Consider the following 70,359-nt stretch of genomic DNA (forward strand, 5'->3'; position numbering starts at 1 on the left):
GGGGGAAATTTGGGTGAAATTTGGGTGAAAAATGAGGGAAAAATGGGGAAATTGAGGCAAGAAATGGGGCTGGGGGCTTCAGACACGGGCGAGATTTGGGGTCCCCAAAATTTGGGGAGGGGTCTGTGGAAATTGGGGGTTCCAAAATGGGGGGTGGGAGAAAATTGGGGGAAATTTGGGCGAATTTGGGTGAAAAATGAGGAAAAATGGGAAAATAAGGGGGGGAGGAAATGGGGCTGGGGGATTGGGGGAGGGGAGGGGGTTGGGGTCTCCCAATTTGGGGAGGGGTCTGTGGAAATCAGGGGGGTTAAAATGGGGTGTGGGCGAAAATTGGGTGAAAATTTGGTGAAAATTGGGCGGAATTTGGGTGAAAAATGAGGAAAAAATGGGAAAATAAGGGGGGAAAATGGGGCTGGGGGCTTCAGGGAGGGGAGGGGTTTGGGGTCCCCCCAATTTGGGGAGGGGTCTCAGGGAAATTTAGGGGTTCCAAAATGGGGAGTGGGCGAAATTTGGTGTGAAAATTGGGGGAAATTTGGGTGAAAAATGAGGAAAAATGGGAAAATAAGGGGGGAAATAAGGGGGAAAATGGGGCTGGGGGCTTGAGGGAGGAGGGGATTTGGGGGTCCCCCCAATTTGGGGAGGGGTCTCACAGAAATTTGGGGGTTCCAAAATGGGGGGTGGAGAAAATTGGGGGAAATTTGGGCGAAATTTGGGTGAAAAATGAGGAAAAATGGGAAATAAAGGGGGAAAAATAAGGGGAAATTTTGGGTTTTTTGAAGGGGATTTTGGGGGAATTTTGAGGGATTTTGGGGGAATTTTGGGGGATTTTTAGGGAGATTCTAGGGGGATTTTTTAGGGGATTTTTGGGGGATTTTAGGGGGATTTTAGGGGATTTTGGGGGGATTTTTTGGGGATTTTGGGGGAATTTTTGGGGGGATTTTAGGGGAATTTTGGGAATTTGGGGGATTTTTTGGGGGATTTTTAGGGGAATTTTAGGGCGATTTTGTGAGGGATTTGGGGGTGATTTTGAGGGGAATTTGGGTTTTTTAGGGCGATTTTGGGGGATTTCGGGGTTTTTTAGGGGGATTTTGGGGGGAATTTTTAGGGTGATTTTGGGCACAATTTGGGGGGGATTTTTGGGGGGGTTTTTTTTGAGGGGATTTTTAGGGGGAATTTTGGGGTTTTTTAGTGGGATTTTGGGGGGGATTTTGGGGGAATTTTGATGAGGTTTGGGGAGAATTTTGGGGGGAATTTAGGGAGATTTAGGGGGATTTTTAGGGATTTTGGGGGATTTTTGGGGGGGATTTTGGGGGGATTTGGGGTTTTTTTAGGGGAATTTTGGATGGATTTTAGAAGAATTTTAGGTTTTTTGGGGGGGAATTTTTTGGGGTTTTTTAGGGATTTTGAGGGGATTTTAGGCGAATTTTGAGGGGAATTTGGGCGGATTTTTGGGGGATTTTTAGGGGGAAATTTTGAGGGTCTTTTTAGGGGATTTTGGGGTTTTTAGGGGATTTGGGGGAATTTTGAGAGCATTTTTAGGGCGATTTTGGGGGGATTTTTGTGGGTTTTTTTTAGGGGGATTGTGGGGGAATTTTGGGGGGGTTGTTGGTAAATTTTGTGGGGATTTTTAGGGGGATTTTGGGCAGATTTTTGAGGGATTTTAAGGGAGATTTTGGGGGGAATTTTGGCAGAATTTTATGGGAATTTTTGGTGCCATTTTAGGGGAATTCTGGAAATTTTGGGGGGATTTTTAGGGGATTTTGGGGGAATTTTGAGGCGATTTTGGGGGATCTTAGGGGAATTTTGGCAGAATTTTATGAGAATTTTTGGGTGGAATTTTGGGGGAATTTTGGGGGGATTTTTGGGGATTTTTTGGGGATTTTGGGGAGATTTTGGGGGATTTTTAGGGGACTTTTGGGACTGGGGAATTTTGAGCCGATTTTGGCAGATTTTTTTGGGGGATTTAGGTGGACTCTTAGGGGAATTTGGGCAGAATTTTGGTGGCATTGAGGGGAATTTTGGTGGAATTTTCGCTGGAATTTTTGAGGAATTTTATGGGAATTTTTGGCTGAATTTCATGGGAATTTTTGGTGGAATTTTGAGGGAATTTTGGGGGGATTTTTAGCGGGGAATTTAGGAGAATTTTGGGGGAATTTTGAGGCGATTTTGGGGGGATTTTTTGGGGGATTTTTAGGGGATTTTGGGGGAATTTTGAGGTGATTTTAGGGGAATTTTTTTGGGAGATTTTGGGGAAATTTTGAGGCGATTTTGAAGAAATTTTGGGGGATTTTTAGGGGAATTTTTGGGGGATTTTCGGAGGATTTTTAGGGGGATTTTGGGGGAATTTTGAGGCGATTTTAGGGGGATTTTTAGAGGGATTTTGGGGTGATTTTTAGGGGGATTTTGAGGGATTTTGAGGCGATTTTAGGGGGATTTTTAGGGGGATTTTTGGGGTTTTTTTAGGGGAATTTGGGGGGGATTTTTAGGGGAGAATTTTTGGAATCTTAGGGGAATTTTGGCGGAATTTTATGGGAATTTTAGGGCAATTTTTGGTGGATTTTTGGGGGAATTTTGAATGATTTTGGGAGAATTTTGGGACGATATTGGGGGAATTTTGAGGCGATTTTGGGAGGGATTTTTAGGGGATTTTGGGAGGATTTTTAGGGGATTTTGGGGGAATTTTAGCAGAATTTTTGTCTGAATTTTATGGGAATTTTTGGTGCCATTTTAGGGCAATTTTGGGGGGATTTCTGTCATATTTTACTCACCAAAAATCCAATTTTTTTCCCCCCAGACCCATCAGTGCTGGGCCCCCCCATGCCGGGCTCCATTGGCCACGCCCTGGCCGAGCTCGGGGGGTCCTGGGGGGGCTCTGGGGGTCCCCAATGCCCTGGGGGGATTTGGAGGCGATTTTGGGGAATTTTAGGGGAATTTTGAGGGAATTTTGAGGTGATTTTGAAGGAATTTTGGGGGAATTTAGGGGGATTTTGGGGGAATTTTGGGGGGATTTTGAGGCAATTTTAGGGGGGATTTTTAGCGGGATTTGGGGGGAATTTTGAGACAATTTGGGGGGATTTTGAGGCGATTTTAGGGAAATTTTGAGGCGATTTTGAAGAAATTTTGGGGGATTTTTAGGGGAATTTTGAGACGATTTTAGGGGAATTTTTGGGGGGATTTTCGGAGGATTTTTTAGGGGGATTTTGGGGAAATTTTGAGCCGATTTTAGGGGGATTTTTAGGATATTTTGGGGGAATTTTGAGGCAATTTAGGGTGGATTTAGGGGATTTTTTGGGGTCTTTTAGGGGGATTTTGGAGGGATTTTCAGGGGATTTTAGGGAGATTTTTTGGGGATTTTGGGAGAATTTCGAGGGAATTTTAGGGGGGATTTTTAGGGGGATTTTTGGGGGAATTTTGAGGCGATTTTAGGGGAATTTTTGGGGGATTTTGGGAGGATTTTTAGGGGATTTTTGGTGGAATTTTAAGGGAATTTTTGGCTGAATTTTAGCGGAATTTTGGGGGAATTTTGAGGCGATTTTGGGGGATTTTTTGAGGACAATTTTTAGACTCTTAGGGAAATTTTGGCAGAATTTTAGGGCAATTTTTGGTGGAATTTTAGGGGAATTTGGGCTGAAATTTGGTGGAATTTTAGGGCAATTTTGGGGGAATTTAGGGCATTTTTTACTCACCAAAACTCTGATTTTTCCCCAGACCCATCGGTGGTGGGCCCCCCCATGCCGGGCTCCATTGGCCACGCCCTGGCCGAGCTCGGGGGTCTCCTCTTCATCTCCGGGGGCTTCAACGGCGCCGCCCTGGGGGGGCTCTGGGTGCTGCGGGTGCCCCCCGAGCCCTGCGGGGCCCTGCCCGACCCCCAGCGCTGCAGCAACGGCTCCGGGGCCGCCTGTGCCTGGTGTGGGGGGCAATGCAGGGGGGCCAGGGAGGCAGAGAGGTGAGGAATTGGGGGAAAAATGGGTGAAAAATGGGGATTTGGGAGAAAATGGGGGAAAAAATGGGGATTTGGGGAAAAATCCCGGTGAAATCTGGTGAAAATTGGGGATTTTGGGGGGATTTTGGGGGGATTTTGGGGAGGTTTAAAGGGGGCGCACTGCGCCTGGTGTGGGGGGCAATGCAGGGGGGCCAGGGAGGCAGAGAGGTGAGGAATGGGGGGAAAAAACGGGTGAAAAATGGGGATTTGGGGAAAAATCCGGTGAAAATCGGTGAAAATCCGGTGAAAATTGGGGATTTTGAGGGGGTTTAAAGGGGGCGCCTGTGCCTGCTGTGGGGGGGCAGTGCCGGGGGGCCAGGGAGGCAGAGAGGTGAGGAATGGGGGGAAAATGGGGTGAAAAATGGGGATTTGGGGAAAAATCCGGTGAAAATCCGGTGAAAATTGGGGATTTGGGGGGGATTTTGGGAGTGTTTAAAGGGGGCGCTGCCGGGGGGCCATGGAGGCAGAGAGGTAGGAATGGGGGGAAAAATGGGGATTTGGGGAAAAAATCCCATTAAAAATGGGGATTTGGGGAAAAAATCCCATTAAAAATGGGGATTTGGGGAAAAAAAAACGGGGATTTGGGGAAAAAATGGGGTAAAATGGGGATTTGGGGAAAAAATCTGGTTAAAAATGGGGATTTGGGGAAAAAAATCCGGTGAAAATCCGGTGAAAATCCGGTGAAAATTGGGCATTTTGGGAAAATATCCTGTTAAAAATGGGGATTTTGTGAAAAAACGGGGATTTTGGGTAAAAAAATCCGGTGAAAATGGGGATTTTGGGGAAAAAATGGGGATTTGGGTGAAAAAAATGGGGATTTGGGAAAAAATGGTGATGAAAAATGGGAATTTTGGTGTAAAAATGGGATTTGGGGAAAAAATCCGCTGAAAATTCGGGATTTGGGGTAAAAATGGGGGATTTTGGGGAAAAAATCTGGTGAAAATCGGGGGATTTTGGGAAAAAATGGGAATTTTGGGAAAAATCGGTGAAAATCCGGTGAAAATCGGGGATTTTGGGGGGGTTTAAAGGGGGGCGTTGCCGGGGGGCCATGAAGGCCATGAGGTGAGGATTGGGGTGAAAAACGGGGATTTGGGGAAAAAATAGGGATTTGGGGAAAAAATGGGGATTTTGGGGGAAAAATCCGGTGAAAATTGGGTGAAAATTGGGGATTTTGGGGGGATTTTGGGGGTGTTCAAAGGGAGGCGCCTGCGCCTGGTGTGGGGGGCAGTGCAGGGGGGCCAGGGAGGCAGAGAGGTGAGGAATGGGTGAGAAAAATGGGTGAAAAATGGGGATTTGGGGAAAAAATCCGGTTAAAAATGGGGATTTGGGGAGAAAATCCGGTGAAAATCGGGTGAAAATTGGGGATTTTGGGGGGGGTTTAAAGGGGGGCACTGCCGGGGGGCCAGGGAGGGAGAGAGGTGAGGAATGGGGGGAAAAATGGGTGAAAAATGGGGATTTGGGGAAAAAAATGGGGAAAAACGTGGATTTGGGGAAAAAAATCGGGGATTTTGGGAAAAAATCCGGTGAAAATTGGGGATTTTGGGGGGATTTTGGGGGGATTTTGGGGGGGTTTAAAGGGGGCGCCTGTGCCTGGTGTGGGGGGCACTGCCGGTGGGGCCAGGGAGGCAGAGAGGTGAGGATTGGGGGCAAAACGGGGATTTGGGGAAAAAATGGGGTGAAAAATGGGGATTTTGGGGGAAAAATCCGGTGAAAATTGGGATTTTGGGGATTTTGGGGGGGTTTAAAGGGAGGCGCCTGTGCCTGGTGTGGGGCGCTGCCGGGGGGCCAGGGAGGCAGAGAGGTGAGGAATGGGGGGAAAAACAGGGTGGAAAAATGGGGATTTGGGGAAAAAACGGTGTGAAAAATAGGGATTTTGGGGAAAAATGGGGTTAAAAATGGGGATTTTGGTGAAAAAAACGGGTGAAAAATGGGGATTTGGGGAGAAAATCCCATGAAAATCCAGTGAAAATTGGGGATTTTGGGAGAAAATCCCGTGAAAATCCAGTGAAAATCGGGGATTTGGGGAAAAAAATGGGAATTTTTGGGGAAAAGATGGGGATTTTGGGAAAACATTGGGTGAAAATTGGGGATTTTGGGGGTGTTTAAAGGGGGGCAGTGCCGGGGGGCCATGGAGGCCGAGAGGTGAGGATTGGGGAGAAAAATGGTGGATTTGGGGAAAAAATGGGGATTTGGGGAGGAAAAATTGGGGATTTTGGGTGAAAAAATCCGGAGAAAATCGGGGATTTTGGAAAAAAATGGGTTGAAAATTGGGAATTTTGGGAAAAAATCTGCTGAAAATGGGGACATTGAGAAATAATGGGGATTATGGAAAATATGGGGTGAAAAATGGGGATTTTGGGAAAAAATGGGATTTTGGGGGGTTTAAATGGGGTTTAAAGGGGATTTAAAGTGGATTTGGGAGATTTAAAGGGGATTTGGGGGCTTTAAAGGGGATTTAATGGGATTTGTGGGATTTGAAGGTGATTTAAAGGGGATTTGGGGGATTTAAAGGTGGATTTAAGGAGGATTTGGGTGATTTAAAGTGGATTTAAAGGGGATTTGGTAGATTTAAAGGGTATTAAGTGGATTTGGTGACTTTAAAGGGGATTTAAGGTGGATTTGGGAGATTTAAAGTGGATTTAATTGGGTATTTGGTGATTTAAAGTGGATTTGGGGGATTTAAAGGGGATTTAAAGGAAATTTGGGGGATTTAAAGTGGATTTAAAGGGGATTTAAAGGGGATTTGGTGGCTTTAAAGGGATTTAAAGGGGATTTGGTGGCTTTAAAGGGGATTTTGGGGTCTTTAAAGGGATTTAAATGGTGATTTGGGGTCTTTAAAGGGGATTTAAAGTGGATTTGGGGTGATTGGGAGTGATTTGGGGGCGATTTCAGGTGAGAAATTGGGATTTTGGGGGTGAATTGGGGAGAAATTTGAGGGTCCCGGGGGGCGTTTAAAGAGAATTTTGGGGAGGTTTTGACAGAATTTGGGGCAGATTTTTATTTGCGGTGGGGTGGGGGTTTTTTTTTGGGGCGCTAATGAGATGCAAATGAGATGCAAATGAGATGCAAATGCGCCTCCAGGCTGGGGTGCTCCCCCATCCCCTCCCCTCTTGCGCCCCCTCCCCCACGGGACCCCCTCGAGTGCCGGCGCCTCCGGAGCTGCAGCGAATGCCTGGCCCAGCACCCGCTGGGGGACCCGGTGAGACCCCAAAAACGGCCCAAAAACGGCTCAAAAATAGCCCAAAAACAGCCCAAAAACAGCCCAAAAAACAGCCCAAAAATAGCCCAATAACAGCCCAAAAACAGCCCAAAACCAGCCCCAAAATAGCCCAAAAACAGCCCCAAAACCAGCCCAAAAACAGCCCCAAAATAGCACAAAAATAGCTCAAAAATAGCCAAAAAATCCCACCTAAAATAGCCCCCAAAAACACCCCAAAACCAGCCCCAAAATAGCCCAAAACCAGCCCCAAAATACCCCCAAAACAGACCCAAAATAGCCCCAAAATGTCCAAAAAAACCCCCCAAAACCAGCCCCAAAATTACCCCAAAAACCAGCCCCAAAATAGCCCAAAACCAGCCCAAAACCAGCTCAAAAATAGCCAAAAAATCCCACCTAAAATAGCCCAAAAACAGCCCCCAAAACAGCCCAAAATAGCCCAAAACCAGCCCAAAAACAGCCCCAAAATAGCCCAAAAACACCCCCAAAACAGCCCCAAGATACCCCAAAAAACAGCCCCAAAATACCCCAAAAATAGGCCAAAAATAGCTCAAAAAATAGCCAAAAAATCCCACCTAAAATAGCCCCAAAAACACCGCAAAACCAGCCCCAAAATGGCCCTGAAATATCAAAAAATCCCACCTAAAATAGCCCCAAAATAGCCCCAAAAACAGCCCAAAACCAGCCCCAAAACAGCCCCAAAAAGACCCCAAAAATAGCCCCAAAACCAGCCCCAAAACAGCCCAAAACCAGCCCCAAAATAGCCCCAAAATGTCCAAAAAAACCCCCAAAACCAGCCCAAAAATAGCCCAAAAATAGCTCAAAAATAGCCCCAAAACCAGCCCAAAACCAGCCCCAGTATGTCCAAAACCCAGCCCCAAAACCAGCCCCAAATTAGCCCAAAAATGTCCAAAAAAACCCCCCAAAAACAGCCCAAAACCAGCCCCAAAATAGCACAAAAACAGCCCAAAAAACCCCCCATAACAAGCCCAAAACCAGCCCCAAAATAGCTCAAAACCAGCCCTAAAATAGCCCAAAAATAGCCCAAAACCAGCCCCAAAATAGCCCAAAACCAGCCCCAAAATAGCCCAAAAACAGCCCAAAAAACAGCTCAAAAACAGCCCAAAACCAGCCCCAAAATAGCCCAAAACCAGCCCCAAAATAGCCCAAAACCAGCCCCAAAATAGCCCCAAAACAGACCCAAAATAGCCCTGAAATATCCAAAAAATCCAACCTAAAATAGCCCAAAACCAGCCCAAAAATAGCCCCGAAATATCAAAAAAATCCCACCTAAAACAGCCCCAAACCAGCCCAAAACCAGCCCCAAAATAGCCCAAAAATAGCACAAAACCGCCCCAAAACCAGCCCCAAAATAGCCCAAAAATAGCCCCAGAAACCCCCCAAAAACAGCCCCAAAATGGCCCTGAAATGTCAAAAAAATCCCACCTAAAATAGCCCCAAAATAGCCCAAAACCAGCCCCAAAACAGCCCAAAACCAGCCCATAAATGGCCCTGAAATATTCAAAAAATTCCACCTAAAATAGCCCCAAAATACCCCAAAACCAGCCCAAAAATATCCAAAAAATCCCACCTAAAATAGCCCAAAAAATATCAAAAAAACCACAACTAAAATAGGCCCAAAATACCCCAAAACCAGACCAAAAATAGCCCAAAAATATCCAAAAAATCCCACCTAAAATAACCCCAAAAATAGCCCCAAAATAGCCTAAAACCAACCCAAAAATAGCCCCAAAATATCCAAAAAATCCCGCCTAAAATAGCCCAAAAATACCCCAAAATTATCCCCAAAATATCCCAAAATCAGCCCCAAAACCACCCCAACACTGGCCCAAAATTATCCCCCAAAATAACCCCAACAAATACCCAATAAACACCCCCAAAATCCCCATTTTTGTTCCAAAATCCCCATTTTCCCACCAAAAATGCCCATTTTTCCACGGAAAATCCAATTTTTTCACCCAAAAACCCCCTAAAATCTGATTTATTTCCCATTCTTCTCCCAGTTTTTCCCAAAAAGCCCATTTTTCACCCAAAATCCCTTTAATCCCAATTTTAGAAACCCAAGAGCCTGTGAGACCCCAAAACCTCCACAGAAAATCCCCATTTCTCCACAGAAAATCGCCACTTTCTCCACAGAAAATCACCGTTTTTTTCACCAAAAATCCCCGGGTTTTTTACCCAAAATCCCCATTTTTCCACCCAAAACTCCCTTTACCCTCAATCTCAGAAACCCAAGAGCCTGTGAGACCCCAAAACCTCCACAGAAAATCCCCTTTTTTCCACAGAAAATCCCACAGAAAATCCCCCATTTTTCCACCGAATTTCGCCGTTTTTCCACCGAATTTCACCCCGTTTTTTCACCGAATTTCGCCGGGTTTTTTTCCCAAAACCCCAATATTTTCACCCAAAACTCCCTTTAACCTCAATCATAGAAATCCAAGACCCTGTGAGACCCCAAAACCTCCACAGAAAATCCCCATTTTTCCACAGATAATCCCCATTTCTCCACACAAAATCGCCACTTTCTCCACAGAAAATCGCCGGGTTTTCACCAAATTTCACCGCGGTTTTTTTTTCCCAAAACTCCAATATTTTCACTCAAAATTCCTGATAACCTCAATCTTAGTAACCCAAGAGCCTGTGAGACCCCAAAACCTCCACAGAAAATCCCCATTTCTCCACAGAAAATCCCTCAGAAAATCCCCATATCTCCACAGAAAATCCCACAGAAAATCCCCATTTTTCACCGATTTTCGCCGTTTTTTCACCAAATTTCACCGTTTTTCCCCCCAAACCTCGTTCCGCAGGGTCCCCCTCGGTGCAAGTGGTGCACGAACTGCCCGGAGGGGGCGTGCATCGCGGCGGGCTCCAGCTGCCGCCGGGAGAACGAGCCCGGGACCCCAAAACCTCCCCAAAATCCCCATTTTTCCACCCAAAATCCCCATTTTTCCACCCAAAACTCCCTTTACCCTCAATCTCAGATACCCAAGAGCCTGTGAGACCCCAAAACCTCCACAGAAAATCCCCATTTCTCCACAGAAAATCCCCATTTTTCCACAGAAAATCCCCATTTCTCCACAGAAAATCCTCACTTTCTCCACAGAAAATCACCGTTTTTTCACCCAAAATCCCCATTTTTCCACCCAAAACCCCAATATTTTCACTCAAAACTCCCTTTAACCACAATCTTAGAAACCCAAGACCCTTTGAGATCCCAAAACCTCCACAGAAAATCCCCCATTTTTCCACACATAATCCCCATTTCTCCACAGAAAATCGCCACTTTCTCCACAGAAAATCGCCGGGTTTTCACCAAATTTCACCGGTTTTTTACCCAAAATCCCAATATTTTCACCCAAAACTCCCTTTAACCACAATCTTAGAAACCCAAGACCCTTTGAGATCCCAAAACCTCCACAGAAATCCCACAGAAATCCCCATTTCTCCACAGAAAATCCCACAGAAAATCCCCATTTCTCCACAGAAAATCGCCATTTTTTCACCGATTTTCGCCGTTTTTTCACCGAATTTCACCGTTTTTTTCCCCCAAACCTCGTTCCGCAGGGTCCCCCTCGGTGCAAGTGGTGCACGAACTGCCCGGAGGGGGCGTGCATCGCGGCGGGCTCCAGCTGCCGCCGGGAGAACGAGCCCGGGACCCCAAAACCGCCCCTGACACCCCTAAACCTCCCCAAAATCCCCATTTTTCCACTCAAAATCCCCATTTTTCCACCCAAAACTCCCTTTACCCTCAATCTCAGAAACCCAAGAGCCTGTGAGACCCCAAAACCTCCACAGAAAATCCCCATTTCTCCACAGAAAATCCCTCAGAAAATCCCCATTTCTCCACAGAAAATCCCGCAGAAAATCCCCATTTTTTCACCGATTTTCGCCGTTTTTTCACCGAATTTCACCGTTTTTTCCCCCAAACCTCGTTCCGCAGGGTCCCCCTCGGTGCAAGTGGTGCACGAACTGCCCGGAGGGGGCGTGCATCGCGGCGGGCTCCAGCTGCCGCCGGGAGAACGAGCCCGGAGACCCCCAAAACCTCCCCAAAATCCCCATTTTTCCACCCAAAATCCCCCACTTTTTCCACAGAAAATCCCTGTTTTTTCCACCCAAAATCCCTGGTTTTTTCACCCAAAACTCCCTTTAATCCCAATTTTAGAAACCCAAGACCCTGTGACACCTTTCTGAGACCCCTAAAACCTCCTCCAAAATCGCCGTTTATTCCACAAAAAATCCCCGGGTTTTTTTTCCCAAAACCCCAATATTTTCACCCAAAACTCCCCTTAGTCCCAACTTTAGGAACCCAAGACCCTGTGAGACCCCAAAACCTCCACTGAAAATCCCCATTTCTCCACAGAAAATCCCACAGAAAATCCCCATTTCTCCACAGAAAATCGCCATTTTCCCACCGATTTTCGCCATTTTTTCACCGAATTTCGCCGTTTTTTCACCGATTTTCGCCGTTTTTTTTTCCCGAACTCCTTCCGCAGGGTCCCCCTCGGTGCAAGTGGTGCACGAACTGCCCGGAGGGGGCGTGCATCGCGGCGGGCTCCAGCTGCCGCCGGTGAGAACGAGCCCGGAGACCCCCAAAACCTCCCCAAAATCCCCATTTTTCCACTCAAAATCCCCATTTTTCCACCCAAAACTCCCTTTACCCTCAATCTCAGAAACCCAAGAGCCTGTGAGACCCCAAAACCTCCACAGAAAATCCCCATTTCTCCACAGAAAATCCCACAGAAAATCACCATTTTTCCACCGAATTTCGCCGTTTTTCCACCGAATTTCACCCCGTTTTTTCACCGAATTTCGCCGGGTTTTTTTTCCCAAAACCCCAATATTTTCACCCAAAACTCCCTTTAACCTCCATCTGAGGAACCCAAGACCCTGTGAGACCACAAAACCTCCACAGAAAATCCCCATTTCTCCACAGATAATCCCCACTTCTCCACAGAAAATCGCCACTTTCTCCACAGAAAATCGCCGGTTTTTCACCAAATTTCACCGGGTTTTTTTTCCCAAAACTCCAATATTTTCACTCAAAATTCCTGATAACCTCAATCTTAGTAACCCAAGACCCTTTGAGACCCCAAAACCTCCACAGAAAATCCCCATTTCTCCACAGAAAATCCCACAGAAAATCGCCAATTTTCCACCGAATTTCGCCGTTTTTTCACCAAATTTCACCCGGTTTTTTACCCAAAATCCCACTTTTTTCACCCAAAACTCCCTTTACCCTCAATCTCAGAAACCCAAGAGCCTGTGAGACCCCAAAACCTCCACAGAAAATCTCCATTTCTCCACAGAAAATCCCACAGAAAATCCCCATTTCTCCACAGAAAATCCCACAGAAAATCGCCATTTGTTCACCGATTTTCGCCGTTTTTTCACCGAATTTCGCCGTTTTTTCACCCAAAACTTCCCGAACTCCTTCCGCAGGGTCCCCCTCGGTGCAAGTGGTGCACGAACTGCCCGGAGGGGGCGTGCATCGCGGCGGGCTCCAGCTGCCGCCGGGAGAACGAGCCCGGGACCCCAAAACCGCCCTGACACCCCTAAACCTCCCCAAAATCCCCATTTTTCCACCCAAAATCCCCATTTTTCCACCCAAAACTCCCTTTACCCTCCATCTCAGAAACCCAAGACCCTGTGAGACCCCAAAACCTCCACAGAAAATCCCCATTTCTCCACAGAAAATCCCACAGAAAATCCCCATTTCTCCACAGAAAATCCCACAGAAAATCCCCATTTTTTCACCGATTTTCGCCGTTTTTTTCACCAAATTTCACCGTTTTTTCCCCCAAACCTCGTTCCGCAGGGTCCCCCTCGGTGCAAGTGGTGCACGAACTGCCCGGAGGGGGCGTGCATCGCGGCGGGCTCCAGCTGCCGCCGGGAGAACGAGCCCGGAGACCCCCAAAACCTCCCCAAAATCCCCATTTTTCCACCCAAAATCCCCATTTTCCACCCAAAATCCCCACTTTTTCCACAGAAAATCCCTGTTTTTCCACCCAAAATCCCCATTTTTCCACCCAAAACTCCCTTTAATCCCAATCTTAGAAACCCAAAACGCTGTGAGACCTCCTGAGACCCCTAAAACCTCCTCCAAAATCGCCGTTTATTCCACAAAAAATCCCCGGGTTTTTTTTCCCAAAACCCCAATATTTTCACCCAAAACTCCCCTTAGTCCCAACTTTAGGAACCCAAGACCCTGTGAGACCTCAAAACCTCCACAGAAAATCCCCATTTCTCCACAGAAAATCCCACAGAAAATCCCCCATTTCTCCACAGAAAATCGCCATTTCCCACCGATTTTCGCCATTTTTCACCGAATTTCGCCATTTTTTCACCGATTTTCGCCGTTTTTTCACCGAATTTCGCCGTTTTTTCCCCCAAACCTCGTTCCGCAGGGTCCCCCTCGGTGCAAGTGGTGCACGAACTGCCCGGAGGGGGCGTGCATCGCGGCGGGCTCCAGCTGCCGCCGGGAGAACGATTGCCGCATCAACCAGCGCGAGGTGCGCGCGGGCCCAGAACTGCAGCGAGGCCGCGTGCGGGGCCCCCGACTGCCCGCGCTGCGCACGCGCCGGGCGCTGCATGTGGACGCGGCAGTTCAAGAGGACGGGTGAGGGAAATTGCTGGAAAAATCGGGATTTTGGGCAATTTTTGGGCGGGATTTTGGGCAATTTTGGGCGGGATTTTGGGTGTTTTTGTGGGGGGGATTTTTTGGGAATTTTTGGGATTTTTTACGGGGTTTTTTGAGGATTTTTTGCGGATTTTTTTGAGGATTTTTTTTAGGATTTTTTTCAGATTTTTATTTAAATTTTGTGGATTTTTGGAGGGGATTTTTTGGGATCTTTTGAGATTTTTCTTTTAAATTTTGCGGAATTTTTTGCCGATTTTTGGGGGGATTTTTTGGGGCGTTTGTTGGGATTTTTTTGCGGAATTTTATGTGGATTTTTTACAGGATTTTGGGGGGATTTTTTGGGATACTTTGCAGATTTTTTGGGATACTTTGCAGATTTTTGGGGGATTTTTCACGATTTTTTGGGGGATTTTTTTACGGGTTTTTTTGGGGAATATTTGGGGGATTTTCCACACTGCATGTGGACGCGGCAGTTCAAGAGGACGGGTGAGGGAAATTGCTGGAAAAATCGCGATTTTGGGAGATTTTGGGTGGATTTTATGGGGGGAATTTTATGGGGATTTTTAGGGGATTTTTTTACGGGTTTTTTGGGGGGTTTTTGTGGATTTTTTTTTTTTAATTTTTCTTAAAATATTGAGCATTTTTTGTAGGATTTTCGGGGATTTTTAGGGGATTTGGGGGGGGGATTTCTTGCATATTTTTGGGGGATTTTTTGGGGATGTTTTGGAGTTTTTTGGGGGGATTTTCTGTGATTTTTTGGAGGGTTTTTTTTGTAGCATTTTGCGGATCTTTGGGATTTTTGCAGATTTTTTGGGGTTTTTTTTGGGGGGGATTTTTTGGGGATTTTCCGTGCTGCATGTGGACGCGGCAGTTCAAGAGGACGGGTGAGGGAAATTGCTGGAAAAATCGGGATTTTGGGCAATTTTGGGCGGGATTTTGGGTGGTTTTGTGGGGGGATTTTATGGGAATTTTTGGGATTTTTTTACGGGGTTTTTTGAGGATTTTTGCGGATTTTTTTGAGGTTTTTTTGAGGATTTTTTTCAGATTTTTATTTAAATTTTGTGGATTTTTGGAGGGGATTTTTTGGGATCTTTTGAGATTTTTCTTTTAAATTTTGCGGAATTTTTTGCAGATTTTTGGGGGGATTTTTTGGGGCGTTTGTTGGGATTTTTTTGGGGGGGAATTTTATGTGGATTTTTTACAGAATTTTTGGGGGATTTTTTGGGATACTTTGCCGATTTTTTGGGGGATTTTTTGGGGGATTTTTTACGGGTTTTTTTTGGGGAATATTTGGGGGGATTTTCTGCACTGCATGTGGACGCGGCAGTTCAAGAGGACGGGTGAGGGAAATTGCTGGAAAAACCGGGATTTTCGGAGATTTTGGGTGGGGTTTGGGGTTTTTTTTTTGGGTGGGTTTTATGGGGGGATTTAATGGGATTTTTTGAGGATTTTTTGAGATTTTTTACGTGTTTATTTGGGGATTTTTTGTGAGATTTTTTTGAGATTTTTATTTAAATTTTGCGGCTTTTGGGGGGGGAATTTATTGGGATTTTTAGGGGGATTTTTTGGGGGTTTTTTAGGGATTTGTTGGGATTTTTTTTTTTTTGTAGATTTTTTGCGGATTTTTGGGGTTTTTTTTGGGATTTTTTGGGGATATTTTGGGGAATTTTTGAGATTTTTTTCTGGATTTTGGGGGGATTTTTTGGGGATGATTTTATGGGGATTTTTGGGATTTTTCACGATTTTTTTTGTAAATTTTGAGCATATTTTCGGGATTTTTAGTGGTTTTTTGAACATTTTTCGGGGGTTTTTTGGGGATTTTTGGGGTTTTTGGGTCTTTTGGGGGATTTTGTGAGGATTTTTCTTGAGATTTTTTTTGAGACTTTTGTAGGATTTTGAGCATTTTTTGTAGGATTTTTTGGGGGATTTTTTGGGGGGATTTTTTTGGGATATTTTGGGGATTTTTTTGGAATTTTATAGGGGATTTTTTAGGGGGATTTTTGGGGGGATTTTATAGGATTTTTTGGGGATTTTGGGTGGGTTTTTTTTTTTTGGGGGGGGGGGATTTTGGGGGGGGGATTTTTTTATTTTTCAGGGATTTTTTTTTTAGATTTTGGGGGATTTTTCGCAAATTTTCTTGGATTTTTGGGGGGATTTTTCGCAATTTTTCTTGGATTTTTGGGGGATTTTTTGGGGTTTTTTAGGAGATTTTGGTGCGATTTTATGTGATTTTTTGGGGGATTTTTTGGGAATTTCTTCCTCACTCCCTACAGGCGAGACGCGGCGCATCCTGAGCGTGCAGCCCAGCTACGACTGGACGTGTTTCAGCCACTCCCTGCTCAACGTGTCCCCCATGCCCGTGGAGTCGGCGCCGCCGCTGCCGTGCCCCAGCCCGTGCCACGCCCAGCGCTCGTGCCCCGCCTGCCTCAGCTCGCCCGGCGCCGACGGGGGGTGGCAGCACTGCCTGTGGAGCCTGGCCCTCGGCGAGGTCGGTACACGCGTTCTCTTTCCCGCGTTTTTTCCGGTTTAATTTCCAGTTTTTTCTGGTTTTATTTTGATTTTTTTTCTTATTTTGTTTCGGGTTTTGTCGGGGGTTTTTTTCCTGATTTTTTTTCTGATTTTATTTCGATTTTTTTCTCATATTTTTTCGATTTTATTTCGATTTTTTTCCGATTTTATTTCGATTTTTTCTCATTTTTTTCCAAATTTATTTCGATTTTTTTCTAATTTTTTTCTGATTTTTTCTGATTTTATTTTGATATTTTTTCGATTTTTTCCAACTTTTTTCCGATTTTATTTCGATTTTTTTTCTGATTTTTTTCTGATTTTTTCTGATTTTATTTCGATTTTTTTCTGATTTTATTTCGATTTTTCCATTATTTTATTTCGATGTTATTTCAATTTTTTTCAGATTTTTTCGCTTTTTTTACTGATTTTATTTCGATTTTTCTTCGCTTTTTTTCTGATTTTTTTTCTGATTTCTTTCTGTTTTTTATTCTCTTTTTTTGATTTTTTTCTGATTTTATTTTGATTTTTCCTGATTTTTTGAGGATTATTTGAGATTTTTTAGGGATTTTGGGGGGAATTTTTAAGGGATCTTTTTGATGATTATTTGAGGGCTTTTTAGGCATTTTTTGCAGATTATTTGAAGGTGTTTTAGGGATTTTTAGGGATTTTTTTGAAGATTATTTGAGGCTTTTTTTGGGGGGATTTTTTGAGGACATTTTGGGTGAATTCCAGGCTATTCCAGCCCATTCCTAACCCCTCCCGTTTTAACCCTTTCCTCCCCAGTGCCTCAGCCCCACCTTCGCCCCTTTGCGCTGCCTGGCCGGAAGTTGCGGCCGCCTCCTCCGGGGGGGTTCGGGAGCTTCTGGAACCTTCGGGGGGCTCCCCCCACCTTCCCTGAGTGGGGGAGGGGTCCCCCCCGGCGGTGGGGGAGGGGTCGCCGAGCGCTGCCCTCCCCCGGAATGCGCGGGAGCCTCGCAGTGCTCGGAGTGCCTGAGGCGGCCCCGCTGCGGATGGTGCGCCCGGGCGGGGCACAACGGAGGCGGCCGCTGCCTCGAGGAGGGCTCAGCGGGCCCCGGCACGGTAAGGAGGGAAAATTGGGGATTTGAGGAATTTTTGGGAATTTTTTGGGAATTTTTAGGGTCGGTTTTGAGGGGTTTGGGGGCGTTTAAAAGGGGTTTTAGGGGGCCTCAGGTCGGCCCGGTGGGGACAAAATGGCGGCGGCCGCTGCCCTTGAGGCGGGGCTCAGCGGGCCCCAGGTGGGCCTGGCGGGGGACAAAATGGCGGCCGCCGCTGCCTCGAGGCGGGAGCTCAGCGGGCCCCGGCACTGGGAGAATCGGGAAAATTGGGGATTTGAGGAATTTTTGGGAATTTTTTGGGATTTTTGGGGGTCGGTTTTGAGGGGTTTTGGGGCATTTAAAAGGGATTTCAGGAGGGTTTGGGGCGTTTAAAAGAGTTTTTTTGGGGGCCTCAGGTGGGCCCGGTGGGGACAAAATGGCGGCGGCCGCTGCCTCGAGGCGGGGCTCAGCGGGCCCCAGCACGGGGAGAATTGGGAAAATTGGGGATTTGAGGAATTTTTGGGAATTTTTTGAGCGGGATTTGGGACGATTAAAGGGAGTTTTGGGGGTTTTAAAAGGAATTTCGGGAGGGGTTTTGGGGGGCCTCAGGTGGGCCCGGCGGGGACAAAATGGCGGCGGCCGCTGCCTCGAGGCGGAAGCTCAGCGGGCCCCGGCAAATGAGAATTGGGAAAACTGTGGATTTGAGGATTTTTGGGAATTTTTCGGGATTTTTTAGGGTCGGTTTTGGGGGGTTTGGGGCGTTTAAAAGGGGTTTTAGGGGGCCTCAGGTGGGCCTGGCATGGGACAAAATGGCGGCCGCCGCTGCCTCGAGGAGGGAGCTCAGCGGGCCCCAGCAAATGAGAATTAAGAAAACTGGGGATTTGAGGAATTTTTGGGATTTTTTAGGGTCGGTTTTGGGGGGATTTGGGGCGATTGAAGGGAGTTTTTGGGGGGTTTAAAAGGGGATTCTGGGGGGCCTCAGGTGGGCCCGGCGGGGACAAAATGGCGGCTGCCGCTGCCTCGAGGCGGGAGCTCAGCGGGCCCCGGCACTGGGAGAATTGGGGAAATTAGGGATTTGAGGAATTTTTGGGAATTTTTTGGGATTTTAGGGTCGGTTTTGAGGGGTTTTGGGGTATTTAAAAGGGATTTCAGGAGGGTTTGGGGCGTATAAAAGAGTTTTTTGGGGGCCTCAGGTGGGCCCGGCGGGGACAAAATGGCGGCGGCCGCTGCCTCGAGGCGGGGCTCAGCGGGCCCCAGCACGGGGAGAATTGGGAAAATTGGGGATTTGAGGAATTTTTGGGAATTTTTTGGGAATTTTTGAGCGGGATTTGGGACGATTAAAGGGAGTTTTGGGGGTTTTAAAAGGAATTTCGGGAGGGTTTTGGGGGGCCTCAGGTGGGCCTGGCGGGGACAAAATGGCGGCCGCCACTGCCTCGAGGCAGGAGCTCAGCGGGCCCCGGCAAATGAGAATTGGGAAAACTGGGGATTTCAGGAATTTTTGGGGAATTTTTGAGGGGGATTTGGGACGATTGAAGGGAGTTTGGGGGGGGTTTTAAAAGGAATTTTGGGGGGCCTCAGGTGGGCCCGGCGGGGACAAAATGGCGGCGGCCCGCTGCCTCGAGGCGGGAACTCAACGGGCCCCAGCACGGGGAGAATTGGGAAAATTGGGGATTTGAGGAATTTTTGGGAGTTTTTTTGGGATTTTTTGGGGGGTTTGGGGCGACTGAAGGGAGTTTTTGGGGGATTTAAAAGGGGATTTTAGGGGGCCTCAGGTGGGCCTGGCAGGGACAAAATGGCGGCCGCCCTGCCTCGAGGCGGGGCACGGGGAGAATTGGGGAAATTTGGTGATTTCAAGAATTTTTGGGAATTTTTTGAGAATTTTTGAGGTGGATTTGGGACAATTAAAGGGAGTTTTGGGGGTTTTAACAGGGATGTTGGGAGGGAATTTTTGGGGAGTTTTTGAGGTGGTTTTGGGGGCGATTGAAGGGAGTGTTTGGGGGGTTTAAAAGGGATTTTAGGGGGCCTCAGGTGGGCCGGCAGGGACAAAATGGCGGCCGCCGCTGCCTCGAGGAGGGAGCTCAGCGGGGCCCAGCAAATGAGAATTGGGAAAACTGGGGATTTGAGGAATTTTTGGGATTTTTTAGGGTCGGGTTTTGGGGGGGATTTGGGGGCGATTGAAGGGAGTTTTTGGGGGTTTAAAAGGGATTTTAGGGGGCCTCAGGTGGGCCCGGCAGGGACAAAATGGCGGCCGCCGCTGCCTCGAGGCAGGGCTCAGCGGGCCCTGGCAAATGAGAATTGAGAAAATTTGGGATTTGAGGAATTTTTGCGAATTTTTTGGGAATTTTTGAGGGGGATTTGGGGCGATTAAGGGAGTTTTGGGGGGTTTTAAAAGGGATTTTAGGGGGCGTTTAGGTGGGCCCCGCGGGACAAAATGGCGGCCGCCCTGCCTCGAGGCGGGGCACGGGGAGAATTGGGGAAATTTGGGGATTTCAATAATTTTTGGGAATTTTTTGAGAATTTTTGAGGTGGATTTGGGACGATTAAAGGGAGTTTTGGGGGTTTTAACAGGGATGTCAGGAGGGAATTTTTGGGGAGTTTTTGAGGTGGTTTTGGGGCGATTGAAGGGAGTTTTTGGGGGGTTTAAAAGGGATTTTAGGGGGCGTTTAGGTGGGCCCGGCGGGGACAAATGGCGGCGGCCGCTGCCTCGAGGGGGGGGTGAAAACTGGAAAACTGGGGATTTGAGGAATTTTTGGGTATTTCTTGGGAATTTTTGAGGGGGGTTTTTGGGGGTATTTTGGGAATTCTGGGATAATTCCAGCCTCACTTCCAGGTTTACCTGTCCCCAGGTGTGACCCAGGCGTGCGGGGCCGGCGGAATTTGGGCTTTCCTGACCTGCCCCCCCGAGGACGAGTGCGAGAACGGGCACCACACCTGCGGCCCCAGCCAGTGTGCCAGGACCTACCTGAGGGCTTCACTTGCACCTGCAGGGCCGGCTACACCCTGGACAGGTGAGGGACACACCTGGGTGGCTGAGGGACACACCTGGATGGGGCAGGGGACACACCTGGACAGGTGAGGGACACACCTGGGTGGGGCAGGGGACACACCTGGATGGGGCAGGGACACACCTGGACAGGTGAGGGACACACCTGGATAAGGCAGGGACACACTGGATATGGCAGGGACACACCTGGATGGGGCAGGGACACACCTGGATAGGGCTGGGACACACCTGGACAGGCGAGGGACACACCTGGACAGGTGAGGGACACACCTGGGTAGGGCTGGGAACACCTGGGCAGGTGAGGGACACACTTGGATGGGACAGGGTCAGATCCCAGGTGTCTCCCAGGTGTGTCTCAGGTGTATCTCAGCTACCCCAGGTGTATCTTATCTACCCCCCGGTGTATCCCAGGTGTATCTCAGCTATCCCAGCTGTCCCCCAGGTGTATCCTAGGTGTCCCCCAGGTGTATCCCAGCTGTCTCAGGTGTATCTCAGGTGTATCCCAGGTGTCCCCCAGGTGTAACCCAGGTGTATCCCCCACAGCCGCACAGGTGAGTGCCTCCCCCATGTGCCCCAGGTGTATCCCAGGTGTATCCCAGGTGTCCCCCAGGGGTATCCCAGCTGTCTCAGGTGTATCCTCCTAACCTAGCTGTCCCCCAGGTGTATCCCAGGTGTATCCCAGGTGTAACCCAGGTGTATCTCAGCTACCCCAGGTGTATCCAGGTGTAACCTAGGTGTATCCCAGGTGTATCCCCCTAACCCAGGTGTCCCCAGGTGTTCCCCAGGTGTAACCCAGGTGTAACCCAGGTGTCTCAGGTGTATCTCAGGTGTATCCCCCTACCCCAGGTGTCCCCCAGGTGTAACCCAGGTGTGTCTCTCGCAGCCGCACAGGTGAGTGCCGCCCTGTGTGCCCCAGGTGTATCCCAGGTGTATCCCAGGTATCTCAGGTGTATCCCAGCTGTCTCAGGTGTATCTCAGGTGTATCCCAGATGTATCTCAGCTACCCAGGTGTAACCCAGGTGTGTCTCTCCCAGCCGCACAGGTGAGTGCCGCCCCGTGTGCCCCAGGTGTATCCCAGCTGTCTCAGGTGTATCCCAGGTGTGTCCCCCTAACCCAGGTGTCCCCCAGGTGTATCTCAGGTGTCCCCCAGGTGTATCCCAGCTGTCTCAGGTGTATCTCAGGTGTATCCCAGGTGTATCTCAGCTACCCCAGGTGTAACCCAGGTGTGTTTCTTGCAGCCGCACAGGTGAGTGCCGCCCCCATGTGCCCCAGGTGTATCCCAAGTGTATCCCAGGTGTCTCCCAGGTGTATCTCAGCTATCCCAGGTGTCCCCCAGGTGTCCCCCAGGTGTATCTCAGTTACCCCAGCTGTCCCCCAGGTGTATCCCAGGTGTATCTCAGCTACCCCAGGTGTAACCCAGGTGTGTTTTGCAGCCGCACAGGTGAGTGCCACCCCATGTGCCCCAGGTGTATCCCAGGTGTCCCCCAGGTGTATCCCAGCTGTCTCAGGTGTATCTCAGGTGTATCCCCAGGTGTGTCCCCCTAACTCAGGTGTCCCCCAGGTGTATCCTAGCTGTCTCAGGTGTATCTCAGGTGTATCTCAGCTACCCCAGGTGTCCCCCAGGTGTAACCCAGGTGTGTCTCTCGCAGCCGCACAGGTGAGTGCCGCCCCGTGTGCCGCCAGGGCTGCGCCAATGGCACCTGCCTGGAGCCCGACAGGTGCCGCTGCCACTTCGGCTTCGTGGGCGGGGACTGCGCCACGCCCTGCGCCTGCAACGGCCACAGCGACTGCGCCGGCCCCGCCCACCGGGACACCTGCCTCAGGTGCATGAACAACACCCAGGTGAGCTGGGGGGGGGGCTCAGGTGCATGAACAACACCCAGGTGAGCTGGGGGGGGCTCAGGTGAGGTTACCTGGGCTCCAGGTGGGCTCAGGTGGGCTCAGGGGAGGGCCTCAGGTGCATGAACAACACCCAGGTGAGCTGGGGGGGGGGGGCTCAGGTGCATGAACAATACCCAGGTGAGCTCAGGGGGGCTCAGGTGAGGTTACCTGGGCTCTAATTGGGGTTTCCTGGGCTCCAGGTGAGCTCAGGTGGGGTTACCTGGGCTCTAATTGGGGTTTCCTGGGCTCCAGGTGAGCTCAGGTGAGGTTACCTGGGCTCTAATTGGGGTTACCTGGTCTCCAGGTGGGCTCAGGTGGGGTTACCTGGGCTCTAATTGGGCTTATTTGGGCTCCACGTGGGCTCCGGTGGGGTTACCTGGGTTCCAGGTGAGCTCAGGTGGGGTTACCTGGCCTTCAGGTGGGGTTACCTGGGTTCCAGGTGAGCTCAGGTGGGCTCCAGGTGGGGTTCCCTGGGCACCTGGGGGAGTTCTCTGGGCCTCAGGTGTTCTCGGGGGGGATTACCTGGGCTCCAGGTGGGCGCAGGGGGGCTCGGGGGGGCCTCAGGTGCATGAACAACACCCAGGTGAGCTGGGGGAGGGGGCTCAGGTGGGGTTACCTGGGCTCCATCTGGGGTTACCTGCCTCACCTGTCCTCACGTGTGCCCACCTGCGCAGGGCCCGCAGTGCGAGCGGTGCCGGCCGCTGTTCGTGGGCTCGGCCCTCGGGGGCGGCTCCTGCCTCCCCTGTGACACACCTGTAACACACACCTGTTCTCACCTGTAACACATGTGACACACCTGTTCTCACCTGTTCTCACCTGTCTCTCACCTGCACAGGGCCTGCAGTGTGAGCGGTGCCGGCCGCTGTTCTGTAACTCACCTGTAACACACATGTAGCACCTATAACACACCTGTACCTCACCTGTAACACACATGTAGCAGCTATAACACACCTGTACCTCACCTGTGCTCACCTGTTCTCACCTGTCCCCACCTGTGCAGGGCCCGCAGTGCGAGCGGTGCCGGCCGCTGTTCGTGGGCTCAGTGCTGGGGAGGGGCTCCTGCCTCCCCTGTAACACACCTGTAACACACCTGTGACATACACCTGTAATGTGTATGCTCACCTGTGACACACCTGTGACACACCTGTTCTCACCTGTGCTCACCTGTGCAGGGCCCGCAGTGCGAGCGGTGCCGGCCGCTGTTTGTGGGCTCGGCCCTCGGGGGCAGCTCCTGCCTCCCCTGTAACACACCTGTAACACACACATGTAACACACACCTGTAACACACCTGTAACACATGTAACACACACCTGTAACACACATGTTTTCACCTGTAACACACCTGTAACTCACCTGTTCTCACCTGTGCTCACCTGCACAGGGCCCGCAGTGCGAGCGGTGCCGGCCGCTGTTCGTGGGCTCGGCCCTCGGGGGCGGCTCCTGCCTCCCCTGTAACACACCTGTAACACACCTGTAACACACCTATAACACACACCTGTATCACACCTGTAACACACACATGTGACACACCTGTGCTCACCTGTCCTTCACCTGTCTGTCACCTGTGCAGGGCCCGCAGTGCGAGCGGTGCCGGCCGCTGTTCGTGGGCTCGGCCCTCGGGGGCGGCTCCTGCCTCCCCTGTGACACACCTGTAACACACACATGTAACACACACCTGTAACACACACATGTGACACACCTGGAACACACCTGTGACACACCTGTAACTCACCTGTAACACACACCTGTAACACACACATGTAACACACCTGTAACACACACATGTAGCACACCTGTAACACACCTGTAACACACACCTGTAACACACACCTGTAACACACACATGTGATACACCTGTAACACACATGTAACACACACCTGTGACACACCTGTAACACACCTGTCTCCCACCTGCACAGGGCCCGCAGTGCGAGCGGTGCCGGCCGCTGTTCGTGGGCTCGGCCCTCGGGGGCGGCTCCTGCCTCCCCTGGAACACACCTGTAACACACCTGTAACACACACCTGTAACACACCTGTAACACACACATGTGACGCACACATGTAACACACACACGTAACACACATATAGCACCTGGAACACACCTGGAACACACCTGGAACACACCTGTGCTCACCTGGAACACACCTGTCCCTCACCTGTCTCTCACCTGTGCAGGGCCCGCAGTGCGAGCGGTGCCGGCCGCTGTTCGTGGGCTCCGCCCTGGCGGGGGGTTCCTGCCTCCCCTGTAACACACCTGTAACACACCTGGAACACACCTGGAACACATCTGGAACACACACCTGTGACACACCTGTAACACACCTGTGCTCACCTGTAACACACATGTAGCACATGTTCTCACCTGTATCTCACCTGTGCAGGGCCCGCAGTGCGAGCGGTGCCGGCCGCTGTTCGTGGGCTCGGCCCTGGCCGGCGGCTCCTGCCTCACCTGGAACACACCTGGAACACACCTGTAACTCACCTGTGCTCACCTGTAACACGCCTGTAACACACCTGTGCTCACCTGTTCTCACCTGTCCCCACCTGCACAGGGCCCGCAGTGCGAGCAGTGCCGGCCGCTGTTCTGTAACTCACCTGTAACACACATGTAGCACATGTTCTCACCTGTGTCTCACCTGTCTCTCACCCGCACAGGGCCCGCAGTGCGAGCGGTGCCGGCCGCTGTTCGTGGGCTCGGCCCTGGGGGGCGGCTCCTGCCTCCCCTGTAACACACCTGTAACACACACATGTAACACACCTGTGACACACACCTGTAACACACCTGTGACACACACCTGTAACACACACCTGTGGCACACCTGTCCCTCACCTGTCTCTCACCTGTGCAGGGCCCGCAGTGCGAGCGGTGCCGGCCGCTGTTCGTGGGCTCCGCCCTCGGGGGCGGCTCCTGCCTCCCCTGCCGCTCCTTCTGCCGGCACCGCGCCGACGTCTGCGTCAGCCGCGCCCAACTGGAGCAGCACCGCCGGGAGCCGGACAGGTACCCCCTGGAGCCACACCTGGTGAGAGCCTGGGGACACACCTGGGGGGGCAGCTGGGACAGATGGGAACACACCTGGGGACACACCTGGGCATGGGAACACACCTGGGGACAGATGGGGACACAGCTGGGGGCAGATGGGAGCACACCTGGGCATGGGAACACACCTGGGGACAGATGGGGACACACATGGGGACAGATGGGGACACACCTGGGCATGGGAACACACCTGGGGACAGATGGGAACACACTTGGGGACAGATGGGGACACACCTGGGCATGGGAACACACCTGGGGACAGATGGGAACACACTTGGGGACAGATGGGGAGACAGCTGGGCATGGGAACACACCTGGGGGCAGCTGGGGACACACCTGGGCATGGGAGCACACCTGGGCATGGCTGGGACACACCTGGGGACATAACCTGGGGGCAGCTGGGGACACACCTGGGGACAGATGGGAGCACACCTGGGGACAGATGGGAGCACACCTGGGCATGGGAACACACCTGGGGACAGATGGGAACACACCTGGGCATGGGAGCACACCTGGGGACACAGCTGGGCATGGGAACACACTTGGGACAGCTGGGGGCAGCTGGGCATGGCTGGGGGCACCTGGGCACACACCTGGGGACACCTGAGACACACCTGGGGGCACACCTGGGGACACCTGGAGAGGGACACACACACCTGGACACACACCTGGGTACAGCTGGGACGCACCTGGGGATACCTGGGACACACCTGGGCACACCTGGGGGCACCTGGGAGGGACAAACACACCTGGACACGCTAGGGCATGGTTGGGGATACCTGGGCGCACACCTGGGGGCACTTGGGTATGGCTGGGGGCACCTGGAGAGGGGCAGACACACCTGGGGGCACCTGGGACACACCTGGGGGGACCTGAGGGCACCTGGGCACACAACTGGGGACACCTGGGGACACACCTGGGCACACTTGGGAGGGAGAAAATGGGGTGAAAATCGATGGAAATTTGGGGTTTTGGAGGGGAATTGGGAATCTGGGCACACCTGGGATACACCGGGAGGGACCTGGGGGGACCTGGGCACACCTGAGGGCACCTGGGGGGACCTGAGGGCACCTGGGAGGGAGAAAATGGGGGGAAAATTGGGTGAAAATCGATGGAAATTGGGGGTTTGGAGGGGAAGTTGGGAATCTGGGGGGACCTGAGACGGACCTGGGGGGACCTGAGACAGACCTGGGACACACCTGGGCACACCTGAGGGGCACCTGGGCACACCTGGGGCACACCTGGGGATACCAGGGGGACTTGGGAGCACCTGGGACACACCTGGGGGCACCTGAGCACTCACCTGGGCACACCTGGGAGGGAGAAATTTGGTGAAAATCGATGGAAATTTGGGGTTTTGGTGGGGAAGTTGGGAATTTGGGCACACCTGGGCACACCTGGGCCACACCTGGGGATACCTGGGACATACCTGGACACACCTGGGCCACACCTGGACACACGTGTGCCCTCACCTGGCAGATCCACACGTGGGTGTCCGAGGGCCCCAGCGAGGCGCAGGCCGTGTGCGTGAACTGCCAGAACAACAGCGTGGGGGACAGGTGTGACACCTGCAGGACAGGGTACTTCATGCTGGATGGCACCTGCACCAGGTGAGGGACACACATGGGAGGGAAATTGGGGAAAATCAGAGAAAATTTGGGAAAAATCGGTGAAAATTTGAGGAAAATCAGTGAAAAATTGAGAATTTGGGGACACCTGGGGAGGGGACAGGTGTGACACCTGCAGGACAGGTGACTTCATGCTGGATGGCACCTGCACCAGGTGAGACACACACCTGGGAGGGGAAAAATTGGGAAAAATGAGGGAAAATTGGGGGAAAATCGGTGAAAAATTGAGGAAAATCGGTGAAAATTTGAGGAAAATCGGTGAAAATTGGGGGGAAATCGGAGAAAATTTGGGAATTTGGGGACATTTGGGGACACCTGGGGAGGGGACAGGTGTGACACCTGGGGCAGGTGTGGGGACATCTGGAACACACCTGGGAGGGGAAATTGGGGGAAAATTGGTGAAAATTTGAGGAAAATTGGTGAAAATTGGGGGGAAATTGGTGAAAATTTGAGAATTTGGGGACACCTGGGGACACCTGGGGAGGGGACAGATGTGACACCTGCAGGACAGGGTACTTCATGCTGGATGGCACCTGCACCAGGTGAGGGACACACCTGGGAGGGGAAATTGGGGAAAATCAGAGAAAATTTGGGAAAAATGGGTGAAAATTTGGGAAAAATCGGTGGAAATTTGAGGAAAATCGGTGGAAATTTGAGAGTTTGGGGACAGGTGTGACACCTGCAGGACAGGTGACTTCATGCTGGATGGCACCTGCACCAGGTGAGACACACACCTGGGAGGGAAATTGGGGAAAATTTGGGGAAAATTTGGGAAAAATTGGTGAAAATTGGGGGGAAATTGGTGAAAATTGAGAATTTGGGGACACCGGGGGACACCTGGGAAGGGGACAGGTATGGGGACACCTGGGAGGGGAAATTGGGGAAAAATCAGGGAAAATTTGGTGAAAATTGGGGAAAATTGGGGAAAATTTGGGGAAAATTGGGGAAAATTTGAGGAAAATTGGGGGGAAATTGAGAATTTGGGGACACCTGGGGAGGGGACAGGTGAGACACCTGGGACAGGTGTGGGGACATCTGGGACACAGGTGGGAAATGAAAATTGGTGAAAATTTGAGGAAAATCAGGGAAAATTTGAGGAAAATTGGTGAAAATTTGAGGAAAATGGGTGAAAATTGGGGGGAAATGGGTGAAAAATTGAGAATTTGGGGACACCTGGGGAGGAGACAGGTGTGACACCTGGGACAGGTGTGGGGACATCTGGGATACACCTGGGAGGAGAAATTGGGGGAAAATTGGTGAAAATTGGGGGGAAATTGGTGAAAATTGGGGGGAAATTGGTGAAAATTGGGGGGAAATTGGTGGAAATTTGAGAATTTGGGGACATGTGGGGACACCTGAGGAGGGGACAGGTGAGACACCTGCAGGACAGGTGTGGGAACACCTGGGAGGGGAAAATTTGGGGAGAATTGGTGAAAAATTGAGGAAAAACGGTGAAAATTTGGGGAAAATTGGTGAAAATTTGAGGAAAATTGGGGGGAAATTGAGAATTTGGGGACACCTGGGGAGGGGACAGGTGTGGGGACATCTGGGACACAGGTGGGAAATGAAAATTGGTGAAAATTTGAGGAAAATCAGGGAAAATTGGTGAAAAGCGGTGAAAAATTGAGAATTTGGGGACACCTGGGGAGACCTGGGAAGGGGACAGGTGTGGGGACACCTGGGATACCTTGGACACGTGTGGGGACACCTGGGAGGGGAAAATTGGGAAAAATTGGGGAAAAATCGGTGAAAATTTGAGGAAAATTGGTGAAAATTTGAGGAAAATCGGTGAAAATTTGGGGAAAATGGGTGAAAAATTGAGAATTTGGGGACACCTGGGGAGGGGACAGGTGTGACACCTGCAGGACAGGTGACTTCATGCTGGATGGCACCTGCACCAGGTGAGACACACACCTGGGGGGGAAATTGGGGAAAATCAGAGAAAATTTGGGAAAAATCGGTGAAAATTTGGGAAAAATAGGTGAAAAATTGAGGAAAATCGGTGAAAAATTGAGAATTTGGGGACACCTGGGAAGGGGACAGGTATGGGGACACCTGGGAGGGGAAATTGGGGAAAAATCAGGGAAAATTTGGGGAAAATTGGGGAAAATTTGGGGAAAATTGGTGAAAATTTGAGGAAAATTGGGGGGAAATTGAGAATTTGGGGACACCTGGGGAGGGGACAGGTGAGACACCTGGGACAGGTGTGGGGACATCTGGGACACAGGTGGGAAATGAAAATTGGTGAAAATTTGAGGAAAATCAGGGAAAATTGGGGGAAAATCGGTGAAAAATTGAGAATTTGGGGACACCTGGGGACACCTGAGGAGGGGACAGGTGTGACACCTGCAGGACAGGGTACTTCATGCTGGATGGCACCTGCACCAGGTGAGACACACACCTGGTGGGGAAATTGGGGAAAATTTGGGGAAAATCAGAGAAAATTTGGGAAAAATCGGTGAAAATTTGAGGAAAATCCGTGAAAATTGGGGGGAAATCGGAGAAAATTTGGGAATTTGGGGACATTTGGGGACACCTGGGGAGGGGACAGGTGAGACACCTGCAGGACAGGGTACTTCATGCTGGATGGCACCTGCACCAGGTGAGACACACACCTGGTGGGGAAATTGGGGAAAATCAGAGAAAATTTGGGAAAAATCGGTGAAAATTTGAGGAAAATCGGTGAAAAATTGAGAATTTGGGGACACCTGGGGAGACCTGGGGAGGGGACAGGTGTGGGGACACCTGGGACACACCTGGGAGGGAAATTGAGGAAAATTTGGGAAAAATCGGGGAAAATTTGAGGAAAATCTGTGGAAATTTGAGGAAAATCGGTGAAAATTGGGGGGAAATGGGTGAAAATTTGAGAATTTGGGGACACCTGGGGAGGGGACACGTGAGACACCTGCAGGACAGGGTACTTCATGCTGGATGGCACCTGCACCAGGTGAGACACACACCTGGGACACACCTGGGAAGGAAATTGGGGAAAATTTGGGAAAAATCGGTGAAAATTTGAGGAAAATCGGTGAAAATTTGAGGAAAATCGGTGAAAATTGGGGGGAAATGGGTGAAAAATTGAGACTTTGGGGACACCTGGGGAGGGGACAGGTGTGACACCTGCAGGACAGGTGACTTCATGCTAGATGGCACCTGCACCAGGTGAGGGACACACCTGGGGGGGAAATTGGGGAAAAATTGGGGAAAATTGGGGAAAAATCGGTGGAAATTTGAGGAAAATCGGTGAAAATTTGAGAATTTGGGGACACCTGGGGAGGGGACAGGTGTGACACCTGCAGGACACCTGGGATACCTGGGACAGGTGTGGGGACATCTGGGACACAGGTGGGAAATGAAAATTGGTGAAAATTTGAGGAAAATCAGGGAAAATTGGGGAAAATTTGAGGAAAAACGGTGAAAATTTGAGGAAAATGGGTGAAAAATTGACAATTTGGGGATACCTGGGGATGGGACAGGTGTGATACCTGGGAGGTTAAAATCAGTGAAAATTTGAGGAAAATTGGGGGAAAATTGGGGGAAAATGGGTGAAAAATTGAGAATTTGGGGACACCTGGGATGGGACAGATGAGACACCTGCAGGACACCTGGGACAGGTGTGGGAACACCTGGGAGGGGAAAATTTGGGGAAAATTGGTGAAAAATTGAGGAAAATCGGTGGAAATTTGGGGAAAATTGGTGAAAATTTGAGGAAAATTGGGGGGAAATTGAGAATTTGGGGACACCTGGGGAGGGGACAGGTGAGACACCTGCAGGACAGGGTACTTCATGCTGGATGGCACCTGCACCAGGTGAGACACACACCTGGGAGGGAAATTGGGGAAAAATCAGAGAAAATTTGGGAAAAATCGGTGAAAATTTGAGGAAAATTGGTGAAAATTGGGGGAAATTGGTGAAAAATTGAGAATTTGGGGACACCTGGGGAGGGGACAGGTGTGACACCTGCAGGACAGGTGACTTCATGCTGGATGGCACCTGCACCAGGTGAGACACACACCTGGGACACACCTGGGAAGGAAATTGGGGAAAATTTGGGAAAAATCGGTGAAAATTTAAGGAAAATCGGTGAAAATTTGAGGAAAATCGGTGGAAAATTGAGAATCTGGGGACACCTGGGGAGGGGACAGGTATGGGGACACCTGGGACAGGTATGGGGACACCTGGGAGGGGAAAATTTTGGGAAAATTGGTGAAAAATTGAGGAAAATCGGTGGAAATTTGAGGAAAATTGGGGGGAAATTGAGAATTTGGGGACACCTGGGGAGGAGACAGGTGTGACACCTGGGACAGGTGTGGGGACATCTGGGATACACCTGGGAGGAGAAATTGGGGGAAAATTGGTGAAAATTGGGGGGAAATTGGTGAAAATTGGGGGGAAATTGGTGGAAATTTGAGAATTTGGGGACATGTGGGGACACCTGAGGAGGGGACAGGTGAGACACCTGCAGGACAGGTGTGGGGACACCTGGGAGGGGAAAATTAGGGAAAATTTGGGGAAAATTGGGGAAAATTTGAGGAAAATTGGGGGGAAATTGAGAATTCGGGGACACCTGGGGAGGGGACAGGTGTGGGGACACCTGGGATACACCTGGGAGGGGAAATTGGGAGAAAAATTGGGGAAAAACAGGAGAAAATTTGGGAAAAATTTGGGAAAAAAATAGCAAAAAAATAGGGAAAATGGTAGAAAAATTCGGGAAAAATTGTAGAAAAATTTGGGGAAAATTGGGGAAATTTTGGGCAAAGTTTTTGAGGGGGTTTTGAGGTGTTTGAGGTGTGGGCAGGTGCCAGTGCAACGGGCACAGCAACACCTGCAACGAGCTAGAGGGGTCTGGAAAAATTGGGGAAAAACGGGAGAAAAATTGGGGAAAATTATGGGGAAAATGGGGGAAAAATGAGACAAAACTTGGGGGAAAAATGGGACAGAAATTGGGAAAAATTAGGGAAAATTATGGGGAAAACGAGAGAAAAAAATGGGAGAAAATTGGAAAAAAATTGGGAAAAAATTTGGGAAAAAAATTGGGAAAATATGGGAAAATTTAAGAAAAAATTGGGGGAAAACGGGTGAAAATTGGAAAAAAATTGGGAAAAAATGGGGAAAAAATTGGAGAAATTTTGGGAAATTAGGGGGAAAATGGGAGAAAAGTGGGAGAAAATTGGGGGGAAATTTGAGAAAAAATTGGAAAAAATTTGCGAAAATTGGGGAAAATGTGGGAAAAAAAAGGAAAAAATTGGGAAAATTTTGGGGAAAATTTTGCAAAAATTGGGGAAAATTTTGGAAAAAACTGGGGGGAAAATTCCGGGAAAATTCGGGGAAAAATGGGAAAAAATTGAGAAAAAATTCGGGAAAAAATGGGAAAAATTGGGAAAAATGGGGAAAATTTTGGGAAAAAAATGGGAAAAATTGTGAGAATTTTAGGCAAAGTTGTTGAGGTGTTTGAGGTGTGGGCAGGTGCCAGTGCAACGGCCACGCCGACACCTGCAACGAGCTGGACGGGTCTGGAAAAATTGGGGGAAATTGGGAAAAAAAATGGGAGAAAAATTGGAGAAAATTATGGGGAAAATGGGAGAAAAGTGGGGGGAAAATGGGAGAAAAATTGGAGAAAATTATGGGGAAAACAGGAGAAAAATGGGAGAAAAATCGGGAAAAAATTGGGAAAATATGGGAAAATTTAAGAAAAAATTGGGGGAAAATTGGGAAAAGTTTGGGAAAATTGGGGGGAAAATTGGGGAAAAATTGGGAAAAATTTGGGAAAATTGGTGAAAAAATGGGAAAAAATTTGAGAAAATTGGGGGGGAAATGCGAGAAAAATTGGGAAAAATGGGAAAAAATTGTAAAAATTGGGGAAAATTTGAGGGAAAAAATTGGGGAAAATGTGGGAAAAAATAGGGAAAAATTTGAAAAAATGTTGGGGAAAATGGAGAAAAATTGGGGAAAAATGAGAAAAAAATAGCAAAAAAGTAGGGAAAATGGTAGAAAAATTTGGAAAAAATTGGGAAAAATTGTAGAAAAATGGGGAAAATTTTGGGAAAAATTTTGGGGAAAATTGTGAGAATTTTAGGCAAAGTTGTTGAGGTGTTTGAGGTGTGGGCAGGTGCCAGTGCAACGGCCACGCCGACACCTGCAATGAGCTGGACAGGTCTGGAAAAATTGGGGAAAAATCGGGAAAAAATGGGAAAAATGGTAGAAAAATTAGAGAAAATTATGGGGTAAACGGGAGAAAAATGGGAAAAAAATTGGGGAGAAAAATTGGGAAAAATTAGGGAAAATTATGGGGGAAACAGGAGAAAAATGGGAGAAAATTGGGAAAATTGGGGGGGGGAAATTAAGAAGAAATTGTGAAAAAAATTGGGAAAAATGGGAAAATTAGAAAATTGTGAAAAAATTGGGGAATAAAAAGGAAAAAATTGGGGAAAATTTTATAAAGGAAAAATTTGCGAAAAATGGGGAAAATTTTAGGAAAGTTGGGGGGGAAATGGGAGAAAATTGGGGAAAAATTGGGAAAAAATGGGCAAAAAAATGGGGGGAAATTTAAGAAAAATTGAGAAAAAATTGAAAAAAAATAGCGAAAATTCAGGAAAAAATCGGAAAAAATTGGGAAAAAATTTAAAAAGGGAAAATCTGGGAAAATTTTGCAAAAATTGGGGAAAATTTGGGAAAAAATAGGGAGAAAATTCGGGGAAAATTCGGGGAAAAATGGGAAAAAAATAAAAAAATTCAGGAAAAATTGGGAAAAATTGGGGAAAATTTTGGGGGAAATTTTGGGGACAATTACGAGAATTTTGGGCAAAGTTGTTGAGGTGTTTGAGGTGTGGGCAGGTGCCAGTGCAACGGCCACGCCGACACCTGCAATGAACTGGACGGCACCGGGTGCCCCTGCCAGAACAACACCGAGAGCGGAGCCTGCCCCGAGCGCAGGGAGTGCTACAGACACCAGGTAACACAGCTGGGCACAGCTGGGGCACAGCTGGGGGCACCTGGGCACAGCTGGGCACAGCTGGGAGGGAGAAAATTGGGGAAAATTGGTGAAAATTTGGTGAAAATCGATGGAAATTTGGGGTTTTGGAGGGGAAATTGGGGCACACCTGGGCGCACCTGGGGGGACCTGGGCACACCTGGGGGTACCCAGGGAGATCCTGAGGACACCTGGGCACAGCTGGGGGGACCTGGGGGCACCTGAGCACTCACCTGGGCACAGCTGGGAGGGAGAAAATGGGGGGAAATTCAGAGAAAATTGGGTGAAAATCGATGGAAATTTGGGGTTTTGGAGGGGAATTAGGGTACACCTGGGCACGGCTGGGGGCACCTGGGGGCACCCAGGGAGATCCTGAGGACACCTGGGGGGACCTGGGGAGATCCTGAGGACACCTGGGCACAGCTGGGCACACCTGGGGGCACCTGGGCACAGCTGGGAGGGAGAAAATTGGGGGAAATTGGGTGAAAATTTGGGGAAAATCGATGGAAATTTGGGGTTTTGGAGGGGAAATTGGGAATTTGGGCACACCTGGGGGCACCTGGCAATACCTGGGCACACCTGGGGGCATCTGGCAATACCTGGGCACACCTGGGGGCACCTGGAGGCACCCAGGGAGATCCTGGGGGCACCTGGGCACACCTGGGAGGGAGAAAATTGGGGGGAAATTGGTGAAAATTGGGTGAAAATCGATGGAAATTTGGGGTTTTGGAGGGGAAGTTGGGCACCCCTGGGCACGGCTGGGGGCACCTGGGGGGACCTGGGGCTACCTGGGCACACCTGAGGGCACAGCTGGGGGCACCTGGGCACAGCTGGGAGGGAGAAAATGGGGGGAAATTGGGGAAAATTCGGTGAAAATTGGGTGAAAATTGATGGAAATTTGGGGTTTTGGAGGGGAAATTGGGCACCCCTGGGCACAGCTGGGGGCACCTGGGGGGACCTGGGCACAGCTGGGGGCATCTGGGCACGACTGGGAGGGAGAAAATTGGGGGGAAATTGGTGAAAATTTGGTGAAAATTGGGTGAAAATCGATGGAAATTTGGGGTTTTGGAGGGGAAATGGGGAATCTGGGCACAACTGGGGACACCTGGGGACACCTGAGCTCAACCATGGCACCGTCGCTGTCCCCACGGTGCTCCAAGGGCCAGAACCTTCTCCAGGGTGTTTTGGTGGGGACGTAGGGATGGAACCCACCAGGTTCCTCGAGGTTCTTCTGCCACCAGCATGGCCAGAGCTCCATCTCAGTGATCTTTATGACCCCCATGACCTCAACCACGACATTTTCCATGTCCCCACAGTGCTCCAAGGGCCAGAACCTTCTCCAGGGGGTTCTGGTGGGGACGTAGGGATGGAACCCACCAGGTTCCTCAGTGTTCTGCTGCCACCAGCATGGCCTGAGCTCCATCTCCGTGATCTTAATGACCCCCATGACCACGACATTTTCCATGTCCCCACAGTGCTCCCAATGCCAGAACCTTCTCTGTGATGTTCTGGTGGGGACGTAGGGATGGAACCCACCATGGTTCCTCAAGGTTTTGCTGCCACCGGGGTGCTCTAAACTCAATTTTGATGACCTCAGTGACCTCCACGACCCTGACCATGACATTTTCCATGTCCCCACGGTGCTCCAAGGGCCAGAACCTTCTCCAGGGTTTTGTGGTGGGGTCGTAGGGATGGAACCCACCAGGTTCCTCAAGGTTCTGCTGCCACCAGGGTGCTCTGATTTCTACCCCAATGACCTCCATGACCTCCATCACCTCAACCATGACATTTTCCATGTCCCCACAGTGCTCCAAGTGCCGCGACTCCTTCCAGGGCCACCCTGGTGGGGTCGTAGGGATGGAACCCACCATGGTTCCTCAAGGTTCTTCTGCCCCCAGGGTGCTTTAAAGTGAATTCCAACCATCTCCATGATCTCCATGACCTCAACCACGTCATTCTTGATATCCCCACAGTGCTCCCAATGCCAGAACCTTCTCCGGGGTTTTATGGTGGGGACATAGGGATGGAACCCACCAGGTTCCTCAAGGTTCTGCTGCCACCAGGGTGCTCTAAAGTGAACTTAAATCATCTCCATGATCTCCATCACCTCAACTACGTCATTCTTGATGTCCCCACAGTGCTCCAAGTACCAGAACCTTCTCCAGGGGGTTCTGGTAGGGACGTAGGGATGGAACCCACCATGGTTCCTCAAGGTTCTGCTGCCCCCAGGGTGCTTTGATCTCAATCCCAATGACCTCCACGACCCTGACCATGACATTTTCCATGTCCCCACAGTGCTCCCAATGCCAGAACCTTCTCTGTGATGTTTTGGTGGGGACGTAGGGATGGAACCCAGCAGGTTCCTCAAGGTTCTTCTGCCCCCAGGGTGCTTTAAAGTGAACTTCAATCATCCCCATGACCTCCATGACCCTGACCATGACATTTTGACATCTCCTGGGTGTCCTCAAATGCCAGACGCTTCTCCAGGGTGTTTTGGTGGGGACGTAGGGATGGAACCCACCAGGTTCCTCGAGGTTCTTCTGCTCCCAGGGTGCTTTAAAGTGAATTCCAACCATCTCCATGATCTCCATGACTTCATCCATGACATTCTTGATGTCCCCACAGTGCTCCCAATGCCAGAACCTTCTCCAGGGTTTTGTGGTGGGGACGTAGGGATGGAACCCACCAGGTTCCTCAAGGTTCTGCTGCCACCAGGGTGCTCTGATCTCAACCCCAATGACCTCCATGACCTCCACAGTCCTGACCATGACATTTTCCATGTCCCCACAGTGCTCCAAGGGCCAGAACCTTCTCCGGGGCTTTGTGGTGGGGACGTAGGGATGGAACCCACCAGGTTCCTTGAGGTTCTTCTGCCCCCAGGGTGCTCTGAAGTGAATTCCAACCATCTCCATGACCTCTGTGACCTCAACCACATCATTTTTGATGTCCCCACAGTGCTCCCAATGCCAGAACCTTCTCCGGGGCTTTGTGGTGGGGACGTAGGGATGGAACCCACCAGGTTCCTCAAGGTTCTGCTGCCACCAGGGTGCTTTAAACTCAATTTTGATGACCTCAGTGACCTCCATCACCTCAACCATGTCATTTCTGATGTCCCCACAGTGCTCCAAGTGCCGCGACTCCTTCCAGGGCCACCCTGGTGGGGACGTAGGGATGGAACCCACAAAGGTTCCTCGAGGTTCTGCTGCCACCAGCATGGCCTGAGCTCCATCTCCGTGATTTCCATGACCTCCACGACCCCGACCATGACATTTTCCATGTCCCCACAGTGCTCCAAGGGCCAGAAGCTTCTCCGGGGCTTTGTGGTGGGGACGTAGGGATGGAACCCACCATGGTTCCTCGAGGTTCTTCTGCCCCCAGGGTGCTTTAAAGTGAATTCCAACCATCTCCATGATCTCCATGACCTCAACCATGACACTTTCCATGTCCCCACAGTGCTCCAAGGGCCAGAACCTTCTACGGGGTTTTATGGGGGGGACGTAGGGATGGAGCCCACCATGGTTCCTCAAGGTTCTGCTGCCACCAGGGTGCTTTGATCTCAACCCCAATGACCTCCACGACCTCCACGACCCTGACCATGACATTTTCCATGTCCCCACAGTGCTCCCAATGCCAGAACCTTCTCTAAGATGTTCTGGTGGGGACGTAGGGATGGAACCCAGCAGGTTCCTCGAGGTTCTTCTGCCCCCAGGGTGCTCTAAAGTGAATTCCAACCATCTCCATGATCTCCATCACCTCAACCACGACATTTCTGATGTCCCCACAGTGCTCCAAGGGCCAGAACCTTCTCCAGGGTTTTGTGGTGGGGACGTAGGGATGGAACCCACAAAGGTTCCTCAAGGTTCTGCTGCCACCAGGGTGCTCTGATCTCAACCCCAATGACCTCCATGATCTCCACGACCCTGACCACGACATTTTCCATGTCCCCACAGTGCTCCAAGGGCCAGAACCTTCTACGGGGTTTTATGGTGGGGACGTAGGGATGGAGCCCACCATGGTTCCTCAAGGTTCTGCTGCCACCAGGGTGCTTTAAAGTGAATTCCACCCATTTCCATGACCTCCACGACCCTGACCATGACGTTTTCCATGTCCCCACAGTGCTCCAAGGGCCAGAACCTTCTCTGTGATGTTCTGGTGGGGACGTAGGGATGGAACCCACCATGGTTCCTCAGCGTTCTGCTGCCCCCAGGGTGCTCTAAAGTGAACTCCAGTCATCTCCACGACCTCAACCACGACATTTTCCATGTCCCCACAGTGCTCCAAGGGCCAGAACCTTCTCTGGGGCTTTGTGGTGGGGACGTAGGGATGGAACCCACCAGGTTCCTCAAGGTTCTGCTGCCACCGGGGTGCTCTAAAGTGAATTCCAACCATCTCCATGACCTCCATGATCTCAACCATGACATTTTGACATCTCCTGGGTGTCCTCAAATGCCAGAACCTTCTCCAGGGTTTTGTGGTGGGGACGTAGGGATGGAACCCACCAGGTTCCTCAAGGTTCTGCTGCCCCCAGGGTGCTTTAAACTCAATTTTGATGACCTCCATGATCTCCACAACCTCAACCACGACATTTCTGATGTCCCCACAGTGCTCCAAGTGCTGTGACTCCTTCCAGGGCCACCCTGGTGGGGACGTAGGGATGGAACCCACCAGGTTCCTCGAGGTTCTTCTGCCACCAGCATGGCCTGAGCTCCATCCCCGTGATCTTAATGACCCCCATGACCATGACCATGACATTTTCCATGTCCCCACTGTGCTCCAAGGGCCAGAACCTTCTCTGTGATGTTCTGGTGGGGACGTAGGGATGGAACCCACCAGGTTCCTCAAGGTTCTGCTGCCACCGGGGTGCTTTGATCTCAACCCCGATGACCTCAGTGACCCTGACAATGACATTTTGACATCTCCTGGGTGTCCTCAAATGCCAGACGCTTCTCCATGGTTTTGTGGTGGGGACGTAGGGATGGAACCCACCATGGTTCCTTGAGGTTCTGCTGCCCCCAGGGTGCTCTAAAGTGAATTCCAACCATTTCCATGACCTCTGTGACCTCAACCACATCATTTTTGATGTCCCCACAGTGCTCCCAATGCCAGAACCTTCTCCGGGGCTTTGTGGTGGGGACGTAGGGATGGAACCCACCAGGTTCCTCAAGGTTCTGCTGCCACCAGGGTGCTTTAAACTCAATTTTGACGACCTCCATGATCTCCACAACCTCAACCACGACACTTTTGATGTCCCCACAGTGCTCCAAGTGCCAGAACCTTCTCCAGGGGGTTCTGGTGGGGACGTAGGGATGGAACCCACCAGGTTCCTCGAGGTTCTGCTGCCCCCAGGGTGCTCTAAAGTGAATTTCAATCATCTCCACGACCTCAACCATGACATTTTGACATCTCCTGGGTGTCCTCAAATGCCAGAACCTTCTCTAAGATGTTCTGGTGGGGACGTAGGGATGGAACCCACCATGGTTCCTCAAGGTTCTGCTGCCACCAGGGTGCTCTAAAGTGAACTTAAATCATCTCCATGACCTCTGTGACCTCAACCACGTCATTTTTGATGTCCCCACAGTGCTCCCAATGCCAAAACCTTCTCTGTGATGTTCTGGTGGGGACGTAGGGATGGAACCCACCAGGTTCCTTGAGGTTCTGTTGCCACCAGGGTGCTCTAAAGTGAACTTAAACCATCTCCATGATCTCCACAACCTCAACCATGTCATTTCTGATGTCCCCACAGTGCTCCAAGTGCCGCGACTCCTTCCAGGGCCACCCGGTTGGTGGCCAGCAGTGCTACCGCCTGCTGTCGGTGGAGCAGGAGTACTGCCTGGACCCCGTGTCCCAGAGCCACTGCTTCCCACCGCCCCAGCGCCGCCCGCTGCCCCCCGGCCGCTCGGTGCCCTTCGCCGTCCAGCCCAAGTTCACCAACGTGGACATCCGCGTCACCCTGGACGTCACCTTCGGCGCCGTCGACCTCTACGTGGCCACCGCCTACGACACCTTCGCCGTGGACGTGGAGCCGGGCACGGGGCGCCACCGCGTGCGGGTGCAGGCGCCCGGGGGCGCCTCGGGGACCTTCGGGACTGGCGGTGGCACCTTGAGGTCTTCGGGAGGTGGTGGTGACGCCTTTGGGACCTTTGGTGGTGGTGGTGGTGGCACCTTGAGGTCCTCAGGAGGTGGTGGTGACGCCTTTGGGACCAGCGGTGGCACCTTTGGGACCTTCAGTGGTGGTGGTGGCACCTTGAGGTCTTCAGGAGGTGGTGGTGACGCCTTTGGGACCTTCGGTGGTGATCATCAAGGTGGTGGTGGTGGTGGCACCTTTGGGACCTTAGGAGGTGGGGGTGACACCTTGAGGTCTTCAGGAACTGGTGGTGACACCTTGAGGTCTTCGGGAGGTGGTGGTGACACCTTTGGGACCTTTGGTGGTGGTGGCACCTTTGGGACCTTTGGTGGTGGTCATCAAGGAGATGGTGGTGGTGGCACCTTGAGGTCTTCAGGAGGTGGTGGTGGCACCTCTGGGACCTCAGGAATTGGTGGCGACACCTTTGGAGGGGGCGGTGGCACCTTTGGGACCAGTGGTGGCACCTTCAGATCTTCAGGAACTGCTGGTGACACCTTTGGGACTGGTGGGATTGGTGGTGGCACCTTTGGGACCTTTGGTGGTCAAGGCGGGGGTGGTGGTGGCACCTTTGGGACCTCAGGAATTGGTGGTGGCACTTTTGGGACCTTTGGTGGCACTGGAACCAACGATGGTGGCACCTTTGGGACCTTTGGTGGCCCCTTTGGTGGCCCTGCTGATGGTGGGGCTGCTCCCACCGGTGACCCCGGAAGTTCTGGAGGTCCTGGAGCTGCTCCCGGTGGCCAAACTGGGCAAACTGGAGGCCCCAGAGGTGACTTTGGTGGCCAAACTGGTCACACTGGTCATGATGGTCAAGGTGATGACCCCAGAGCTTTTGGTGGTCCAGGAGCCAATCCCAGTGGCCAAAGTGGTCATGGTGGTCACTCCAATGACCCCAGAACCTTTGGTGGCCCTCAAAGCCACTTGGGTGGCCAAACTGGTCATGGTGGTCCTGATGGTCACGATGGTCAAGGTGATGACCCCAGAGCCCTTGGTAGCCCCCAAAGCCACCTTGGTGGTCACACTGGTCATGATGGTCAAGGTGATGACCCCAGAACCTTTGGTGGCCCCCAGACCCACCTGGGTGGCCAAACTGGTCATACTGGTTTTACTGGTCAAGGTGATGACCCCAGAGCCCTTGGTGGCCCCAGAGCTGAGTTCACTGGTCACACTGGTCAAGCTGATGACCCCAGAACCTTTGGTGGCCCCAGAGGTGACTTCAGTGGCCAAACTGGTCGCACTGGTCAAGGTGATGACCCCAGAACCTTTGGTGGCCAAACTGGTCATGGTGGTCACTCCGGTCACTCTGATGACCCCAGAACCTTTGGTAGCCCCCAGACCCACCTGGGTGGCCAGACTGGTCACTCCGGTCACTCGGATGACCCCAGAACCTTTGGTGGCCCCAGAGGTGACTTCACTGGTCACACTGGTCATGGTGGTCAAGCTGATGACCCCAGAGCTTTTGGTGGCCCCCAGACCCACCTGAGTGGCCAAACTGGTCACACTGGTCACGATGGTCAAGGTGATGACCCCAGAACCTTTGGTGGCCAAACTGGTCATACTGGTCACGATGGTCAAGGTGATGACCCCAGAACCTTTGGTGGCCAAACTGGTCATGGTGGTCATGGTGGTCACTCCAATGACCCCAGAACCTTTGGTAGCCCCCAGACCCACCTGGGTGGCCAAACTGGTCATGGTGGTCATGATGGTCAAGGTGATGACCCCAGAACCTTTGGTGGCCCCAGAGGTGATTTCGGTGACCAAACTGGTCACACTGGTCAAGCTGATGACCCCAGAACCTTTGGTAGCCCCCAGACCCACCTGGGTGGCCAAACTGGTCATACTGGTTTTACTGGTCAAGGTGATGACCCCAGAACCTTTGGTAGCCCTCAAAGCCACCTTGGTGGTCACACTGGTCATGGTGGTCACTCCAATGACCCCAGAACCTTTGGTGGCCCTCAAAGCCACTTGGGTGGCCAAACTGGTCATACTGGTCATGATGGTCAAGCTGATGACCCCAGTGCCTTTGGTGGCCCCAGAGGTGACTTCAGTGGTCACACTGGTCAAGGTGATGACCCCAGAACCTTTGGTGGCCCCCAGACCCACCTGAGTGGCCAAACTGGTCATACTGGTCACGATGGTCAAGGTGATGACCCCAGAACCTTTGGTGGCCAAACTGGTCACGCTGGTCACTCCGGTCACTTGGATGACCCCAGAACCTTTGGTAGCCCCAGAGGTGATTTCGGTGGCCAAACTGGTCACACTGGTCAAGCTGATGACCCCAGAGCCCTTGGTAGCCCCCAGACCCACCTGGGTGACCAAACTGGTCATACTGGTCATGATGGTCAAGGTGATGACCCCAGAGCCCTCGGTAGCCCCAGAGGTGATTTTGGTGGCCAAACTGGTCATGGTGGTCACTCAGATGACCCCAGAACCTTTGGTGGCCCCAGAGATGACTTCACTGGTCATGATGGTCACACTGGTCAAGCTGGTCACACTGGTCAAGGTGATGACCCCAGAACCTTTGGTGGCCAAACTGGTCACTCCGGTCACTCGGATGACCCCAGAAGTTTTGGTGGCCCCCAAAGCCACCTTGGAGGTCACACTGGTCATGGTGGTCACTCCGGTCACTCTGATGACCCCAGAGGCCTCGGTAGCCCCAGAGGTGATTTCGGTGGCCAAACTGGTCATGGTGGTCACTCCGGTCCCTCCGGTCACTCGGATGACCCCAGAGCCCTCGGTAGCCCCCAGACCCACCTGGGTGGCCAAACTGGTCAAGGTGGTCATGATGGTCATTCTGATGACCCCAGAGCTTTTGGTAGCCCCCAAACCCACATGGGTGGCCAGACTGGTCATACTGGTTTTACTGGTCACTCTGGTCACTCAGATGACCCCAGAGGCCTTGGTAGCCCCCAGCCCCCCCTGGTTGTCCCCACGCCCCACCCCAGACCCCCGGAGGGACCCTCCCCGAGCCCCGGCGCCCCCGCTCTCCTGGAGGAACGCGCCCAGGGCCTGGTGACCTACCTGACCATCGCCCAGCCCGTGCCCGCCCTGGTGGTGCGCGGCGTCCGCGACCGCCTGGTCCTCACCTACCCCCACCAGGGCCACCCCCTCAAGTCCACCAGGTTCTACCTGCTGGTGCTGGGCGGCCCGGAACCTTCTCAGGGCCTCCTCTTCTTCCGCCAGGACCAGGCGCACATCGACCTCTTTGTCTTCTTCTCGGTCTTCTTCTCGTGCTTCTTCCTCTTCCTGGCCGTCTGCGTGCTGCTCTGGAAGGCCAAGCAGGGCCTGGACGCGCGGCACGAGCGGCGCCGCCACCGGCAGGAGATGTCCAAGATGGCGGCCAGGCCCTTCGCCAGGGTCACCGTGTGCTTCCAGCCCTGCTGGGGCCACCACCAGAACCGGCCGGAGGAGGTGGGAGCCAGGAGCGCCGGGAACCAGGGCCAGGGAGGTGGACACCAGAGTTATGGAGGTGGACACCAGGGTTATGGAGGTGGACATCAAAATTATGGAGGACATCAAAGTTATGGAGGTGGACATCAAAGTTATGGAGGTTACCAAAGTTCTGGAGGTGGAAATCAAAATTTTGGAGGTGGAGATCAAAGTTATGGAGGACATCAAAGTTATGGAGGTGGACATCAAAGTTATGGAGGTGGACATCAAAGTTATGGAGGTGGACATCCGAATTTTGGAGGTTACCAAGGTTCTGGAGGTGGAAATCAAAGTTCTGGAGGTGGAGATCAAAGTTATGGGGGTGGACATCAGAGTTATGGAGGTTACCAAAGTTCTGGAGGTGGAAATCAAAATTATGGAGGTGGAGATCAAAGTTATGGAGGACATCAAAGTTATGGAGGTGGACATCAGAGTTATGGGGGTGGACATCAAAATTATGGAGGTGTAGATCAAAGTTCTGGAGGTGGACATCAAAATTTGGGTGCTTATCAAGGTTCTGGGGGTTACCAAGGTTCTGGAGGTGGAAATCAAAGTTCTGGAGGTGGACATCAAAGTTCTGGAGGTGGACATCAAAATTTTGGAGGTGGAGATCAAAGTTTTGAGGGTTATCAAAATTTGGGTGGTGGAAATCAAAGTTATGGAGGTGGACATCAAAATTTGGGTGGTCATCAAGGTTCTCGAGGTGGACATCAAAGTTCTGGAGGTGGAGATCAAAATTATGGAGGTGGACATCAAAGTTCTGGAGGTCATCAGAATTTTGGGGGTTACCAAGGTTCTGGAGGTGGAAATCAAAATTTTGGAGGTGGACATCAAAGTTATGGAAGTGGAGATCAAAATTTTGGGGGTTATCAAAATTTGGGTGGTGGAAATCAAAGTTCTGGAGGTGGAGATCAAAGTCTTGGAGGTGGAGATCAAAATTATGGAGGTTATCAAGGTTCTGGAGGTGGAAATCAAAATTCCGGGGGCGGAAATCAAAATTTTGGGGCTTATCAAAGTTTGGGAGGTGGAAATCAAAATTTGGGGGGTGGGAATCAAAATTTTGGGGGTGGAAATCAAAATTTTGGGGGTGGAAATCAAAATTTTGGGGGTTACCAAGGTTCTGGAGGTGGACATCAAAGTTCTGGGGTCGGGGAGAGGAATTTGGGGTCGGGCACCCAAAATTTGGGGTCGGGCACCCAAAATTCGAGGTTTGGCAGCCAAGATTTGGAGCTGGGCCCCCAAAATTCGCCCGTGGAGCCCCAAAATTGCCAAAATCTTCCCCCAAATGGTCAAGCCCAACCTCGGAACCCCCAAAATCCTCTCCGGGAGCCCCAAAATTCCAATTTGGAGCCCCAAAATCTTCGTTTCCGCCAAACTTCACCTCTGGACCCCAAAATTTCACCTTTGGACCCCCAAAATCCTCTCCGGGACCCCAAAATTTCACCTCTGGACCCCCAAAATTCTTGTTTTGGCCACCAAGCGTCAACTCTGGACCCCAAAATTTCCCCTTCCGACCCCAAAATTTCCCCTTTGGATCCCCAAAATCCTCTCCGGGACCCCAAAATTTCCTCTTTGGACCCCAAAATTTCCCCTTTGGACCCCAAAATTTCCCCTTCCGACCCCCAAAATCCCCTCGGGGCCCCCCAAAATCCCCACTTCAACCCCCAAACCTCCCCTTCGGACCCCCAAAATCCCCGCTCCTCCCACCAGAACCCCCCGAAAACTCTGCCGGGACCCCTCAAATCCGGGGCGGGGTTACCCAGGAGGGGGGCGGGGTTACCCAGGTGGGGGGCGGGGCCAGGCAGGGCGTGGCCGGGGGCGGGGCCGGTGACGTTGGAGCCGACCGAGGACGGCGTGGCCGCGGTGGCGACGCTGCTGCTGCAGCTGCCGGGGGGGCCCGGGGGTCCCCCCAGGGCCGCGCTGGGCTCGGCGCTCGTCACCCTCAGGATGGGCGAGGGTGGGGGCGGGGCCGCAGAGATGGGGGGCAGGGGGGGCGCGGGGGGAGGGGCGGCGGCCAGGAAAGGGGGGGGAGGGGCGGCCATGGAGCTCACCTCCATGGGCATCTGAAATTGGGGGAAAATCGGGCGAAAATTGGATTTTTTCTGTATTTTTTGCTATTTTATTTCGATTTTTTTCGCGATTTTTCTTGATTTTATTTTGATTTTTGGGGGGATTTTTAAGGCATTTTTTAGGGATTTTTTGGGATTTTTTTCACGATTTTTTGGGATATTTTTGGGGAATTTTTCTGTAACTTTTTGGGATTTTTTCGGGATTTTTGGGGATTTTTTTTTTGAATTTTTTCGGGATTTTTGGGGATTTTTTTTTTAATTTTTTCGGGATTTTTGGGGATTTTTTCTGTATTTTTAAGGGATTTTTTGGGATTTTTTTCACGATTTTTTGGGGATTTTTTTCTGTATTTTTGGGGGATTTTTTGGGATTTTTTGGGGTTTTTTTGGATTTTTTTCTGGCTTTTTGCGGATTTTTTTGGGGATTTTTTGGGATTTTTTGGGGGGTTTTTTGGATTTTTTTCTGGTTTTTTGCGGATTTTTTGGGGATTTTTTGGGATTTTTTGGGGGATTTTTTGGGAATTTTCGTGATTTTTTGGGAATTTTTCGGGATTTTTTCTTTATTTTTTGTGAATTTTTTCGGGTTTTTTTGGGGAATTTTTCTGGTTTTTTTGGGATTTTTTTGGGATTTTTTTCTGTATTTTTTCGGGATTTTTTTCATGATTTTTTGGGGGTTTTGGGGATTTTTTTGGGATTTTTTTCATGATTTTTCGGGGATTTTTTTTCCATATTTTTTCGAGAATTTTTCGGATTTTTTTTCCGTGATTTTTTTCCGTATTTTTGGTGATTTTTTTCGGGATTTTTGGGTGATTTTTTTAGGGAAATTTTCCAGGATTTTTCGGGGGTTGTTCCCGGGATTTTGGGGCGGTTCCGGGGGTCCCCCCAGGGCCGCGCTGGGCTCGGCGCTCGTCACCCTCAGGATGGGCGAGGCTGGGGGCGGGGGCGCAGAGATGGGGGGCAGGGGGGGCGCGGGGGGAGGGGCGGCGGCCAGGAAAGGGGGGGGAGGGGCGGCCATGGAGCTCACATCCATGGGCATCTGAAATTGAGGGGAAATCGGGGAAAAAATGGGGAAAAATTTGATTTTTTGGGGATTTTTTTGGGATTTTTCTTGATTTTATTCTGATTTTTTTTGTACATTTTTAGTGGTTTTTTGGAGATTTTTTTTTGTGATTTTTAGGGATTTTTTTCACGATTTTTTGGGATTTTTTTCGTGATTTTTTGGGATTTTTTCGGGATTTTTCGGGATTTTTTTTTCTGTATTTTTGGGGATTTTTTGGGAATTTTTCTGTAATTTTTTGGGATTTTTTTCACGATTTTTTGGGATATTTTTCTGTATTTTTGGGGGATTTTTTGGGATTTTATTGAAGTTTTTTGGGATTTTTTTCCGGTTTTTTGCGAATTTTTTCGGGATTTTTTGGGGATTTTTTTTCATGATTTTTCGGGGATTTTTTCCATATTTTTTCGAGAATTTTTCGGATTTTTTTTCCGTGATTTTTTCGGATTTTTCGGTGATTTTTTTCGAGATGTTTTGGTGATTTTTTTAGGGAAATTTTCCAGGATTTTTCGGGGGTTGTTCCCGGGATTTTGGGGCGGTTCCGGGGGTCCCCCCAGGGCCGCGCTGGGCTCGGCGCTCGTCACCCTCAGGATGGGCGAGGGTGGGGGCGGGGGCGCCGAGATGGGGGGCAGGGGGGGCGCGGGGGGAGGGGCGGCGGCCAGGAAAGGGGGGGGAGGGGCGGCCATGGAGCTCACATCCATGGGCATCTGAAATTGGGGAAAAATCGGGCGAAAATTGGATTTTTTGGGATTTTTTTTGCGATTTTTCTTGATTTTATTTTGATTTTTGGTGTATTTTTAAGTGGTTTTTTGGGGATTTTTTGGGATTTTTTCTGTATTTTTAGGGATTTTTTCGTGATTTTTTGGGATTTTTTTGGGGATTTTTCGGGATTTTTTTCTGTATTTTTGGGCATTTTTTGGGATTTTTTCTGTATTTTTTAGGGATTTTTTGGGGATTTTTTTCTGTATTTTTGGGGATTTTTTTCGTGATTTTGGGGGATTTTTTTCCGTATTTTTTAGAGATTTTGGGGATTTTTTTTCTGTATTTTTTTCGGGATTTTTCGGGATTTTTTTCTGTATTTTTGGGGGATTTTTTGGGATTTTTTTCACGATTTTTGGGGAATTTTTCGTGATTTTTTGGGATTTTTTTCACGATTTTTTGGGATTTTTTGGGGAATTTTTCGTGATTTTTTGGGGATTATTTGGGATTTTTTTCCGTATTTTTTGGGGATTTTTTTCGGGATTTTTTGGGATTTTTTTCGGGATTTTTTGGTGATTGTTTTAGGGAAATTTTCCAGGATTTTTCGGGGATTGTTCCCGGGATTTTGGGGCGGTTCCGGGGGTCCCCCCAGGGCCGCGCTGGGCTCGGCGCTCGTCACCCTCAGGATGGGCGAGGCTGGGGGCGGGGCCGCAGAGATGGGGGGCAGGGGGGGGCGCGGGGGGAGGGGCGGCGGCCAGGAAAGGGGGGGGAGGGGCGGCCATGGAGCTCACATCCATGGGCATCTGAAATCGGGGGAAAATCGGGCGAAAATTATATTTTTTCTGTATTTTTTGCGATTTTATTTCGATTTTTGGGCGATTTTTCTTGATTTTAATTTGATTTTTTGGGGGATTTTTTCAGGAAGTTTTGGGATTTTTTTCGTGATTTTTTGGGATTTTTTCTGTATTTTTTAGGGATTTTTTGAGATTTTTTTTCTGTATTTTTTGGGATTTTTTCCGGTTTTTTGGGGGATTTTGGGGGAATTTTTCTGTATTTTTTGGGGGATTTTTGGGGAATTTTTCTGTATTTTTTGTGAATTTTTTGGGGATTTTTTCACCATTTTTCGGGAATTTTTGGGGATTTTTTTTCTGTATTTTGGGGGATTTTTTCGGGATTTTAGGGCATTTTTTCACGATTTTTTCGGGATTTTTTCGGGATTTTTTTCACGATTTTTTCGGGATTTTTTCACGATTTTTTGGGGATTTTTTCGTGATTTTTTTGGGGAATTTTTCGGGATTTTTTTCTGTATTTTTCGGGATTTTTTGGGGGAATTTTCTGGGATTTTTTTCTGTATTTTTGTGGGATTTTTTTCGGGATTTTTTAGGGGATTTTTGGGGGGATTTTTTTCTCGATTTTTCGGTTTATTTTGGGATTTTTTTTTTGAAATTTTTCTCGATTTTTTTCGGGATTTTTTGGGGCTTTTTTTGGGGAATTCCTTCTTGATTTGTAGGGATTTTTTCGGGAATTATTTGGGAATTTTTTCAGGAATTTTTAGATAATTTTTTCTTGATTTTTGGGGATTTTTTCTGGGGATTTTTTGGGGATTTTTTCCAGATTTTTTTTCGGGACTTCTTAGGGATGTTTTGGGGATCTTTTTCGTGATTTTTTTGGATTTTATTTTTCCTGGATTTTATTTTGATTGTTTCTGGATTTTGTTTTAGGAAATTTTGGGGGAGTTTTTTTGTTCTGAATTTTATCAGAATTTTTTTTAACTTATTTATTGAATTTTTTAGGATATTTTGGGGGAATTTTGGGAGAAATTTGGGGAAATTTTGGCGCCAAACCCCACAGCAATGAATCAATTAATGAATGAATCAATTAATGAATGAATCAATTAATGAATGAATCAATTAATTAATCCCGGCTTTGTTAATTTGGGGGGGGGGGCCCGGGTCCTTTCCCCTCCCCCACCTTCAATAAACGCTGCTGCCCCTCCCCCACCCCCCTGCGCGTCTTTTTTGGGGTGAAAAATCCCGAATTTGGGTCATTCATGAGCGGGGTTCATTAGGGTGATGGGAATGAGGGGGAAAGTTGCCCAAAAAGGGGGAAAATTGACCCAAAACCCCTCAAAATTCACCCAAAATCCCCAAAACCACTCAGGACCCCCCAAATCCCCACCAGGACCCCCCCAAAATCCCTCAAAATTGACCCAAAATACCTCAAACTTCACCCAAAATCCCAGAAAATTCCCTCAAAATTCCCCAAATTCCCAGAAAATTCTCTCAGAATTCCCGCTGACCCAAATCCTTCCAAATTCCCCCATAATCTTTCAGGATTCCTCAAGATTTCCCAAAATCCCTGAATTTGCCCTAAAAATTCCCTCAAAATTCCTAAAAATCCTCTGAAAATTCCCCCAAAAATTCCCTCAAAATTCCCCCAAAAAAATTCCCTCAAAATTCCCGAAATTTCCCTCAAAATTCCTCCAACTTCCCCAAATTCCCTCAAAATCCCTGAAAATTCCCCCCAAAATTGCCCAAAAATTCCGTGAAATTCCCCCGAAATTCGCCCCGTCCCTCCCTGATGACGTCACGGGCGCGTCGATGACGTCACAACCCGGAAGTTCTGTAAAATTCTTTATTTGGCCCCAAATCTCAGCCTGGGCGGGGGCAGACCCCCGATTTTTAATTAAAAAAAGACAAAAAATACAAATTTAAGGCACCGAAAAAGCCCCAAAATGGCCCCAAAAATGAACTGGGCTGGGATTTGAGGAAAATTCCGGGATTTTGGGGAAAGTTCTGGAATTTCGGGGAAAATTCCGGGATTTTGGGGGGTCCCGGTCACACCACGAGGCTCTCGCGGCTCAAGGCGTCGTTCTGGGGGGGGGAGAGGGGAAAAAATGACCCAAAATATCCCCAAATTAACCCAAAATTAACCCAAATTAACCCGAAATTGTAAAAAATCATCGTTGATTCAAATGAACCCAAAATAGCCCAAATTCCTCCCCCAAAATACCCAAAAATGAACCTGAAATGTCCAAATTTACCCCACAGTACCCGAAATGAACCCCAAAAAACCCAAAAAATCCCAAATTAACCCAAAACCTCTCCCCAAAAAACCCCAAATTACTGGAAATGATCCCAAATTCAGCTCAAATTCCCCCAAATTCAACCCAGAACCTCCCAGGTTATCTCAGGATTGCCCAAAATCCCACAAAATTCCCCCAAAATCCCCAAATCCCTCCCAGATGTCCCAGAATTCCCCAGATTTCCCCCAAATTCCCACCCGGGTCCCCCCAAATTCCCCCAAATTTCCCCAAAATTCAACCCAACATTTCCAAAATTCCCTCAAAATTCCCCGAAATCCCACCCAGGACCCCCAAAATTGCTCAAATTTCCCCCAAATTATCCCAAGAATTTCCCCACATTTCCCCCAAAATTTCCCCCAAATTCCCACCCAGGACCCCCCAAAATTCCCCCCAAATTCCCTCCCAAGACCCCCCGAATTTACCTCAAATTTCCCCCAAAATTTCCCCCAAATTTTCCTCCAAAATTCCTCAAATTTCCCCCAAATTCCCACCCAGTACCCCCCAAATTTCCCCCAAAATTACCCCAAATTTTCCCCCAAATTTGCCCCAAATTTTGCCCCAAATTCCCACCCAGGATCCCCCAAATTTCCCCCAAAATTTCCCCCAAATTGCCCCCAAAATTTCTGAAATTTCCCCAAAAATTTTCCTCCAATTTTTCCCCAGAATTCCTCAAATTTCCCCCAAAATTTCCCCCAAATTTCCCCCCAAAATTCCCCCAAAATTTCCCCCAAATTCCCCCAACACCCTCCCACCAAAATCCCACCCAGGACCTGCAAAATTCCTCAAATTCCCCCAAAATCCCACCCAGGACCCCCAAATTTCTCCTCAAATTTCCCCCAAATTTCCTCAAAATTTCTCCAAATTTTCCCCCAAAATTCCTCAAAATTTTCCCCAAATTTCCCCGAATTTGCCCTAAAAATTCCCCAAATTTCCCCTCCCCCACCTTCCGCAGCCTCCGGGGGGCTCCGGGCGGGTTCCGGGGGGGTGGGGGAGGGGTCAGGGACCCCCCTCGGGGCCGCCCCTCCCCCCCTCCCGCCCCTCCCCCCCCCCTCCAGGGCCGCCCCTCCCCCAAAATCTCGGCCGAGCGCGAGCGGGGAGGGGGGGGAGGGGTCCAGGAGGGCTCGTGCAGGGAGGTGACGTCACTGGGGGCGGGGTCTAAAGAGGGGAGAGGGGGAGGGGTCAGTGTGGGGGGGGGGAGGGGCCGGGTCGACCCAAACCCCGCCCCCTCCCCCTTAAAAAAATTCAACTCAGGAGCTCCAAAATCGCCCAAAATTGCCCCAAAATTCCACACAACCCAAACTATCCAAAATTATCCCAGGACCCCCAAAATCCCCCAAAAAATCCCTCCAGGACCCACCCCAAAATCCCCCAAATTCCACCCAAAATTACCCCCAGGATCTCCCCAAAATCCCCCAAATTCCATCCAAAATTACCCCCAGGATCCCCCCCAAAAATCCCCCAAATTCCACCCAAAATTACCCCCAGGATCCCCCCAAATCCCCCAAATTCCACCCAAAATTACCCCCAGGATCCCCCCCCAAAATCCCCAAAATTCCACCCAAAATCACCCCCAGGACCCCCCAAAATTCCACCCAAAATTACCCCCAGGATCCCCCCAAAATTTTCCCAAGAGATCCCCAAAATCCCCCCCAAAAATCTCCCTAAAAATCCCTCCAGGAGCCCCCCAAAATCCCCCCCAATTCCCCCTCCCCCAGAATTTCCCCAAAACGCCCCAAAACCCCCTCAAAATTCCCCCCAAAATTCCCCCTCAGGACCCCCCAAAATCCCCTCAAGAATCTCCCTAAAATTCCCCAAAATTCCCCAAAAATCCCCCAAAAATCTCCCAAAAAATCCCCAAAACCCCCCAAAAATCCCCCAAAAATTCCCCCCAAAATTCCCTCCAAAAATCACCAAAATCCACCTCAGGAGCCCCCAAAATTCCCCCCAAATCCCCCAAAATTAACCCAGGACCCCTAAAATTTTCCCAAAATCCCCAAAATCTTTCCCAAGGACCCCCCAAACCCTCCCAAAATCCCCCCCAAAATCAGTCCAGGACCCCTAAAACTTCTCAAAAATCCCCCAAAATCCCCCCAAAAATCCCCCTAAATCCCACCCAGGACCCCCCAAAAATCCCCAAATTATCCAGGGGACCCCTAAAATCCCCCTCAGGACCCCCAAAAACTCCCCTCAAAATGCCCCAAAATTTCCCCAAAATCCCCCTAAAATCCCCCAAATTATCCAGGGGATCCCCCAAAATCCCCCCCAAAAATCCCTAAAATCCCCAAATTGCCCCCCAAAATCCCTCCCAAAATCCCCCAAAATTAACCCAGGACCCCCAAAAAATCCCCCAAATTATCCAGGGGACCCCAAAATCCCCCTCAGGACCCCCAAAAACCCCCCAAAATCCCCCCAAAAATTCCCAAATTACTCCCCAAAACCCCCAAAATCTCCCCCAACCCCCCCCTAAAAATCCCCAAAAATTCCCCAAAAATTCCCAAAAATCCCCCAAAAATCCCAAAAATCCCCAAATCCCCCCCCCCCTCACCTGGTGACCACGCCCTGGCCCCGCCCCCTCCCCAGGGCTGCTGCAGCTGCTGCTCCAGGAACCGCAGGGCCAAGGGCGGGGGAACTGCGGGACCAGAATAAACCAGTATAAACCAGTATGGACCGGTACGGACCAGTATGGACCAGTATAAACCAGTATAAACCAGTATGGACCAATGTAAACCAGTATGGACCAGTACGGACCAGTATGGACCAGTATGGACCAGTATAAACCAGTATGGACCGGTATGGACCAGTATGGGCCAGTACGGACCAGTATGGGCCAGTATAGACCAGTATGGACCACTATAAACCCATATAAATCAATAAAAACCAGTATAAACCAGTACAAACTGGTACAGACCAGTACAGACTGGTATAAACCAGTATGGGCCAGTATAAACCAGTATAAACCAGTATGGGTTGTTATAAACCAGTAGAAAACAGTAAATACCAGTATGGACCAGTATAAACCAGTACACACCCGTATAAATAACTAAAAACCAGTTTAAACCAGTATGGGCCAGTACGGACCAGTATAAACCCATATAAATCAATAAAAACCAGTATAAACCAGTATGGACTGGTATGGACCAGTATAGACCACTATAGACCAGTATGGACCAGTATGGACCAGTATAGACCAGTATGGACCAGTATAGACCAGTATGGACCGGTATAAACCAGTATGGACCGGTACGGACCAGTATGGACCAGCATGGACCAGTATAAACCGGTATGGACCAGTACGGACCAGTATGGACCTGTATAAACCACTATAAACCAGTACGGACCAGTATGGATCCGTATGGACCAGTATAGACCAGTATAAACCGGTATAAAACCAGTACGGACCAGTATAAACCAGTACAGACCAATGTAAACCAGTATGGACCAGAATGGACCAGTATGGACCAGTGTAAACCAGTACAAACCACTACAAACCCATATACATAAATAAAAACCAGTATGGACCAGTACGGACCGGTACAAACCAGTCCAAACCAGTATGGACCAGTATAAGCCAGTACAAACCAGTCCAAACCAGTATAAATAAATAGAAACCAATACAAACCAGTATGGACCAGTATAAACCAGTATGGACCAATATAAACGAGCATAAACCACTCCCCCCCCCCCCGTTCAGGCCATGATTGACAGCTGTCAATCACCCCCGTCTCACCTGTGCTGCTCTCACCCACCCCGCCATTCAGGCCATGATTGATTGACAGCTGTCAATCACCCGTCTCACCAGTGCTGCTCCCGCCCACTCCCCACCCCCAGGCCATGATTGATTGACAGCTGTCAATCACCCGTCTCACCCACTCCCCACCCCTGGCCATGATTGACAGCTGTCAATCACCCCCGTCTCACCTGTGCTGCTGTCGCTGTCCCTCAGCAGCGGCACCTGAGAGCTCTGGGAGCTACCTGGGCATGGGGGGGGAGGGGCCAGGTGAGACCCGACCCGGGATCACCTGAGGTCACCCGGGATCACCTGAGGTCACCCGGGGTCACCTGAGGTCACCCGGGGTCACCCGGGGTCACGCGGGGTCACGGAGCCCCTCCCCCACTCACCGAGGAGCTGCAGGGGCAGCGCTGGGGTGGGGGCGGGGCCAAAGGCTCCGCCCGCTGTGGCTGCTTTGCCGGCCAGGTAAACTGGGGGGGGAGGGGAGAGGGTGAGGGCACAACGGGGGCACGGCCCAGGGGGGCACAGGTGCAGCCCAGGTGTGCCCAGAACAGGGGCACAGGTACAGCCCAGGTGTGCCCAGAACAGACCCAGGTGTGCCCAGGTGTGCCCAGAACCCACCCAGGTACAGCCCAGGTGTGCCCAGAACAGGGGCACAGGCACAGCCCAGGGGGGCACAGGCACAGCCCAGGTGTGCCCAGGTGTGCCCAGGTACCCCCAGGTGTGCCCAGGTATGCCCAGAACCCACTCAGGTGTGCCCAGAACCCACCCAGGGGTGCCCAGGTGTGCCCAGAACAGACCCCCAGGTACCGCCCAGGTGTGCCCAGGTACAGCCCAGGTGTGCCCAGGTGAGCCCAGGTACCCCCCAGGTACCACCCAGGTGTGCCCAGAACCCACCCAGGTGTGTCCAGGTGTGCCCAGAAGCCCCCAGGTGCCCCCCCAGGTGTGTTTTGGTGCCCCCAGGTGTGCCCAGGTGCCCCCAGGTGTATCTCAGGTTCCCCCAGGTGCGTTTTGATGCCCCCACAGGTGCCCCCAGGTGTGCCCAGGTATATCCCAGGTGTGCCCAGGTGCCCCCAGGTGTATCCCAGGTGTCCCCAGGTGTGTTTTGGTCCCCCCCAGGTGCCCCCAGGTGTATTTTGATGCCCCCAGGTGTATCCCAGGTGCCCCCAGGTGCCCCCAGGTGTATTTTGATGCCCCCCAGGTGCCCCCAGGTGCCCCCAGGTGTGTTTTGATGCCCCCAGGTGTATTTTGATGCCCCCCAGGTGTGTTTTGTCCCCCCAGGTGCCCCCCAGGTGCCCCCAGGTGTATCCCAGGCGCCCCCAGGTGCCCCCAGGTGTCCCCAGGTGTATCTCAGGTGCCCTCCCAGGTGTGTTTTGTTCCCCCCAGGTGCCCCCAGGTGCCCCCAGGTGTATCTCAGGTGCCCTCCCAGGTGTGTTTTGTTCCCCCCAGGTGCCCCCAGGTGTATCCCAGGCGCCCCCAGGTGCCCCCAGGTGTCCCCAGGTGTATCCCAGGTGCCCTCCCAGGTGCCCCCAGGTGTGTTTTGATGCCCCCCAGGTGCCCCCAGGTGCGTTTTGTTCCCCCAGGTGTGTCCAGGTGTGTTTTGTCCCCCCCAGGTGCCCCCCCCCAGGTGACTCACGGGCCTCGGGGCAGCAGCAGGTGCGGGGGCAGCAGGGGCAGCGCAGGTAACAGCAGCAGGTGTGGGGGCAGCACTGGCACCAGCACAGCCCCGCCCCCAGCGCCACCAGCCCCGCCCCCAGCGCCACCAGCACCACGAACAGCCAGTCTGCAACGGGGACATTTGCATAAATTAGCATAAACCTGCAAAAATCATCCCAAAATGCCCCAAAATGCCCCAAAATCATCCCAAAGTTACCCCAGCCCTGCCCCACAAACTGCCGGTCCGGAAGGGAAAATTAGCATAATTAGCATAAATTAGCATGAATTAGCATGAGTCGTCACAGAATGTCCCGAAACGCCCCGAAATTGTCCCAAAATGTCCCAAATTTATCCCAAATTTATCCCAGCCCCGCCCCCCAGCGCCACCAACAGCCAGTCTGGAGCGGGGAGATTTGCATACATTAGCATAAATTAGCATAGATCAGCGTGGAACAGTCAGGGAATGTCCCAAAATGTCCCAAAGTTACCCCAAAGTTATCCCAGCCCCACCAAACAGCCAGAATGGGGGACATTAGCATAAATTGACATACATTAGCATAAATTAGCATAGATGGTCGTAAAACTTCCTAAAATGTCCCAAAGTTGTCCCAAATTTATCCCAAAATGTCCCAAATTCATCCCAGCCCCGCCCCCAGCGCCACCGGCAGCCAATGTGGAAAGGGGTCAAATGTCCCAAATTAGCATAAATTAGCATATATTTGCATGAGTTATCCCCGAAATTACCCCTAATGTATCCCAAAATATCCCCCCAAAATATTATCCCCACAAATGTCCCGTATTTAACCCTAAATTTGCATAAATTAGCATAAATTGTCCCCCAAAGTCCAATCCCCGCCCCCTGCGCCAGTCCGCAAAGGGTTAAAAGGTCAAAATTAGCATAAATTAGCATAAGTTATCCCAGCTCCGCCCCCAACACCACCAACAGCCAGTCTGGGAAAGGTTAAAATGCCTGGGGTTTGCATAAATTAGCATATATTAGCATAAGTCACTCCCCGAAATTACCCCTAAAATATCCCCAAAAAAATTATCCCCAAAAAATATCCCGAAAAGTGACCCCAAAATAGCCCAAATTCACCCCAAAAATGTCCGAAATGATCCCCAAAAAAATCCCAAATTCATCCCTAAAATTTATCCCAAATTCATCCCAAATTCACCCCAAAATATCCCAAATTCACCCCCAAAATATCCCAAATTCACCCCAAAATATCCCAAATTTACCCCAAAATATCCCAAAACCACCTGGCCCAAAATGGCCCCCAGGTGCCCCAGGTGTCCCCAGGTGTATCCCAGGTGCATTTTGGGTGCCCCCAGGTGTATTTTGGGTGCCCCCAGGTGTATCTCTGGTGTCCCCAGGTGTGGGTTTGGGTGCCCCCAGGTGTATTTTGGGTGCCCCCAAGTGTCCCCAGATGTATCCCAGGTGTCCCCAGGTGTGCCCAGGTGTATCCCAGGTGTATTTTGGGTGCCCCAGGTGTATCCCAGGTGTGCCCAGGTTGATTTTGGGTGCCCCCAGGTGTATTTTGGGTGCCCCCAGGTGTGTCCAGGTGCCCTCAGGTGTATCCCAGGTGTGTTTTAGGTGCCCCCAGGTGTATTCCAGGTGTATCTCAGGTGTATTTTGGGTGCCCCCAGGTGTATCTCGGGTGCCCCCAGGTGTATTTTGGGTGTCCCAGGTGTGCCCAGATGTGCCCAGGTGCCCCCAGGTTTGCCCAGGTGTGGGTTTGGGTGTGTCTCAGGTGCCCCCAGGTGTATCTCGGGTGTATTTTGGGTGTCCCCAGGTGTCCCCAGGTGTCCCCAGGTGTCCCCAGGTGTGCCCAGGTGTGTCTCAGGTGTATCCCAGGTGTATCTCGGGTGTATTTTGGGTGCCCCCAGGTGTATCCCAGGTGTATTTGGGTGCTCCCAGGTGTGCCCAGGTGCTCCCAGGTGTATCTCTGGTGTATTTTGGGTGCCCCCAGGTGTGCCCAGGTGTATTTTGGGTGCCCCCAGGTGTGGGTTTGGGTGTCCCCAGGTGTGCCCAGGTGTCCCCAGGTGCATTTTGGGTGTCCCCAGGTGCCCCAGGTGCATTTTTGGGTGTCCCAGGTGCCCCAGGTGTGTCCCAGGTGTGTCCCAGGTGTCCCAGGTGTGCCCGTACCTGGCAGGGTCCCCTCGGGCAGCAGCCGGGAGCCCTCGGGAAGAGACCCTGGGGGGACACGGGGGGAGGGGCCCAGTGCCAACCAGTGACCCCCGAACCCCAATCCCAGTATAAACCAGTGACCCCTTAATCCCATCCCAGTATAAACCAGTGACCCCCGAACCCCAAACCAGTTCAAACCAGTGACCCCAAACCAGTATAAACCAGTAACCACATAACCCCATCCCAGTATAAACCAGTGACCCCATCCAGTATAAACCAGTGACCCCAAACCAGTTCAAACCAGTGACCCCAAACCAGTTCAAACCAGTGACCCCCAAAACCCAATCCCAGTATAAACCAGTGACCCCTGAATCCCATCCCAGTATAAACCAGTAACCACATAACCCAAACCAGTATAAACCAGTGACCCCAAACCAGTATAAACCAGTGACCCCCGAACCCCAAACCAGTTCAAACCAGTAACCCCAAACCAGTATAAACCAGTGACCCCAAACCAGTTCAAACCAGTGACCACATAACCCCAAACCAGTGACCACAAACCCCATCCCAGTATAAACCAGTAACCCCAAATCCAATCCCAGTATAAACCAGTAACCCCCAAACCCCTCCCAGTGACCCCAAACCCCAAACCAGTATAAACCAGTGACCCCCAATCCAATCCCAGTATAACCCAGTGACCCCAACCCCCTCCCAGTATAACCCAGTCCCTCCCAGTCCCTCCCACTATAACCCGGTCAATCCCAGTCCATTCCCAGTCCCTCCCAGTCCCCCCCAGTCCCTCCCAGTCCATCCCAGTTCACTCCCAGTTTATCCCAGTCCCTCCCAGTTTGGTCCCAGTTCCCTCCCAGTCCATTCCGAGTCCATTTCCAGTCCCTCCCAGTTCCCTCCCAGTCCGTCCCAGTCCCTCCCAGTTTAACCCAGTCTCTCCCAGTTTGGTCCCAGTTCCCTCCCAGTTTATCCCAGTCCTCCCAGTTTGTCCCAGTTTGTCCCAGTTTGATCCCAGTCCCTCCCAGTTTAAACCCAGTCCCTCCCAGTCCCTCCCAGTCCCTCCCAGTCCCTCCCAGTTTATCCCAGTTTGGTCCCAGTTTAACCCAGTCCCTCCCAGTCCCTCCCAGTCCGTCCCAGTTTGTCCCAGTCTGTCCCAGTTTGATCCCAGTCTCACCCAGCACCACCAGTTCGGCCACGGCCTCGTTGTTGCCCTGCAGGTCGCTGGTCGAGGTCACCGTGCACAGGTAGAGGCCGCTGTCACCCCAGGCTGCGGGGCCCAGGCTGAGCTCGGCCGCTGCACAGGTGAGACACAGGTGAGACATGGACAGGGGAGACATGGACAGGTGAGACATGGACAGGGGAGACATGGACAGGTGAGACATGGACAGGTGAGAGACACAGGTGAGACATGGACAGGTGAGACATGGACAGGTGAGAGACACAGGGGAGAGACACAGGTGAGATATGGACAGGTGAGACACAGGGGAGACACAGGTGAGACATGGACAGGTGAGAGACAGGTGAGAGACACAGGGGAGACATGGACAGGTGAGAGACAGGTGAGAGATACAGGGGAGACATGGACAGGTGAGACATGGACAGGTGAGACAGGTGAGAGACAGGTGAGAGATGGACAGGTGAGACACAGGTGAGAGACAGGTGAGACACACGGGAGAGATGAGAGATACAGGTGAGAGGGGAGAGACAGGTGAGAGATACAGGTGAGAGACGGGTGAGGGACAGGTGAGAGATACAGGTGAGAGACGGGTGAGGGACAGGTGAGAGATACAGGTGAGACAGGGGAGAGATGAGAGATACAGGTGAGAGACAGGTGAGACACAGGTGAAAGACAAGGGAGAGACAGGTGAGATACAGGGGAGATACAGGTGAGAGATACAGGGGAGAGACAGGTGAGACATGGACAGGTGAGAGGTGAGAGACAGGTGAGGGACAGGTGAGATACAAGGGAGATACAGGTGAGATACAGGTGAGAGACAGGTGTGCCCAGGTGTGTTATAACTGTCCCAGGTGTGCCCCAGGTGTGTTCCCAGGTGTGCCCAGGTGTATCTCAGGTGCCCCCAGGTGTGCGCTCACCTCTGTGGATGGTGACGGCCCTGCCCAGGTGTGTGCCCAGGTGCCCCCAGGTGTGCCCAGGTGTGCCCCAGATGCCCCCAGGTGTGTTATAACTGCCCCCAAGTGCCCCCAGGTGACCCCAGGTGCGTTCCCAGGTGCCCCCGGTGCGCGCTCACCTCCACGGATGGTGATGGCCCTGCCCAGGTGTGTTATAACTGCCCCCAGGTGTATCCCAGGTGTGCCCCAGGTGCCCCCAGGTGCGCGCTCACCTCCGCGGATGGTGACGGCCCCTGCCCAGGTGTGCCCCAGGTGCCCCCAGGTGTGTTGTAACTGCCCCCAGGTGTGTTCCAGGTGTGCCCCCAGGTGCCCCCAGGTGTGCCCAGGTGCGCCCAGGTGCGCGCTCACCTCCGCGGATGGTGACAGCCCTGCCCAGGTGTGTTATAACTGCCCCAGGTGTACCTAGGTGTGCCCAGGTGTACCCAGGTGTATCTCAGGTGCCCCCAGGTGTGCCCAGGTGTGCCCAGGTGAGCGCTCACCTCCGCGGATGGTGACGGCCCTGCCCAGGTGTGTTTTAACTGCCCCCAGGTGTACCCAGGTGTGCCCAGGTGTATCTCAGGTGCCCCAGGTGTATCCCAGGTGTATCCTAGGTGTGCCCCAGGTGTGCCCAGGTGTGTTATAACTGCCCCCAGGTGTATCTCAGGTGCCCCAGGTGTGCCCAGGTGCGCGCTCACCTCCGCGGATGGTGACGGCCCTGCCCAGGTAGAAGTCTCCCAGGGTCACCTGCTCTCCCTGCTTGGTGGCCACGATGCGCACGGTGCGGGCGGAGTCGGGACACGCCCCCGCCGCCTCGCCAGGTGAGTCCCGGCCGGCGCCGCCAGGTGAGGCCGCCCAGGTGTCCGGGCAGAAGGATTTGTACTTCCAGGTGACGATGGGGGCGGGGCCGCCAGGTGAGCTCACCTGGAAGTGGCAGCGCAGCAGAACCGGCTGGAAGAGCAGAGCGACGGTGCGGGGCTCAGGTACGGACACCTGCAGGGAGCGCACCTGCACGGACACACCTGGACAGGTGAGACAGGAGAGAGAACAGAGAATCAGACAGGGACACCTGCAGGGAGTGCACCTGCACGGACACACCTGGACAGGTGAGACAGGAGAGAGAACAGTCAGAGACACCTGGGACAGGTGAGACAGGGCAGTGACACCTGGACAGGTGAGAGAATCAGTCAGTGACACCTGCAGGGAGCGCACCTGGACAGACACATCTGGACAGGTGAGACAGGAGAGAGAACAGAGAATCAGACAGGGACACCTGCAGGGAGGACACCTGGAGGGACACACCTGGACAGGTGAGGGGAGAGAGGAGAGAGAACAGTCAGTGACACCTGCAGGGACACCTGGGACAGGTGAGAGAACAGAGAATCAGACAGTGACACCTGCAGGGAGCACACCTGGACAGGTGAGAGAGGGCAGTGACACCTGCAGGGACACCTGGACAGGTGAGACAGGGCAGGGACACCTGGACAGGTGAGACAGTGACACCTGCAGGGAGCGCACCTGGACAGGTGAGAGAACAGCCAGAGACACCTGCATGGACACACCTGGACAGGTGAGGGGAGAGAGAACAGTCAGGGACACCTGGACAGGTGAGAGACAATCAGTGACACCTTGGACAGGTGAGGGCAGTGACACCTGCAGGAGCACACCTGCATGGACACACCTGGACAGGTGAGACAGGAGAGAGAACAGAGAATGAGACAGGGACACCTGCAGGGACACCTGGACAGGTGAGGGGAGAGAGGAGAGAGAATCAGTCAGAGACACCTGCAGGGAGCGCACCTGGACGGACACACCTGGACAGGTGAGAGAGGGCAGTGACACCTGCAGGGACACCTAGACAGGTGAGAGAACAGTCAGAGAAACCTGGGACAGGTGAGAGGAGAGAGAACAGTCAGGGACACCTGCAGGGACACCTGGGACAGGTGAGAGGAGAGAGAATCAGACAGACACACCTGGACAGGTGAGACAGGAGAGAGGAGAGAGAACAGTCAGGGACACCTGGGACAGGTGAGACAGTGACACCTGCAGGGACACACCTGGACAGGTGAGACAGGAGAGAGAACAGAGAATCAGACAGGGACACCTGGACAGGTGAGACAGGAGCCACTGAGTGTAACCTGTGCAGGTGAGACAGGTGTGACACCTGCAGGGACACCTGGGACAGGTGAGAGAAGGGACAGAGTCACCTGGTGTCACCTGGACAGGTGAGACAATCAGTGACACCTGGGACAGGTGAGACAGGTGAGTGACACCTGCAGGGACACCTGTCCAGGTGAGTCCATCAGTGTCACCTGCGGTGTCACCTGCACAGGTGGGACAGGTGAGACAGTGACACCTGTCCAGGTCCGTCAGTGTCACCTGCAGGGTCACCTGTCCAGGTGAGTCCATCAGTGTCACCTGTACAGGACCGTCAGTGTCACCTGTCCAGGTCCATCAGTGTCACCCAGTGTCACCTGCACAGGTGAGTCCATCAGTGTCACCTGTCCAGGTGAGTCAGTGTCACCCAGTGTCACCTGTCCAGGTGAGTCCATCAGTGTCACCCAGTGTCACCTGTGGTGTCACCTGTCCAGGTGGGACAGTGTCACCCAGTGTCACCTGTCCAGGTGAGTCCATCAGTGTCACCTGTCCAGGTCCGTCAGTGTCACCTGCGGGGTCACCTGTCCAGGTGGGACAGTGTCACCCAGTGTCACCCAGTGTCACCTGTCCAGGTGAGTCCATCAGTGTCACCTGTACAGGTGAGGGAGGGGTCAGTGTCACCTGTCCAGGTGAGTCAGTGTCACCTGCGGTGTCACCTGTCCAGGTGAGGGCGGGGCCAGCGTCACCTGCGGGGTCACCTGGGGCCGGGTGTGGCTCCCTGGGGTCACCTGTGCTCACCTGGGCCCCGCCCCCAATGCCCCCCCCACCCTAATTACCCCCTAATTAATCCCATCCCCCTTAATTACCCCCCTTAATTACCCCCCACCCCTTAATTACCCCCCACCCCTTAATTACCCACCTAATTAACTCCCACCTCTTAATTACCCCCCACCTCTTAATTACCCCCACCTCTTAATTACCCCCTTAATTACCGCCCACCCCTTAATTACCCCCCTTAATTAACCCCCATCCCCTTAATTGCCCCCCCCACCTCTTAATTACCCCCCCTAATTAACCCCATCCCCCTTAATTACCCTGGATCCCATCAATTGCCCCCTTAATTAACCCCCAGCCCTTTAATTACCCCAGACCCCCTTAATTACCCTGTTAATTACCCCAGATCCCCTTAATTACCCCAGACCCCCTTAATTACCTTGTTAATTACCCCAGCCCCCCTTAATTAGCCTCTTAATTACCCCAGACCCCCCTTAATTACCCCAGCCCCCCTCAGTTACCCCGTTAATTGTCCCAGCCCCTGTTAATTACCCCAGCCCAGCTTAATTACCCCCGTTAATTGCCCCGGACCCCATTAATTACCCCCCCTAATTAACCCCCAGCCCCATCATTACCTTCGACCTTGTTAATTAACCCGGAACCCTCTTAATTAACCCGGAACCTCCTTAATTACCCGGTTAATTACCCCGGATCCCCTTTAATTACCCCGGAACCTCCTTAATTACCCCGAATCCCCCTTAATTACCTGGTTAATTACCCCGACCCCCTTTAATTACCCCAGAACCTCCTTAATTACCCAGGAACCCCCTTAATTATCCCAGAACCTCCTTAATTACCCCATTAATTACCCCAGACCCCATTAATTACCCCGGAACCTCCTTAATTACCCCGAATCCCCCTTAATTACCCGGTTAATTACCCCAGACCCCCTTAACTACCCCGGAACCCCATTAATTACCCCCGTTAATTACCCCAGACCCCCTTTAATTACCCCGGAACCTCCTTAATTATCCCAGTCCCTCCTTAATTACCCCATTAATAACCTCAGACCCCCTTAACTACCCCGGAACCTCGTTAATTACCCAGGAACCCCCTTAATTATCACAGAACCTCCTTAATTACCCCATTAATTACCCCGGAACCCCCTTAATTATTCCAGAACCCCCTTAATTTCCCCATTAATTACCCCAGACCCCATTAATTACCCCGGAACCCCCTTAATTACCCCATTAATTACTCCAGACCCCATTAATTACCCCGGAACCCCCTTAATTACCCCATTAATTACTCCAGACCCTCTTAACTACCCCGAAACCCCCTTAATTACCCCGTTAATTAACCCGGACCCCCATGAATTACGTCGGAACCTCCTTAATTACCCCGGATCCCCCTTAATTACCCCGGAACCCCCTTAATTACCCCGTTAATTACCCCGGACCCCCTTAATTACCCCGGAACCCCCTTAATTACCCCATTAATTACCCCGGAACCCCCTAATTACCCTCCCTGATTAGCCCCGCCCCGCTAATTGGCGTTAATTAGCGCGTTAATTGCTCGCCCCTCGCCCACCGAGCAGCGCCAGCAGCGCCCCCAGCGCCGCCGCCATCTTGGATCGGCCAGGTGTGGGCGGGGCCTCGAGGGGCGGGGCCGGCGCACCTGGGCACGCCCACTTCCGGTCGGGGCCACGCCCATCGCCTTATATGGGGGAAAAGAGGAAAATTGGGGAAAAAATGAGGGGAAATTGGGGGAAATTGGGGAAATATGAGGGAAATTTTGGAATAAATGGGGAAATTGGGGGGAAATTGGGGGGGAAATGGGAAAATTGGGGAAAATTGGGGGGAAATTGGGGGGAAATTGGGGAAAAATTGGGGGAAATTGGGGAAAAAATGAGGGGAAATTGGGGGAAAATTGGGGGAAAATTGGGGAGGAAAATTTGGGGGAAATTTGAGGAATATTTGGGGGAAAATTGGGGGAAACTGGGGGTGGAAATTGGGGGGAAATGGGAAAATTGGGGAAAAATTTGGGGAAAAATTGGGAAAAATTGCGGGGAGAAACTGGGGGGGAATGGGAAAATTCGGGGGAAATTTGGGGAATATTTGGGGGGAATATTGGGGGGAAAATTGGGGGAAAATTGGAGAAAATTGGGGAAAACTGGGGGGAATTGGGGGGAAAATGGGAAAAACTGGGGGGAAAATTGGGGGAAATTGGGGAGAAATTTGGAAAAGTGGGAGAAAATTGAGGGAAAAATGGGGGGAAATGAGGAAAAAATGGGGGGAAAGAGGAGAATGAAGGAAAAAAAATGGGAAAATTTGGGAAAAATTGGGAAAAATTGGGAAAAAATGGGAAAAGGGGGGAAAATGGGTGAAAAGGGGAAAAAATGAGGAAAAAACCCAGGAAAAAAGGGAAAAAGGAGGGGAAAATTTGATGTCATTGGGGGGGGGGAGGGGCGGGTCCGGCCCCTCCCCCTCCCCCTCCCCCCCCCCCATTTAATGGCGGCCCCTCCCCCCCCTCCCCCACTCCTGCCCCGATTTTGGGACCCCCCGGAGCTCCGGGACCCCCCCGGGATTTTGGGAGGTGAGCGGGGACCCCTCCCCCACCCCAGGGCGGGCGGTGACGTCATCGGGTTGGGGACCCCTCCCCCCTCCCCTCCCCCAAAAAAACCCCCCCGGGATGGCCCCAAAATTCGGGATTTTCCCCCCAAAAAATCCCTAAAATCCCCCCAAAAATTATTTTAAAATTCCTAAAAAACCCCAAAAAAACTTCCTCAAAATTGCCCAAAATTCCGGGATTTCCCCCAAAAATCCCTAAAATCCCCCCAAAAATTATTTTAAAAATTCCTAAAAAACTCCAAAAAAACTTCCTCAAAATTGCCCAAAATTCCGGGATTTTCCCCCCCAAAAAGTCCCTAAAATCCCCCAAAAATGATTTTAAAAATTCCTAAAAAAACCCAAAAAGAACTTCTTCAAAATTGCCCAAAATTCCGGGATTTTCCCCCCCAAAAACCCCCCTAAAATCCCCCCAAAATTATTTTTAAAAATTCCTAAAAAACCCCAAAGAAAACTTCCTTAAAATTGCCCAAAATTCGGGATTTTCCCCCCCAAAAAATCCCTGAAATCCCCCAAAAATTATTTTAAAAATTCCTAAAAAACCCCCAAAAAAACTTCCTTAAAATTGCCCAAAATTCCGGGATTTTCCCCCCAAAAACCCCCCTAAAATCCCCCCAAAATTATTTTAAAAATTCCCTAAAAAACCCAAAAAAACTTCCTTAAAATTGCCCAAAATTTCGGGATTTTCCCCCCCCAAAAATCCCTAAAATCCCCCCAAAATTATTTTAATAATTCCTTAAAAACCCCCCCAAAAATTTCCTCAAAATTGCCCAAAATTCCGGGATTTTCCCCCCCAAAAAATCCCTAAAATCCCCCAAAAATGATTTTAAAAATTCCTTAAAAAAGCAAAAAAAATTTCCTCAAAATTGCCCAAAATTCCGGGATTTTCCCCCCCAAAAAACCCCCCCTAAAATCCCCCCAAAATTATTTTAATAATTCCTTAAAAAAGCAAAAAAAACTTCCTCAAAATTGCCCAAAATTCGGGGATTTTCCCCCCAAAAAATCCCTAAAATCCCCCCAAAAATTATTTTAAAAAATTCCTTAAAGAACCACAAAAAATTTCCTCAAAATTGCCCAAAATTCCGGGATTTTCCCCCAAAAACCCCCCTAAAATTATTTTAAAAATTCCTTAAAAACCCAAAAAAAAACTTCCTCAAAATTGCCCAAAATTCCGGGATTTTCCCCCCAAAAATCTCCCTAAAATCCCCCAAAAATTATTTTAAAAATTCCTTAAAGAACCAAAAAAAATTTCCTCAAAATTGCCCAAAATTCCGGGATTTTCCCCCCAAAAAATCCCTAAAATCCCCCCAAAAATTATTTTAAAAAATTCCTAAAAAACCCCAAAAAAACTTCCTCAAAATTGCCCAAAATTCCGGGATTTTCCCCCCAAAAAATCCCTAAAATCCCCCAAAAATTATTTTAAAAAATTCCTTAAAAACCCAAAAAAATTTTCCTCAAAATTGCCCAAAATTCGGGGATTTCTCCCCAAAAACCCCTTTGGGAAACCCCCTAAAATTCCGAGGATCCCAAAAATTCCGGAACCCCCAAACATTCCCAGAAACCCCAAAAATTCCTGGATTTTCCCCCCCAAAAAAACTCCTTAAAAACCATAAAAATCTCCTTTAAAAAAACCCCAAAAATTCCTTCAAAAGTCCTTAAAATTCCCCAAAATTCCGGGATTTTCCCCCAAAACCCCCTCGGACCCCCCCATAATTCCGGGGACCCCCAAAATTCCAGATTTCCCTCAAAAATTCCTTAAAACCCCAAAAATCTCCTTTAAAAACCCCCAAAAATCTCCTGAAAAAAAAACCCCAAAAACTCCTTAAAATCCCCCCAAAAACTCCTTAAAAACCCAAAAAATCTCCTCAAAATCCCCAAAATTCGGGGATTTCTCCCCAAAACCCCCTCGGGACCCCCTCAAAATTCCGGGGACCCCAAAAATTCCCAGAAACCCCAAAAATTCCTGGATTCCCCCCAAAAGTCTCCTTAAAACCCCAAAAAATTCCCTTTAAAACTCCCCAAAAATTCCTTAAAAACTCCATAAAATCGCCCAAAATTCGGAGATTTTCCCCCAAAACCCCCTCGGGACCCCCCCAAAATTCCGGGGGACCCCAAAAATTCCGGAATCCCAAAAATTCCCAGAAACCCCAAAAATTCCTGGATTTCCCCCCCAAAAATCTCCTTTAAAAACCCCCAAAAATCTCCTTAAAAACCCCAAAAATTCCTTAAAAACTCCATAAAATTGCCCAAAATTCGGGGATTTTCCCCCAAAACTCCCTCGGGACCCCCCCATAATTCCGGGGATCCCCAAAATTCTGGATTTCCCTCAAAAATTCCTTAAAACCCCCAAAAATCTCCTTTAAAACCCCCAAAAATCTCCTTTAAAAACCCCAAAAAACTCCTGAAAAAAAACCCCAAAAACTCCTTAAAATCCCCCCAAAAACTCCTTAAAAACCCAAAAAAACTCCTTAAAAACCCCAAAATTCGGGGATTTCCCCCAAAACCCCCTCGGGACCCCCCCATAATTCCGGGGACCCCAAAAATTCCCAGAAACCCCAAAAATTCCTGCATTTCCCCCCCAAAAAAACTCCTTAAAACCCAAAAAAATTCCCTTTAAAACCCCTCAAAAATTCCTTAAAAACTCCTTAAAATCACCCAAAATTCGGGGATTTCCCCCCAAAACCCCTCGGGACCCCCCTCAAAATTCCGAGGATCCCAAAAATTCCGGAACCCCAAAAATTCCCAGAAACCCCAAAAATCCTGGATTTCCCCCCAAAAATCTCCTTAAAACCCATAAAAGTCTCCTTTAAAAAAACCCCCAAAAATTCCTTCAAAACTCCTTAAAATCACCCAAAATTCGGGGATTTTCCCCCCAAATCCCCCTCGGGCCCCCCCCCCCTCAATCCCCGCCCCTCCCCCCCTCCCTGCGCCGCCCCTCCCCCCCCCGGGGGTGTCACACTGGGTCCCTTTGTCCCTTTTTTGTCCCTTTTTTTTTGCCTTTTTTTTTGTAATTTTTTGTCATTTTTTGTCCCATTTTTGTCGGGTTTTGTCCCTTTTTTTTGTCCCTTTTTTGTCCCTTTTTTGCCCCTTTTTTTGTCCCTTTTTTTGCCCCTCTTTTTTGTCGTATTTTTGTCCCATTTTTGTCATTTTTTTGTCCCATTTTTGTCATTTTTTGTCCCATTTCTGTCGCGTTTTTTTTTGGTCGCGTTTCGCTCGCGGCTCGCGCGGAATTCGCGCGTGGGGGGGGGCGGTGGGGGAGGGGCCGCACTGGTTTGTACTGGGGGGGGGGAGGGGCCGCACTGGTTTGTACTGGTCCGTACTGGGGGGGGGGGAGGGGCCGTACTGGTTTGTACTGGTCCGTACTGGGGGGGGGAGGGGGGGTACTGGTTTGTACTGGTCCGTACTGGGGGGGGGGGAGGGGGGTACTGGTTTGTACTGGTCCGTACTGGGGGGGGGAGGGGCCGTACTGGTTTGTACTGGTCCGTACTGGGGGGGGGGGAGGGGGGTACTGGTTTGTACTGGTCCGTACTGGGGGGGGGGGAGGGGGGTACTGGTTTGTACTGGTCCGTACTGGGGGGGGGAGGGGGCCGTACTGGTTTGTACTGGTCCGTACTGGGGGGGGGGGGGAGGGGGTACTGGTTTGTACTGGTCCGTACTGGGGGGGGGGGGGGGGAGGGGCCGCACTGGTTTGTACTGGTCCGTACTGGGGGGGGGGAGGGGGGTACTGGTTTGTACTGGTCCGTACTGGGGGGGGAGGGGCCGTACTGGTTTGTACTGGTCCGTACTGGGGGGGGGAGGGGAGGGGCCGCACTGGTTTGTACTGGTCCGTACTGGGGGGGGGGAGGGGCCGCACTGGTTTGTACTGGTCCGTACTGGGGTGGGGGAGGGGCCGCACTGGTTTGTACTGGTCCGTACTGGGGGGGGGGAGGGGGGTACTGGTTTGTACTGGTCCGTACTGGGGGGGGGAGGGGCCGTACTGGTTTGTACTGGTCCGTACTGGGGGGGGGAGGGGAGGGGCCGCACTGGTTTGTACTGGTCCGTACTGGGGGGGGGGGAGGGGGGTACTGGTTTGTACTGGTCCGTACTGGGGGAGGGGAGGGGCCGCACTGGTTTGTACTGGTCCGTACTGGGGGGGGGGGGGGGGGAGGGGGTACTGGTTTGTACTGGTCCGTACTGGGAGCGGAGCCCGCGCCCGGCCCCTGGCACCGCCTGGGACCGCGGGGACAATGGGGACAATGGGGGACAGTGACAGAGACGGGCGGGGGGGGACACTGGGGGCACTGGGAGGGACTGGGAGGGACTGGGAGGGACTGGGAGGGACTGGGGGGACACTGGGACAGGGCTGGGAGAGACTGGGAGGGACTGGGAGCACTGGGAGCACTGGGGACAGGGACATCGAGAGGTACTGGGAGCACTGGGAGCACTGGGAGCACTGGGAGGGACTGGGGGACACTGGGGACAATGGGGACACTGGGGGCACTGGGAGGGACTGGGAGGGACTGGGAGGGACTGGGAGAGACTGGGAGAACAACTGGGGACAGTTGGGGACACTGGGATTGGGGATACTGGGAGCACTGGGAGAAGGACATTGAAAGGTACTGGGAGCACTGGGAGGGACTGGGAGCACTGGGAAGGTACTGGGGGACAATGGGGACACTGGGGAACAGTGACACCAATGGGATCGGGGGGGGGCACTGGGGGCACTGGGAGGGACTGGGAGCACTGGGAGCACTGGGGGACACTGGGGGACAATGGGGGACAGTGACAGCGACGGGGCAGGGGGGGACACTGGGGGCACTGGGAGGGACTGGGAGGGAACTGGGGGGGACTGGGG

At 51.2% G+C, this 70,359-nt stretch overlaps 2 protein-coding genes and 1 long non-coding RNA gene across 7 annotated transcripts; 1 reads left to right on the top strand and 2 right to left on the bottom strand.

Annotated features, from left to right (window-relative positions):
- Positions 1-13,636: 13,636 nt before the first annotated feature.
- LOC143693199 (multiple epidermal growth factor-like domains protein 8) lies at positions 13,637-45,561 on the top strand (the record flags this gene model as incomplete). Its single annotated transcript, XM_077173206.1, is given in 14 exon segments — positions 13,637-13,732; positions 13,734-13,836; positions 16,131-16,345; positions 17,149-17,215; positions 17,297-17,445; positions 20,278-20,365; positions 20,368-20,428; positions 22,074-22,266; positions 25,156-25,326; positions 26,823-26,953; positions 33,806-33,923; positions 39,685-39,996; positions 41,394-41,410; positions 42,972-45,561. Coding segments are annotated over 14 exon segments (4,311 nt in total), but the record flags the coding sequence as incomplete, so codon positions are not given.
- Positions 45,562-49,933: 4,372 nt separating this feature from the next.
- On the bottom strand, positions 49,934-64,644 carry LOC143693200 (lipolysis-stimulated lipoprotein receptor-like). Of its 5 annotated transcripts, none has more exons than XM_077173211.1 (11): positions 64,489-64,644; positions 61,813-61,841; positions 60,726-61,020; positions 59,096-59,215; positions 57,931-57,978; positions 55,765-55,911; positions 54,518-54,598; positions 54,317-54,370; positions 52,944-53,027; positions 51,342-51,553; positions 49,934-50,186 (listed from the first exon to the last, which is right to left on the bottom strand). In XM_077173211.1, exons 1-11 carry the CDS (start codon positions 64,523-64,525, stop codon positions 50,151-50,153), a joined length of 1,143 nt encoding a protein of 380 aa, XP_077029326.1. In that variant the 5' UTR covers positions 64,526-64,644; the 3' UTR covers positions 49,934-50,150. The 5 variants fall into 5 exon arrangements, with proteins under 5 accessions (XP_077029326.1, XP_077029322.1, XP_077029325.1 ...); XM_077173207.1 differs by having other exon boundaries at positions 60,726-61,224; XM_077173210.1 differs by lacking the exon at positions 61,813-61,841 and having other exon boundaries at positions 60,726-61,049.
- On the bottom strand, positions 62,401-62,927 carry LOC143693201 (uncharacterized). The gene is made up of 3 exons (XR_013180712.1): positions 62,871-62,927; positions 62,644-62,693; positions 62,401-62,418 (listed from the first exon to the last, which is right to left on the bottom strand). It is a non-coding gene; the product is annotated as an uncharacterized LOC143693201 (long non-coding RNA).
- Positions 64,645-70,359: the final 5,715 nt, after the last annotated feature.

The sequence above is a fragment of the Agelaius phoeniceus genome, unplaced genomic scaffold (assembly GCF_051311805.1).
Source record: "Agelaius phoeniceus isolate bAgePho1 unplaced genomic scaffold, bAgePho1.hap1 Scaffold_397, whole genome shotgun sequence".
In the NCBI taxonomy this organism is placed as follows: Eukaryota; Metazoa; Chordata; class Aves; order Passeriformes; family Icteridae; genus Agelaius; species Agelaius phoeniceus.

Coding starts and splice junctions, on each gene's coding strand:
- LOC143693200 (XM_077173207.1), bottom strand. CDS start 64,525: ATGGCGGCGGCGCTGGGGGCGCTGCTGGCGCTGCTCG. Junction 61,225..61,812: donor TCCAGGTGCGCTCCCTGCAG/GTGTCTCTGACT, acceptor CGCTCCCTGCAG/GTGTCACTGACTGATTCTCT. Junction 54,371..54,517: donor GCTGCCCCTGCAGCTCCTCG/GTGAGTGGGGGA, acceptor CCCCATGCCCAG/GTAGCTCCCAGAGCTCTCAG.